The 72,089-nt window shown below is 38.5% G+C and overlaps 5 protein-coding genes and 2 non-coding genes across 9 annotated transcripts in view; 4 read left to right on the top strand and 3 right to left on the bottom strand.

The window, feature by feature from the left end:
* The window catches only part of LOC18020392 (PHD finger protein ING2), a 2,445-nt gene extending 2,216 nt beyond the window's left edge, over nt 1-229 (bottom strand). For all 3 annotated transcript variants that reach the window (XM_024157311.1, XM_024157312.1, XM_006403004.2), the window contains exon 1: nt 72-229. In XM_024157311.1, coding sequence (XP_024013079.1) covers nt 72-117 — 46 coding nt within the window. In that variant the 5' untranslated portion in view covers nt 118-229. The remainder of the gene's footprint in view (nt 1-71) is intronic.
* A 15,161-nt stretch (nt 230-15,390) lies between these two features.
* Nucleotides 15,391-17,339, top strand: LOC112087246. Its single transcript, XM_024157277.1, has 8 exons — nt 15,391-15,411; nt 15,529-15,624; nt 16,114-16,255; nt 16,376-16,472; nt 16,557-16,681; nt 16,923-16,936; nt 17,026-17,058; nt 17,193-17,339. The coding sequence occupies exons 1-8, from the start codon at nt 15,391-15,393 to the stop codon at nt 17,337-17,339; spliced, it is 675 nt and encodes a 224-aa protein (XP_024013045.1).
* A 12,533-nt stretch (nt 17,340-29,872) lies between these two features.
* On the top strand, nt 29,873-29,980 carry LOC112087376. Its single transcript, XR_002900060.1, has one exon. It is a non-coding gene; the product is annotated as a small nucleolar RNA R71 (small nucleolar RNA).
* Nucleotides 29,981-34,153: 4,173 nt separating this feature from the next.
* LOC112087367 lies at nt 34,154-34,260 on the bottom strand. Its single transcript, XR_002900050.1, has one exon. It is a non-coding gene; the product is annotated as a small nucleolar RNA R71 (small nucleolar RNA).
* Nucleotides 34,261-43,620: 9,360 nt separating this feature from the next.
* Nucleotides 43,621-44,310, top strand: LOC18020391 (uncharacterized protein At4g02000). The gene has a single exon (XM_006403002.1). It carries the CDS (start codon nt 43,621-43,623, stop codon nt 44,308-44,310), a length of 690 nt encoding a protein of 229 aa, XP_006403065.1.
* Nucleotides 44,311-49,289: 4,979 nt separating this feature from the next.
* LOC18020383 lies at nt 49,290-49,685 on the top strand. The gene has a single exon (XM_024157276.1). The coding sequence runs from the start codon at nt 49,290-49,292 to the stop codon at nt 49,683-49,685; it is 396 nt and encodes a 131-aa protein (XP_024013044.1).
* Nucleotides 49,686-60,377: 10,692 nt separating this feature from the next.
* On the bottom strand, nt 60,378-61,637 carry LOC112087244 (uncharacterized protein At3g43530-like). Its single transcript, XM_024157275.1, has 4 exons — nt 61,551-61,637; nt 61,230-61,476; nt 60,737-61,182; nt 60,378-60,479 (listed from the first exon to the last, which is right to left on the bottom strand). Exons 1-4 carry the CDS (start codon nt 61,635-61,637, stop codon nt 60,378-60,380), a joined length of 882 nt encoding a protein of 293 aa, XP_024013043.1.
* Nucleotides 61,638-72,089: the final 10,452 nt, after the last annotated feature.

The following is a 72,089-nucleotide window of genomic DNA, read 5'->3' as shown; positions in this document are numbered from 1 at the left end:
TTGAACCTCAAATTCTTCGAATTAGACAAAAGCTTTTATCAAACATGGAGAGACGGTTTTATCGATCTTACACTCAAGGTAATCATCAACGTAAACTCCAGTTCGCGCTATTGCCATCGTTGATGAGAGTGGATTTGAATTTAGGGTTTCGAATCGGGAAATTAAGAACACAGATTCGGAGCGTAGTTCAGGTTCGGTTTCACCCTTCCGTGTTTTTCTTTTGTTTATATTATTTTATCGACCAAGGACCGGGAAGGTTTTCGGGTTGAAACAGTCAGTATCCAAAAGTTTTCAAGAGTGTCGCCAACGCCAATAAATTTTAACATCTAAACAAATCTCCTATACACCTGACCTAATTGTTTCGGCAAAAAAATTGATATCATGTTAAATGTATAAAAGAAATGTATAATTAAACAAACTTAAAGATGTATTTATATATTGTACGATATATAAATACATTTCTATGAATTTCGAACTATATATTAATACATTTTTATTGGTGATAATCATGGACCGAAAACATGATCGAGAGTACGAACCACGGATCGAAGAGGATAAACTACGGGATGAGGAATATGAACGGCGGATCGAAGTCGAAATCCCTGATACAACCCTCATTGTACCAACAAACGGCACAATAATCTGATCACATACCAAGAAGCTAGCGGGGGCTGTTCGGAAGTTGCTTACCGAACTATGGAACCAAGATTCAAACCAGGAAACGGAACCAACAGCCTGCCCCAAGACCGTACTTACGTACCAAGGTACTTACTAACTCGGTCGGGTATTGTTCCTTAATACTCTTTTTTCTTGCACTCGGATTTGTCCCAATGGGTTTACCGGGTGGGGTTTTAACGAGGTTAAGGGCTATACCACCCTTACGACAGTGGTTCAGTCTGTGTTTGGTTCATAGGTCGGGAGTTCAAGAGTCCGATTTGGCCGAGCATGCGTAGAGTCAGTCAAGGGCAGCCGAATCGTTTTTCAAATTCTTTTATTGTTTCTTTGACTTTATTTATTGTTTTTATCATTTCCTAAGCATGACCGATGGTCTGTCTATGCCTCTATATAAACACGTTGCACTTGTCATTTTAGAGACATCTTTTTTTTATCAATAAAATTTTTGGAGTTTTCTCTCTTTTGTTCTTTCAAAACTGTATCGATTTCTTGGTGGTTAGCCATTAGATATTTCGGTTTTTCAAGCTTCTTTCACCGAGTTTGACGCAGCCTTCATTTTCAATTGATCTGGGTTGGTCATAGTAGTAACCGGGGCTTAGGGATTTTTGGGAAACAACCTTTTTCATGCCTCAATATTCGTTACCGCGATCTCTCTTTTCTTATGTTTCCACCCCTTTGTTTTTATTTTTTTTTTTTTGCGATTGGGCCTAAGGATATTCGGGACTTGTCTCACGCCTTAGCATCTTTCTCATCGGATCGAACTAAAGCCAAGGCTTATCAACCTCAACCGGATCAAGTGTGTGACAATCTTTGAGAGTTCATATCAAGTGGTATCAGAGCCACACGCTTGAAATCTCGGTAGTATCTATCCATTTTGTCTTCTAATTTCCGCTTTTTCTTATTCTCTCTTTGTCATTAAAAAAAAAGAAGAGATTTGATCGATTCAAAAAAAGGAAACGAATCAAATTCAAAAAAAAAGAGAAAAAAAATCTGCAATTCTTTTCTGTCTATCTGATCTCTTTCTATCCCTTGAATCGCTTGATAATCTGTTTGATTGAAGGCTTAAATCGAGTTTTTGATTTAGATTTTCTATAACCGATGAAAGGCTCTAGTATGTGTGAGGATATTAAGAGGACTGAGAGAAACACCGAGAGAAATACCGAGAGTTGTTTACTAATGTGTTTGTTATTATTTTTTGTGAGGTACAATTTAATGTCATCCGACGGAACTACCACTAATACTAGTGTCAAGTATTCTCCTCGGATCGAAGCAGAAAGACAACGGGTCAAAAGCACACTTATGGATCAAAAGCTCAATCAGATCACCGAACTAATGGAACACTTGAACGAGAGAATGGAACGCTTGGAGGTAGCTCCGCCTAGAAGGACTGACGACGCTGGATCAAGCAATAGAACAGGGTCCCAGAGAAGAACGCAGGAACGGGGAGAAGTTGTCACTGATAATCCGTTTTACCAGGACGGACACTCATCCGGAGGGAGCCGAACTAGACCCAGGCGTAACCATAATGATAGACGCGGGCCAAACCAAGAGCTGGACCAGGGTCAAAATTGGGATGAGATTCGGCGTGAACGAAACGAGCCATACAGCGGCCGTAACGAGCAGTACCGCAGGAGGGAATATGAACCCGATAACCTGTACCAAGCGCTAAACCGTGGTCGAGATCGGTACAAACCAGAGGCAGCCCAAGGATGACCCGACAACAACCTTGGCGGGCTGAAGCTTCGAATACCATCTTTTTACGGAAAGAATGACCCCGACGCCTACCTGAAGTGGGAGAAGAAAATAGAAATCGTCTTTGGTTGCCAAAACCTTATGGAGAGAAAGAAGATGAACCTGGCAGCAACAGAGCTCCATGGCTATGAAGTGAACTGGTGGGATCAAATCGTCACCAACCGGAGACGTAACGGAGACCGACTGGTTGAAACTTGGGACGAGATGGGCATGCTCATGCGAAGACGATTCGTTCCGAGCCATTACCAACGCGAGTTGCATACCAAGCTCAAGAGACTGGTTCAAAGAACCAAAAACATCAAAGATTACTACCAAGAGATGGAACAGCTAATGCTTAAAGCCGATGTCGATGAACCCGAGGACGCGACGATGGCCTGGTTCTTGAGTGGGTTGAAACGCAATGTGCAAGATTGAAACGGAAGGCCATCTTGGTGGAGCAACAGTTGAAACGGATGAGTTCAGCACGATTTGGTGCCAACTTCCGACCTAACGACCAATCCAACTACCCTGTCCATACCGACCAAAAATCTAAACCCGACTACAAACCGAGCTCGTCAGCAACCGATCCAAAGGGCAAGACCGAGGCTACACCGATCCGAAACAGGGATATCGAGTGCTTCAAGTGTAGAGGCAAGCGGTGTTACGCTAACAAGTGCCGGAATCAAAGGGCTATGCTACTTTTAAACTACGGCGAGTTTGTTACCAATGACGAGGAGGATACGGATCCCGTGTTCGATGGAGAAGCCGAGGAGAGCGAGCTGCTGAAGGAGAACTTCTGGTAGCCTGGAGAATGCTCGTATCTCAGGAAATGGTTCGAGAGGAGGATCAGAGAGAAAATATCTTCCACACGCGATGTAAAGTCCTTGGTAAAGTCTGCAGCCTTGTAATCGATGGAGGAAGCTGTACAAACGTGGTGAGTCAAACCATGGTGGAGAAACTTGGTTTGGAGACTAAGAAGCACCTCCAGCCGTATAGCCTAAGGTGGCTTAACAACTAAAGACAGCTAAAGGTGACCAAACAGGTGTCGGTACCATTCGCGATAGGCCGATACAAGGACGAGGTGCTGTGCGATGTTTTGCCGATGGAAGCCTAACATGTCTTGTTGGACAGGCCATGGCAATACGACCGAAAGGTGATCCATGATGGTTTTACCAACAAACAGACGTTTGAGCACAATGGCCGGAAGGTGACCTTGGCGCCCTTGTCACCACACGAGGTCTACCTAGGCCAACTCCAACTTGAGAAAAGTAACAAAGGTAAAAATATCTTGAGTGACCCCTTAAACATTTCAACTACTAAAAACGAGAGTGAAAGTTTGAGGAAAGCCCCATAAATGACTTTGGTGAGCACATTCGTGAGGAGAGATTCTCTTTTTGTGAGGCCAAATGAGATTAAACATGCAAAGCTTACCCGACAACCTTTTATTTTACTGATGTTCAGAAGTGCCTTGGCTAGCTCTACTAACCCCGAGCCGGAACTTCCGAGCGATATTTCTATAGTTTCGCAGGAATACAAGGATTTTTTCCGGAAGATAATCCAGGAGGTTTACCACCGATCCGAGGGATCAAGCATCAGATTGATTTTATACCTGGAGCGTCTCTTCCAAACCGACCGGTTTACCAAACCAATCCGATGGAAACCAAAGAGCTTCAACGCCAAGTAGATGAGTTATTAGAAAAGAGATACATCAGGGAAAGTATGAGTCTGTGTGCTGTGTCCGTGCTGTTAGTACCCAAGAAGGACGGATCATGGAGAATGTGCGTGGACTGCCGTACGATCAACAACATCATGGTAAAGTATCGACATCCCATTCCCCGCCTAGATGATATGCTAGATGAGCTCCATGGATCTAGTGTCTTTTCCAAAATGGATTTAAAAAGCGGGTACCATCAAATAAGAATGAAAGAAGGTGATGAGTGGAAGACCGCCTTCAAAACCAAATATGGTTTTTTACGAATAGTTGGTCATGCCATTCGGTCTTACTAAAGCACCTAGTACCTTTAATCATTTGATGAATCACGTGCTTAGGGCTTATATAGGAATCTTTGTAGTTGTTTACTTCGATGACATCCTTATTTATAGCAAGAACCTAGATGAGCATGTGGAACACTTGAAAATGGTCCTAGAGATACTTAAGAAGGAACATTTGTTTGGCAATTTTAAAAAAGTGTCAATTTTGTACAGATAACATGGTGTTCATAGGTTTTGTTGTGAGTTCACAGGGTATACAGCTGGACGAGGAGAAGATAAAAGCCATCCAGGATTAGCCAAGCCCGAAGACGGTCGGAGAGATCCGTAGCTTTCACGGTCTCGCAGGATTTTATCGGCGATTTGTTCGCGACTTCAGCACCATTGCTGCACCTTTAACCGAGATCATCAAAAAGGATGTTGGTTTCAAATGGGAACAAGCTCAGGAAGATGCCTTCCAGAATCTCAAACACAGGCTAACTCATGCACCCATTCTTTCTCTACCGAACTTTCTTAAAACGTTTGGGACTGAATGTGATGCATCAGGTGTGGGGATCAGAGCAGTTCTTATGCAGGAAAAATGTCCCATAGCCTACTTCAGTGAAAAACTCAGTGGTGCGACCTTGAATTATCTGACCTATGACAAGGAGCTGTACGCACTGGTACGGGCCTTGCAGACTTGGCAACATTACCTCTGGCCTAATGAGTTCGTGATCCATACAGACCACCAATCGCTGAATCATCTCAAAGGTCAGCAGAAACTAAACAAACGGCATGCCAGATGGGTCGAATACATTGAGACCTTATCGTACGTGATTCAGTACAAAGAGGCAAGGAAAACGTGGTGGCCGACGCTTTGTCCCGACGCTATGCCTTGATCTCGACCTTAGACGCTAAGGTCGTTGGATTTGAGTTGATAAAAGAGGCTTACGCAACTGATCCAGACTTCCAGGAAGTTTACCAAGCCAGCTCGAAATTTTTTTTCAGCAAATATTTTCAAAGTGACGGGTATTTGTTTTACGATAATCGGCTATGCATACCTAACATGTCCTTGCATGATTTGCTTGTCAGGGAGGCTCATAGTGGCGGTTTGATGGGTCATTTTGGAGTGGCTAAAACTTTGAGTGTGGTCCATGACCATTTCTATTGGCCGCACTTGAAAGGAGACGTTGAAAGGATCTGCGGCCGATGTACTGTGTGTAAAATGGCCAAATCCCAAAGCCAAGGCCCAGGTATGTACACTCCCTTACCGATCCCCAGTGAACATTGGACTGATATCTCGATGGACTTTATTTTAGGATTGCCTAGGACTAGACAAGAAAGAGATTCCGTTTTCGTAGTCGTTGATAAATTTCTAAAATGGCTCACTTTATTCCATGTCACAAAACTGATGATGCCTCCAATGTGGCCGACCTGTTCTTTAGGGAGGTAGTTCATTTGCATGGGTCCCTAGGACTATTGTTTCGAATAGAGACACCAAATTCCTTAGCTATTTTTGGAAAACTCTTTGGGATAAGTTGGGGACTAAGTTGTGTTTCTCTACCACATGTCACCCACAAACCGATGGTAAGACCAAAGTTGTGAACAAAACTTTGACATTTCTCTTAAGATCGGTCATTAAAAAGAATATTCGTACTTGGGAAGATTGTTTGCCGCACGTAGAATTTGCTTATAACCATGCTGTGCATTCTACTACTTTGTTTTCACCTTTTCAGCTTGTTTATGGCTTTAATCCTCTTACACCTTTGGATCTAACCTCATTATCTTTGAGTGAACGTGTAAGCATGGATGGGAAAAAGAAGGCAGATTTGGTAAAAAAGATGCATGAAAAGGCTAAGCAAAACATTAAAAAGAAAACGGAGCAATTTCGGAAGCACGCAAACAAAGGCCGTAGGAAAAAGGTGTTTGAACCCGGCGATCTGGTGTGGATCTACCTCAGAAAAGACAGATTTTCGGAAGAAAGGAAGTCCAAACTATTACTGAGGGTGGACAGGCCCTTTACTGTGCTAGAACGGATCAATGATAATGCTTACAAAATTGACCTCCAAGGTAAGTACTCAGTCAGTTCTAGTTTTAATATTGCTGATATTATTTCTTTTTTCGCAGACGGACCAGACTTGAGGACAAGTCCTTTTCAAGAGGGGGGATGATATGATCATGGACCGAGAACATGACCGAGAGTACGAACCACGGGTCAAAGAGCATGAACCGCGGGACGAGGAATATCAACCGCAGGTCGAAGTCGAGGTCCCTGATACAGCCCTCACCGTATCAACAAACGGACCAATGACCCGATCCCGTACCAAGAAGCTAGCAAGGACGGTCCGGAAGTTGCTTACCGAGCTATGGAACTAGGGTTCAAACCAGGGAACGGAACCAACAGCCTGCCCCAAGACCGTACTTGCGTACTAAGGTACTTACTAACTCGGTCGGGTATTGTTCCTTAATACTCATTTTCCTTGCACCAGGGTTTGTCCCAACGGGTTTACCGGGTGGGTTTTGAACGAGGTTAAGGGCCGTACCACCCTTACGACCGCGATTCAGTCTGTGCTTGGTTCGTGGGTCGGGAGTTCAAGAGTCTGATTCGGCCGAGCATGCGAAGAGTCAGTCAAGGGCATCCGAATCGTTTTTCAAACTTTTTTATTGTTTCTTTGACTTTATTTATTGTTTTATCATTTCCTAAGCATGACCGATAGTCTGCATATGCCTCTATATAAATGTGTTGTACTTGTCATTTTAGAGACATCTTTTATCTTTTATCAATAAAATTTTCGAGTTTTCTCTATTTTGTTCTTTCAGAACTTTATCGATTTTTTGGTGGTTAGCTATTAGATTTTTCGGTTTATCAAGCTTTTTTCACCGAGTTTGACGCAGCCTTCATTTTCAATTGATCTGGGTTGGTCGTAGTAGTAACCGGGGCTTAGGGATATTCGGAAAACAACGTTTCTCATGCCTTAACATCTGTTTTCGCGATCTCTCTTTTCTTTTGTTTCCACCCCCTTGTTTTTATTCTTTTCATTGCGATTGGGCATAAGGATATTCGGGACTTGTCTCACGCCTTAGCATCTTTCTCATTGGATCGAACTAAAGCCACGGCTTATCAACCTCAACCGGATCAAGTGTGTCACAATCTTTGGGAGTTCATATCAATTGGTTAAACAATATCCCAAAAAAAACAAAAACTAAAATTTTGACTTAAAAGCTATTTTATTATTTCTTAACTGTTGATTGAATTTAGTGAATTATGAAAATTAATATTTTATGGTTGTGTAATCCCTACGTTCACTATGCCTAAATTATTTATAAAAAAATACTTCAAAAATATTATAAACCAATGGTCTTTTATCTTACATAAAAATTAGAAGATGTTGATAACAAACTATACTAACCAAAAAATATTTTTAATTTTTGAAATTTCAAATTCTGGGTTGTGTAATCTTTTATTTCTCGATATAGTACCCAGTTATCTGAATTTTCCAAGACTGTGGACGACAATCTATTATAATCTTGCCATACATCTCCCATTAAAATTTTCCTGTATATTAATGTATTTTACATTCTTTAAATTCTCAATAATTAATGAAGATTGTTTCCAAAATTCCAAAACTTTCGGTGCAAGCTCAGTATATTCTTATTTGATACATTGAATACTAATATTAATGACGTCCTCTTAATAACAAACTACACTAATGATACGAGTATGGACGAGGTGCGAATTGAGAATCAGGCCGGAGGACTAGTCCAGACCGGAAATCACGACCAAATGGCCGAGCTAAGTGAGATGGAGGTTCAAGAAGGGAAACTGGCCGAGGTGAACGACCCAAGTCCAGAACTGACCGAGCTCACTGGTCCAATTACACGGTCCCGAGCTAAGAAGCTGTCAATGGCCATTTGGAGGTTATACACCGAGCTGATGGCCAAGTTTACGGATGCCACACTAAGCGACCGAGCTGTAACACTCTTAGCCTATTCGAACGGTGTGGCCCCTTGATACTCTTTTTCCTTACATCCGGGTTTGTCCCATTGGGTTTACCGGATGGGGTTTTAATGAGGTTAAGGCCCACATCTTTTCCTTATCCGAATTAGTTAAAAGTCGTTACAAGGAGTTGAAAGATCATTCGCGTAAAAGAAGTCAAATGGACATCCGAGGAAGCCGAGTGTCCTTTATCGTATTCAATGTATCTATTTATTATTTCTGTCCTTTGCACTTCTTATGAGACTCTATATAAAGAGCCATAATCCCTTGTATTTTGTCATTCACTTTTATCAATAAAAATTTCGAGATTTTCTCTTGTTCTCTTTGAGTTTCCTTTCTTAGGTGGTTAGCCTTGAAAGTTTATTTTGGGTTTATCGGATTCAGTCCATAGGATTCGACGCAGCCTTCCTTACATCTTGTTTTCGATTTCGTTCAAAGTAGTTTAGGGGCAACAGGATTTTCGAGATCAAGTCTCACGCCTGTTCATCCTTGACCCGCGAGATCAACACTTGGTGTTTTCATTCCTTGATCAGTTTCCGTTTCTCGCGAGTTGGGCCTAAGGATTTTCGAGGCAACCCCTCACCCCTTAGCATCTCTCCGATCAAAACGATCTGGCCGAGTTTATCAACCCCTACCAAACGAGCAAGTGCAATTTCCTTGGGAGGATCGTATCAAGTGGTATCAGGGCCCACTTGCTTACTCGGTAGTGTCTATCTATCTCTTTAACTTCCGCCTTTTCTCATCCCTTTCTTCTTATATTTCCGTTATAAAAAAAAAAGAAATCGAAAAGTCCAATTAAAAAAAAAAAAAAGAGGAATTTCAAAAGTCAAAAAAAAAAGAGGAAATCGTATTCTTTTCTATCTATCTATTCTTATTCTTCTCCTTCAAACATTTGATAAACCAAGGGAACCTAAAGGCAATCATCGTGAATCGATTAACTCCTTTAGAACCGGAAGAAAATCTTGTGTGGGTTTGTGAGATTAATAAGAGAGTGAGTGAATCAAAGAGAGAAACACTAGAAAGGATTTTTACTAACGTGTTTGTTCTTTTTGCGAGGTACGTGCATGTCATCTGACTACTCGTTGGACGATTGCGAGTTCTACACGTTCAAAGAAGGAAATCACGTTCGATGGTATACTCCCAGAGAAATGGAGGCCAAACTTCACCAGATTACCAAAATGATGGAGCGTATGAACCAAAGGATGGATCGTCTAGAAGTCCAGCCAAGGCAAGAGGAGGCCAACGACCAAAACCGCGAGGAGCCAATACATATCCGCCGAGACCGAAACTTCGAGCAGGAGATCGACAACCCATTCTACGCGGATAACCACTCATCTGGTAGCAGCCGAGTCAGGCCGCGAGGCAACCGTGGTGCACACCGAGGCCGAGCTGGACTAGACCGTGACCGAGGCAACAATTTCCCAGGCCGAAATTTCCGACGTGAAGAAGGGCGACCTCAGCGACCCATCCATGAACGAAGAGAAGCCGAACAGGCTCGAGGACGTAACGATAATGATCTAGGAGGCATGAAGCTGCGGATTCCACCTTTCTACGGAAAGAATGACCCATATGCTTTCCTAGAATGGGAAAAGAAGGTGGACATCGTGTTCAACTGCCAGGATCTGTCGGAGAGGAAGAAGATCAACTTGGCGGCCTCCGAGTTCAATGGCTATGCCATAGACTGGTGGGACCAGATCATGATCAGCCGGCATAGGAACGGTGAACGGCCAGTAGAAACTTGTGACGAGATGGCCACTCTTATGCGGCAACGGTTTGTACCATCCCACTACCACCGAGAGTTACATACCAAGCTTAGGAGGCTTACGCAAGGAACTAAGTCTGTGGAGGACTATCATCAGGAGATGGAACGTTTAATGCTAAAGGCCGACGTATTCGAGCCAGAGGACGCGACCATGGCCAGATTTCTAAGTGGCCTGAATCGTGACTTGCAGGACCGAATGGAGCTACAGGAGTATAACGATATGGCCGAGATGCTACACAAAGCGATTTTAGTGGAGCAACAACTCAAACGGAAGGGAACTAATCGATTTACCCCTGGAGCCAGTTCGCGACCGAACTACCGAGACGACAAGGCAACCTATCCCTCGCGCTCTAACACTCAACCGAGGACAGACGCAAAACCGAACCAGAACAAAGGCAAGACCGAGGCCAGTTCATCCAGGACGCGAGACATCGAGTGCTTCAAGTGTCGGGGAAAGGGACACTATGCCAATAAATGTCCGAATCAGAGGGCTATGCTCATGCTCGACACCGGAGAGATCATATCCGATCACGAGGAGGAAACCGAGCTGGTCTACGATGAAGAAGAGACCGAGGAGCGAGCTGTGTCCGGAGAGTTACTTGTAGCTCGGCGTGTTCTCATAGCACAAGAACGGACCAAGGAGGAAGACCAGAGGGAAAATTTGTTCCACAACAGGTGCCTGGTCCAAGGAAAGGTGTGCAGCCTGATTATTGACGGAGGGAGCTGCACCAACGTGGCTAGCACTAGTATGGTTGACAAGTTGGGATTGGAAACCCGTAAACACCCTCATCCTTACAACCTACGGTGGCTTAACAACCAGAGGCAACTCAAGGTCACCAAGCAGGTCACCGTGCCAATCATCATTGGACGATATGAGGACGAGGTCATTTGTGACGTTCTACCTATGGAGGCCGGTCATCTACTTCTAGGACGGCCGTGGCAGTTCGACAAGAAGGCGATCCATGATGGGTTCTCAAACAAGCATTCCTTTGAGCACCAAGGTCGCAAGATCATCTTAGCACCCTTGTCACCACATGAAGTCTATCTCGATCAAGTTAAGCTGGAGCAGAACTCTAAGGGCAAAGGTATTATGAGCGAATCCCAAAACACGTCACTTCAAAAGAGAGAGTCTGAGAAAAACCTAGAAATGGCCTATGAGGGAAATCCCGTGAGCAAAGAATCTTTTCTTGTGAGGCCTAGCGAGGTGAAATATGCCTTAGCCACAAAGCAACCTTTTATCCTTCTCATTTTTAAAGAAGCTTTGGCTAGCCATACTGACCCTGAGCCGGTTTTACCGAGCAGAATCTCTCATGTTTTGCAGGATTTTGCTGATGTCTTTCCAGAAGACGACCCAGGTGGCTTACCACCCCTTCGAGGAATTGAGCACCAGATTGACTTCGTGCCCGGAGCCACCCTTCCTAACCGACCTGCCTACCGTACTAATCCCGTGGAAACCAAGGAGCTTCAAAGACAGGTGGATGAACTTCTGGCCAAGGGTTACATTCGCGAGAGCATGAGTCCATGTGCCGTACCGGTTTTACTCGTGCCCAAGAAGGATGGAACTTGGAGGATGTGTGTTGACTGCCGAGCCATCAACAACATAACGGTTAAGTATCGCCATCCTATACCTAGGCTAGACGATATGTTAGATGAGCTTCATGGTGCATGCATCTTTTCTAAAGTTGATTTAAAAAGTGGCTATCACCAGATTAGGATGAAAGAAGGTGATGAATGGAAAACGGCTTTTAAAACTAAGCATGGTCTTTACGAGTGGCTTGTTATGCCTTTTGGACTCACTAATGCACCTAGCACATTCATGCGTTTGATGAATCATGTTCTTAGGTCGTTCATAGGTGTTTTCGTGGTAGTTTACTTCGATGATATCTTAATTTACAGCAAGACCTTAGATGAACATGTGCTGCATTTGAAAAAGGTGTTAGATGTGCTTAGACATGAACGACTCTTTGGAAACCTTAAGAAGTGTACTTTTTGTGCGGATCACGTTGTCTTTTTAGGGTTTGTTGTGAGTTCGCAGGGAATCCAGGTCGATGAAGAGAAGATCAAGGCGATCCAGGATTGGCCGAGCCCAAAGACTGTTGGAGAAGTCCGGAGCTTCCATGGCCTAGCTGGCTTCTATCGCCGTTTTGTCCAAAACTTCAGCACGATAGCCGCACCTTTGACCGAGATCATTAAAAAGGAGGTCGGGTTTAAGTGGGAGCAACCGCAGGAGGAAGCCTTTCAGCTCTTGAAACACAAGCTAACCCATGCGCCCTTACTGGTGCTACCTGACTTTCTTAAGACCTTTGAGATAGAGTGCGACGCCTCAGGGGTTGGAATTGGAGCCGTGCTGATGCAAGAGAAGAAACCCGTGGCTTTCTTCAGTGAGAAGCTAGGAGGAGCAACCTTGAACTACCCAACCTACGATAAAGAACTGTACGCGTTGGTCCGAGCATTACAAACCTGGCAACACTACCTGTGGCCCAAGGAGTTCGTCATTCATACAGATCACCAGTCGCTCAAACATTTAAAGGGCCAACAGAAGCTTAACAAGAGGCATGCCAGATGGATGGAATTCATCGAGACCTTTCCATACGTCATTCAGTACAAGCAGGGTAAAGAGAACGTGGTGGCCGATGCTTTGTCTCGACGACATGCCTTGATTTCCACTTTGGATGCGAAGGTGTTAGGGTTTGAACTGATGAAGGATGCCAACCTCACTGATCCAGACTTCCAGGACGTCTACCGAGCCAGTTCCAAATTTGCCCATGGCAAATACTACCAAAGTGATGGCTATCTTTTCTATGAAAATCGGTTATGCATACCTAACACATCTCTCCGTGATTTACTTGTTAGGGAAGCACATGGAGGAGGACTGATGGGGCACTTCGGAGTAGCTAAGACTCTAAGTGTGGTGCAAGACCACTTCTTCTGGCCGCACTTAAAACGCGATGTGGAGCGAATTTGTAGCCGTTGTACGATCTGCAAGATGGCCAAAACCCGAAGCCAAGGCCCAGGTATGTACACTCCCCTTCCGATCCCTAGTGAGCCTTGGACCGACATATCCATGGACTTTGTGTTAGGATTGCCACGCACTAGGAGAGGTAGAGATTCGGTCTTTGTGGTTGTAGATAGGTTTTCTAAGATGGCTCATTTCATTCCATGCCATAAGACCGATGATGCATCAAATGTGGCTGACCTGTTCTTTAGGGAAATAGTCCGATTGCATGGGGTTCCTAGAACCATTGTTTCAGATCGGGACACCAAATTCCTTAGTTATTTTTGGAAAACCCTATGGTCAAAACTTGGAACTAAACTTTGTTTTTCAACTACTTGTCACCCTCAAACTGATGGACAAACCGAAGTAGTTAATCGAACTTTGTCAGCCTTGTTGAGATCCGTGATTAAAAAGAATCTTAGAACTTGGGAAGATTGCTTGCCACACGTTGAATTTGCTTATAATCATTCGGTTCATTCAACTACAATGTTTTCTCCTTTTCAACTTGTGTATGGGTTTAATCCGATTACCCCACTTGATCTAACCCCTTTGCCTATGAGTGAAAGACTTAATCTGGATGGCAAGAAAAAGGCCGAACTGGTCAAACAGATGCACGAGAAAGCCAAGGAGAACATTCAAAGGAAAACCGAGCAATTTCAAAGAAAAGCAAACAAAGGAAGAAGCAAAAGAACGTTCGAGCCCGGCGACCAAGTTTGGATTTATCTACGGAAGGAAAGATTTCCTGAGGAACGGAAATCCAAGCTGTTACCCCGAGTCGATGGACCATTCACGGTCTTGAACCGCATCAATGACAATGCTTACCAGATCGACCTCCGAGGTAAGTATACGGTCAGTTCAAGCTTTAATGTTTCTGACTTAGTTCCCTTTCTTCCAGATGGACCAGACTTGAGGACAAGTCCTTTTCAAGAGGGGGGGAATGATACGAGCATGGACGAGGTGCGAACTGAGGGTCAGGCCGGAGGACTAGTCCAGACCGGAAATCACGACCAAATGGCCGAGCTAAGTGAGATGGAGGTTCAAGAAGGGAAACTGGCCGAGGTGAACGACCCAAGTCCAGAACTGACCGAGCTCACTGGTCCAATTACACGGTCCCGAGCTAAGAAGCTGTCCATGGCCATTTGGAGGTTATACACCGAGCTGATGGCCAAGTTTACGGATGCCACACTAAGCGACCGAGCTGTAACACTCTTAGCCTATTCGGACGGTGTGGCCCCTTGATACTATTTTTCCTTACATCCGGGTTTGTCCCATTGGATTTACCGGATGGGGTTTTAATGAGGTTAAGGCCCACATCTTTTCCTTATCCGAATTAGTTAAAAGTCGTTACAAGGAGTTGAAAGATCATTCTCGTAAAAGAAGTCAAACGGACATCCGAGGAAGCCGAGTGGTCCTTTATCGTATTCAATGTATCTATTTATTATTTCTGTCCTTTGCACTTCTTATGAGACTCTATATAAAGAGCCCTAATCCCTTGTATTTTGTCATTCACTTTTATCAATAAAAATGTCGAGATTTTCTCTTGTTTTCTTTGAGTTTCCTTTCTTAGGTGGTTAGCCTTGAAAGTTTATTTTGGGTTTATCGGATTCAGTCTATAGGATTCGACGCAGCCTTCCTTACATCTTGTTTTCAATTTCGTTCAAAGTAGTTTAGGGGCAACAGGATTTTCGAGATCAAGTCTCACGCCTGTTCATCCTTGACCCGCGAGATCAACACTTGGTGTTTTCATTCCTTGATCAGTTTCCGTTTCTCGCGAGTTGGGCCTAAGGATTTTCGAGGCAACCCCTCACCCCTTAGCATCTCTCCGATCAAACCGATCTGGCCGAGTTTATCAACCCCTACCAAACGAGCAAGTGCAATTTCCTTGGGAGGATCGTATCAACTAATCTACATCTATAGTATATTCATTTTATTTTACTTTCCATTTCAAAAGTTTTGCGGTGTTACACTCTTCAAATTCAAATATTAGTTTTTCCTCCACTAAAAATCACACAAAGATTTAACCTAACTATACGCATTGGTACCTTTACATCCCGTATATATAGAGGATTTCCTTGCCATTCACTTACCACGTCAAACAAAACTTATTTCCTATAGCTTCACTTTCTTCTTATAGGAAATACTAAAATAATGGCCTCCTTTACCAACCTCAGTGCACTAAAACCTTTCAAAACTCAATGGAGAGTTGGTGTTAAGATTCTTAAGCTGTGGAAGTAGTTCTTGAATGGTGTTCAAACTCTTGAAATGGTCGTCGTGGATGGGAAGGTATTCTGAGTTACTACGTTTATATATTATTTTAAACTTTTGATAAATTATAGTATAAGTAAACCAATTAGTTAAAATTATCTACATCTTACGCTGTATTTTTATCTTTACTTGCAGAATCAAACAATGCACATGTCTGTGAAGAAAGAGTTCATAAGGAAATATGAGAATTTGTTGGAAGAAGATATGATCAAAATCTTTACCAACTTTCAAGTCACACATGATGGGGGATACTCTGGACAATATCTCATGTGTACAAGCAGAGTCGTGCCTCCCTTAATGAAAAAAAGGCATTGGCCTTATGCCACATCTATAATTTCAGTTTTTAGATTACATATCAATAATAATATTAGTTAAGTTAGTGAAAGATTTGTTGTTAGAGTCTTGTAATAATAATTTTAACTTTCAAATCATAATTTATCTATCATCTTTTTACTATAATCTAATAAATTTTATTTTATTTATCTACATATTATCTGTTATTCTATCATTTAATATGTTTTAATAAGTACTTGATATTTTAACATATTTTTAAATGATAAACTCATTAAAATGTTTCATATATTTATTTTATATATAATTTTACATTTTAGTAATATAGTTTTACAGTTTGATTTATTTTTAATTCTATAATTTATAAAAATTATACACTTATAAAAGATCACAATTTTCTAAATTGTCTTAGGCCTCTAAATGTGTTAGCACGGCACTGTTTACAAGATCCAGTTCGCCTCTACTACGTCTGTGAAACCAGCTGAAGAATTGGATCCAACTGTCTTAGGTTTGAAATTTGTTAGTTTCACTAACATTCATGATGGCAAACTCAGTCCAGACTTCTTGATAGGTATACGTTTATCTATCTATGTATATATATATATATATATATATTATAAATAGGTATATATGTGTTTTTATTATATCATTATATCTAATCGATCTACTTCATAAAAATGAATATTTACAGCTGTCGTTGGTCAGATCGTTAGTATTGGAAAAGTTGAAATATTGAACGTGAACAAGAAACAAACAAAACGTCTTACCATGACCCTAAGTGACGCAAGGTATAAATTATTTTTATTGTTTATAAGGATTATCTCATATTAAATTTTGACACCACTTATAGCGATGTATATTTTTGCATGTAGTGATATCCGTTTGAATTGTGTTCTATGTGGTAACTACGCTGAGAACCTTGAAAGTGTTGCTACTAATTCAGCTGACGCTGTCATTGTGTTTGTGTTGCGGTTTGGAAAGTTGCATCTATACCAAGGTATCACCGCGCGAAGTTGTAATCGTACATCCAAATCAAAACTCTTTGTCTATTGGTTTAATACATAGATGTCAAATACTCAGGTAACTAGAGTATTGGCAATTGTTATAGCTCTTCTATTGTCATGACTGATCCCGATCTACCAGAGATCAAGTCATTCAAAGAAAGGTATAATCTATATTTTCAATATATTATTAGGTGTTGTATAAATCTACAATAATATCTGTATTCTATTTTGCAGTTGACCAACTGATGGTTTAACACTTTCTTACACTCATCCTAATCAATTGACTATTGTCAATTCTGTCTCTGTACGTGATGATTTTTTTCTCCATCCTCCTCAGAGAACTATAAGTGAGATAACCGCTGCCTTCGAGGTAATTTATTTATATTTATTAACACAGTTTTACAAATGCATTATTACAGTTTCTAATAGTTATTAACACAGTTTTACAAATGTGTTATTAACACAATGATTGTAAAACTGTTTTTTGATGATGTATCTATATAGGTTGCAAAATGTGTAACAACAATCATGTCTATTGACACTGAATTTGGATGGTTCTACATGTCATGTAATGCATGTGCCAAAAACGTTCTTCCACGTGACATGGATGAGATGAGGGAGCTGTATCCGGGCAGACTTTTTCCTAAATAATTGTGGAGTGTGGTAAGTAAAAAGAAGACGTTGAGCAAGTAGTTCCAGCGTAAGTATATCTCTTATTTTGCCTAACAATACAGTGACTACATTATATTGCACTCTATTGTATATTCACATGTTTTAAATATGTTAATATAAATATTCAAGTTCATATTAACTTTTCGAGTAATGGATAATACTGGTGAAACAAAGTTCTTGATATTTGATAAGCTTGCTACGGAGGTTGTCAACCACACAGCCGCCCAACTAACACAGTCTGTTGATGAGGTCTTCTTGAATTATGAAATATTAAATTGAATATTATTGTGTTAATTATTATTTATTTATCAGTTATTCATGAAACAGATTCAGGATCCTGATGTCCTACCTCTACCATTGAGTATCATATGTGGGAAAACCTATTTGTTCAAGATATCCATTGAGAGTTCGAACATTGTTTAAACAGTGATGTTTATAAAGTTTCCAAAATTGTTACTCAAAGTGATATGGTTAAAGAGTTTTCTAAATTTTTGCATCATTGATATGCTACAGTGATACAATTTGGTCATTACCAAATTACTTTCTTACTTATACAATGATAGTTTTATTTATATAGTTATCTATATATATGTGAACAAAATACACCTGAAGTTAAAACAGAGGAAAAAGCGTCTCACCTTATTGACGATAAGGTTAGTTATATATATATTGGGTTGATATCTCAAAATTGTATTTTTATAAAGAAATTCTAAAAATATCAAAGTCATACTTATATGCTAGATTCCGAAGATGTTGCTTGATAGTAGTGATGAGGAAAACACACTCACATCAAAACGTAAGAGTCCTGACAAGATCGAGGTGGAGAAAATTGAGGATGATCATTCAGCTGTCAATAAAACTTGCAAAAACCAACTGAAGCCTTATGATATTAAGAAACCTACTGTTCTTAAGCAAGTGAAGAAAGAGAGGCATGATGGTTGAATTTTGAATCCATTTAGATTATGAATACGGACCTTTGTTTTAGTTTTCTTAATTGTTGGTCATTTAACTTTGGAATAATAATCGGATGTGTGCATCATCCGGTTGGTTTTCTTTTCATTATTTCGTTTGAATTATTTATTTTTTGTTAGCTATCTATGGATTAATAAAAACAACATATTTTCATATTTATCATTTCAATTTAATTATTTATTGCAGTTTGTGCTATGAATTATGATTGTTTATAAAAATTAAATTATTAAGTATTGACTGAACAACAAATAATGTAATAAAATAAAAAATTATCAAAATATATTCCCCATTTCGTGTTGATGTATATCATGTCGTTTTTGTTTACTACCTACATATGTTGTTAAAGAATTGTAGATGTTGAATACATATAATTGATTAAAGAATATAGCATTTGGGATCTGGTAGAGTTATTAGGATAAATATTTTGTAAATAAAGATCTTTATTGATATGTAAACTTAATAGAGATTTTATATTTGTACATAATATAACATATGAATCAATTGTTAACCATTATTGATATTGAATATTTTAGAAATTGATATACTCTAAAAATTTGAAATTACTTCATATTATTTTTATTCTATAAGAAAACATTATAGCAAAATTCCTTTATTGTTTTGACATGTTCAGGCAATTTGCAGAGAACTTCTCCTTTGAAGCAGTTAACATTCTCCGTCTTTTCCCCTTTATGTATTTCTATATTCTTTCAAACCTATGATATTCAGCCAGTATCATTTTCTATTTGAAATTTAAGGAAGAATCTATTTAATAACAGACACTAATATTTTGAAGTAATACAAGTGAAGTTGTTATACAACTATTCAAATCGTTTAGATTGAACATGCTAAAAATTAAATTCTTTGGAATTTAGCTCAATATTAAAAGTTTGATATATTTACAGAATCTCAACCAGAATACATATATGCCGTTCGTAAAAGTTGGTTTCATTTTAGGAAGTAATCCATAAGTATAGAGGATCTCTGTTACTATAATTATTTATAATATTACCTTCTTATATATTACATATCTTTGTCTTTAACGTAAACAAGATTCCAAATTTTGGTTTGATTCATAATCTTTCGGTTACCTAATATCTATCATATTTGTTAGGAAAATATCGATGAAATCCTAACACATTAAATCCTTTCATATGCATATATATATATATATGGTTGTCCCTAGTGAACACTTTTCAGTCCATGCAACTGTAGCAGATATCCGTCTTTTGAAACTATCTTTCTCTGCATTTTTTCGTTTATTTATATCCCCCGGACTCTTAATACTGAGGCAGATGCTATTGCGAAAGAAGCTCTTCGAGCTCTCTTGAACGTTGTTGCTTGATTTATTGAAGTTTAAAGTCTAACAAAAAAATGCATATATATATATATGGTTATACTGTATTAAGACACAATCATTCATAACAATCAAACTATAAAAAAACTATAGACAAAAAAATGACTCTTCTTATTGACAAAATTCATAATCTTAATTAGTCTACAACAGAATGGACTGTTCGACTTAAACTACTTAAGAAGTGGAAGCAATATACTAGACATCAAGAGACTACTCTTGATATGAATATGAATAGATATCAAAGTAAAAATAATGATATCTATAAAATATTTTACTTAAATTTTTTTATTCTGATTGCCTACTAATTGGTTTTCATTTTCACTTTCAAGGTAATAAGATCCAGGTCAGAGTAACAAAGAAATTCATTAGGAAGTATGACTGTTTACTGATTGAGGGATCATAGTTTGAGATCAAAGATTTTGCTGTAATTCGAACACAATGTGGAAAAAAACGTTCGACCATACAAAAAAATGATTCAGTTCATCATCTCTACAATGTTTCAACCACTTAACTACTGTGAGTGTATGTATCTTTAATATGTTATCATGTTTTTTTAATTCGAAATTATATACAACAACTACTAATTATCTCCATTGTTTATTATAAATATATGTAGTTAGAAGAACAAGTTTCAATGGTAAGAGGTGCAGCCTATATTATTAGTTTTTAGAGGTACTTCTCATTCTCTTGCTTTTTAAAAAATTACAGTTGATGAATTAACTAAATTAATGGAATTTGATGTTATTTGCTATTAACAATATATTTGTTATACTGTGCAAGTTTAGCAATAAGACAACTGATGCATCATGAATAAGAAATTTTTGTATTCTCATTTAGCTGAGAGTCATAGCGAATTATATAATTTGTTAGCAGTTAGGTTTATTTGTTTTATTTAAGATCTGTTTGTTTCATCCAGCTTAATAATAATATGTTTAGATATACTTTACATTTATCAAATAATTCAGACCTGAAGTTATTAAATATTCAGGCAAATATTCAGTTACTTTTCCTCATTGAATTTTTCAAATCTGCACATTTGTAAATTCGAATACAGAGCATAGAAAAATAATACTTACATGGAAAGACGTTCGAAACTGCAGAGTATAAGCAGAGCATTGTGTGCTGACTTTAATATCTTACCTATATAAAGAACACAATTTTAATTATATATTTACCTATATTTATGTATAATTCAAGAGAGATGCAATTCATATAATGTGCATTGTCTCCACTTGGATTTAGATTATTTTTATTTCCATTTTTGCTAGAATAAACAACTTCACTTATATTCATTATTTGTCATGATAATTATATGACTAAATTGAGATTACCTTAATAGATGCAATTTCATAAAAAGTGCATATTTCTCAGAAACAATGCATTTGATTGACCTGTGCATTTTGCTTTTTCGAAAATGAAATTTTTTAAAAAACTTTTTAAATTCAATAACCCTATTGATTAAACATTCGGTTTCAAAACCCTGTAACATGTAGGGTTTTGTTTTCTTTCCTATATTTATTATATCGTATATCAAAGGATATCTCATCCCCCATTAAACTTCTGCAACTTCTGTTTTCTATAATAGCTCTAATCTCTTTAAAAACAAAAATTCACCTCTTAGGGTAATGGCTACCTATGACTGCATCAACAATTTGCATCTAGATAAAACAAACTGGAGCATCAGAGTTAAGGTACTGAAGAAATGAATCGGCCAGGGAACTCCTAATCATGATTCCTTACAAATGATGCTCATGGATGAAGAGGTTTGTTAACTCAAATTTGTCCGTTATGTTAATAATATGTAATTTTGGATTTATTATAATTTTAATTTTGAAACATTTAATTTATTATCTTCAGGGTGATATGATTCAAGCATATCTGTATCATGCCGGTCTGATCAAAGTATATGGTAGAGTGATGCGAGTTGTAAACGGGGTTTGTTGTTTTCCTTTTACTAAGCTTCAGGTTTTAAATTTATAACCCCTAAATGTCTGCAAGTGCACAGATGTGCGCTGTAGTACTTAGGGTATCGATCCACAGAAACTTAGTTGTTTCAGTACGAATTCACTGCAACGCTTAAATCAGATTAGAACTAAACGGTTTGGATTTTGGTTTTGGGTTTTGGTTGTCACTAAATCTAAACTAGAAAGCTAAACAAGTAAAAGCAATTGAAAGTGAAAGCAAATAAAAGCAAGTAAGAATCGATTAAACAAAAGCGAATGAAGGAAACTAAATGGCGATTAAACTAGGCGATTGAAAGCAAAGAACAAGCAAATGAAAAGCAAACTAAATTGAAGGTTGTAAGCAATGAAAGACAAACGTTGGGGCTCAAGGGGTTTCGCAGGGGTTCATGGACTAGGCTATATCGATTTTAAGCATATGATAAAGGTAATCAACTACGTATGTTCTAGAACTCGAGGCACGGAAGTATGAATAGTCTACTTTCGCAGCACTAAACAACTATCTCTGGCAACCCTAATCAGTAGGTTTCCACTTTGATTTTGGAAGGGAGAAGATGCAATAGCAGAACAAGACTCATCAATATTCACAACTCAACTACAGGTAGGTTTCCACTCCTACAGAAGAATTGCTCGTTTCACCCTAGTTCAGACAATCAATGAAAGCTTTCGCAACATATCATATCAGATCGGCTTCTAAGTGGCCAGCAAAGAATCACGCAGTAAGATTAAAGGCAAACGAAGAACATCTAGAAGATTATAAATCCTAAATCTATCGATTCATAAGCAAAGACACATGAAATTCCCTTTGAAAAATCCCTTTAAACCCAACTGGGTAACTACTCAAACATATTGTAAACAATCATCACAGAGTATTGAAAGTTGCAGGAAATTAAAGAACAGAAGGGAGAAGAACGAAGAACGGAAGCGACGACGGAGGCGCGATGATGCTCTCCTCGGCGGCTCCTCCTTCAAAGGCGGCGGCTCCTCTAGGGTTTCTCACGAAATCCCTCTCTCTCTCTCTCTAAGTTGTCTAAGTTTCGGTTTTCTATTGGTCTCCCTCCTTTAGAATGACCTAAAGGGGGTATTTATAGCTTCTGAGGTGGTTCTGGACACTTAGGGCTTCAAAAATAACGAAAGGAATTGATCTGGGCTTTAATTAAGTCGTCGGGAAAGTGAACGACCAAAGTCCGCAGTCGCGGTGGCTCTACCCGCGGGAAAATGGGTGTTTGCCGCGGTCCCGGCACCTGCTCTCCTTCGGAACTGCATTTTCTGTCATTCTTGCATCGGGATTATCTGAAGATCTAACCGTTGGATTGTCTCCAAACCAAGTGCATTAGAAAGCTGGTTGGATTCTCTATGTTGTCTCAAATTTTGGGGGTGATCAGACGGTGAGAAGGTCTTCATCGCTTGTCATACTTATGACGGTCTGCATTTATCCAAAATTGCTCATTTGTTCCAAATTGCATATCTTTTGCCCAAATTTCCTGTAAAGTCTTTTGAAACTCTAAAACATTGAAAAAACTTTAAAAACATTGAAAACAGAGTTAAAACACCTGCATAAGATACAATTATGATCTATAAAAGTGGTCAAAATACGGTGTTATCAACTCCACCAGACTTACCTTTTTGTTTGTCCTCAAACAAACTTAAGTCAGGAAAGAAATTTTTGAAAATCGCAGGAACTAAACAATATCTCAGTGACCGTCCTTCTAAACCATAACTTATCGTGAAACATCTATTTGGATCTAGTCTAGAAAATTCTCACTAAAGTACAAGCAAACTAGTCCGTTAATCTGTCATGTGAAAATCTACACACTTAGATCTAACTTCCAGTCAACTAGCTCTCTACATTCATTAAGTGTAGTAGTGAATTCTCATCAAAGACATTATTCAGGGTAGACGACGTTTGGTATTAAAAGCTATTTAAGTGGTGGAGTTTAAGTGTTTAGGGTTACCTGAAGAATATGGAGGATGCAAGATATTATGCAAAACCGCAAGAGAGAGAAGGACCTGTTGATGACCGCAGATTTTCAGTCACTTCTCCTTTGCCAAATGTTGCTGCATAATCTTTCCCCTTTGTTGTAAACAGCTGTTCCCCCAGACTTAGATCTTTTCCGGAAATCATAAAGATAATCTCCAAAACTCTATATAATCGAACTCAAGCTTGCCTCAAGTATAAAATTCAATCCTCCTAGACTCTCTAAGGTTTTAAATTTCCTCTCCCTTCATATTTTTTTTTTCTTTTTCGGATTTTTTTTTTTTTTTAGAGAGGAAATAACATAAAAGAGAGAGTGTAAGGGACGAAATTGTACCAAGATTTTGAATTTTTTCCAAGGCAAACTGAATTATCTCCTTTTGTTGAATCATTCCAATGAAATCGCAGGTCTCCGTCTTCAGTGACTGAAAACCGCGTTGATCCTCTTTCTCTCCGACGTTTTTGCACATATCTGCATATAGGACAATGAAAAACAAGAATGCATGTGGTTTGAAAGAGGTTAGGTTCGGTGGGGAACTAGCTAAAGATAAACTAGCCATTCAGGATCAACAAAGAGTGGTAAAAGGATAAAGGAGTCCTGAATGTATGATTCGTTTCCCTAATCTAACGCTTTAATGAGAAAATTAAGTCAAAATTAAGTCCATATAAAATGAGCTAGTATATCCTGTCAGAAAGAATCTCCATGAATAGAAGTCCTCTGGTGGGATTTCGTAATGCAAGTACTTAGCTACCGCCTAGTCTAGGCCTAAATCACAAATAGAGCAAAAAACGAGAAAATAGCGTAGAAGCACACTGGTCTAATTCATCATAGTAATGTTTATTGTGTTCCTGGTTTGAAAACTTTTGAAAAAACATTTTGAAAACGATTTTTGAAATTTTTTTTTTATTTTTTATTTTTTTTTTTTTATGAAAAACATTTTGAAGAAAATTTTATGTGTCCAAAACAAACTCAAAACAAATCAAATTTCATTAATAACGGATGAACATCCTCCTCCAGACTTATTTCACTGTCCTCAGTGTGATAAATCTTGGAAAGAATGGTAAAGAAAATAGAAAAGTTGAAATGTTTAAGTGAACTTATCGTGCTGGAGAGTGCTGCTCGTCTTTTTTATTTATTCTTCCTTACTGAAAACCTGAAATTAAATGAAACAGAAACAAAGCAATGGAAATAGAAAATAAAGGTCAAAGGGAAATAGATAAAATACCAAGTGGGTTGCCTCCCACTAAGCGCTTGTTTCAAGTCGTTAGCTTGACATTGTTGCTTGATCAGACTTAACCGGGATCGTGACTCTCCTTGGTCTCATCATTGGCCGATGATGGATCAATCAAAAACATCACTTCTCTCTCGTCTTCTGTTTTTTCAGCCAGATATGGCTTTACACGCTGTCCATTCACTGTAAATGAGTTTCCGTTTCTGTCCCACAGGACAATGGCTCCGTATGGCTTAACTTCCTTTATCGTGAAGGGTCCAGACCATCTTGAACGTAATTTTCCTGGAAAAAGCTTAAGACGAGAATTGAAAAGAAGTACCTTATCGTTAGGAGCAAAAGTTCTATGAATAATCTTCTTATCATGATATGCTTTAGTCTTCTCCTTGTAAATCTTCGAGTTTTCGTAGGCATTGTGTCGGATTTCTTCTAACTCGTGAAGTTGAAGTAGTCTTCTTTCTCCAGCTGTTTTCAGATTCATGTTCATCTCCTTGATAGTCCATTGCGCCTTATACTCGAGTTCTACTGGAAGGTGACATGCTTTCCCGTAAACTAGGTTGAATGGTGTTGTTCCTAATGGTGTCTTGAATGCTGTTCGATACGCCCATAATGCATCGTCAAGCTTTGTAGACCAATCCTTGCGATGTACTGCAGTTGTTTTCTGCAAAATCGACTTGATTTCTCTATTTGAGATCTCCAATTGACCGCTGGTTTGGGGATGGTATGGAGAAGCAACTTTATGTGTAACTCCATTCTTTCTAAGAAGATTCTCGAAAACTCTGTTGATGAAATGTGATCCTCCGTCGCTTATCACAATTCTAGGAACTCCAAAACGCGGGAATATAACAGATTTAAACAGCTTCATGACAACTTTTGCATCATTGGTGGGACTAGCGACTGCTTCAACCCACTTAGAGACGTAGTCTACTGCTACTAAGATGTATTGGTTTCCAAAAGAAGTAGGAAAGGGTCCCATAAAATCTATTCCCCAAACATCGAAAATTTCGACTTCGAGAATAAAATTTTGAGGCATCTCATTCCTTTTGCTTATGATGCCCATCCTTTGGCATTTATCGCATCTCGATATATAAGCTTGAGTATCTTTGAACAAAGTAGACCACCAGAAACCTGCTTGTAAGATTTTTGAAGCAGTTTTGAAGGTTGCGAAATGTCCTGCATAAGACGAGCTATGGCATCCGAATAAAATTCCTTCCATCTCTGCTTCAGCCACGCATCTTCGGAATAACCCATCAGCACATCTCTTATAGAGATAGGGTTCATCCCAAAAATAATGTCTTATGTCCTTCAGAAACTTTTTCTTCCTATACCCGAAAAATTGTGGTGGTTCTACATCAGCTGCTAGGTAGTTTGCTATGTGTCTAAACCATGGGGTGTTGAAAGCATCTGCTCGTCGCATTAGAGGACGTGGTGGTGCGGTATTAGCATTGGTGGGGGTTGTATCTATAGCATAGATGTTTTCTTCTGGCAAACTGTCATTTAAGGGCAATCTTTCTTCAACTCGAATTCATGAAAGATGGTCTGCAACTCCATTATCTGCTCCTTTCCGATCTCGAATTTCGATGTCGAATTCTTGCAGTAGGAGGATCCATCTTATCAACCGAGGTTTAGCGTCTTTCTTAGACATTAGATACTTGATTGCAGCATGATCAGTATGAACTATGACCTTAGATCCTACGAGATAAGAACGGAATTTCTCAAATGCAAATACGACAGCCAGAAGTTTTTTCTCTGTTGTAGCATAATTGCATTGAGCTTCGTCTAGAGTTCTGCTTGCGTAGTAGATTACGTGCAGTTTCTTATCTTTTCGTTGGCCAAGCACTGCTCCGACTGCATAGTCACTTGCATCGCACATGATTTCGAATGGGAGTTCCCAATCAGGTGCTTGCACGACAGGGGCGGAGATAAGGGCTTGTTTGATCTTATGAAACGCGGCTAAGCACTCATCATCGAATTCGAAGTTCGTTTCTTTGCAAAGCAAACGCGTAAGAGGTCTAGCTATTTGAGAAAAATCTTTTATGAATCGCCTATAGAATCCTGCGTGTCCTAAGAAACTACAAATTCCTTTTACGTTTGTGGGTGGTTGTAGGCTGGTCATGACCTCGATTTTAGCTTTGTCAACTTCAATACCTTTTCCGGAAATTCTATGCCCAAGCACGATTCCGTCTTGTACCATGAAGTGACATTTTTCCCAATTTAATACTAAGTGCTTATCTTCACATCTTTGCAGAACTTTACCAAGGTTGCCTAAACATTTTTCAAAAGAAGATCCATAGACAGAGAAATCGTCCATGAATACTTCCATGAAATCTTCAATAAAGTCTGTGAAGATCGACATCATGCACCGCTGGAAGGTAGCAGGTGCATTACACAATCCAAAAGGCATACGTCGGTAAGCAAATGTGCCATATGGACAAGTGAATGTCGTTTTGTCTTGATCCTCCGGTCGAATAGGAATTTGGAAAAATCCGGAGTATCCATCAAGGAAGCAATAGTAAGGGTGATTAGCTAATCTTTCTAGCATTTGATCTATGAATGGAAGTGGAAAATGATCTTTCCTAGTTGCTGCGTTCAGTTTCCGGTAATCGATGCACATACGATATCCAGTTACTGTTCTTGTAGCGATCATTTCATCTTTATCATTTTTAATGACAGTGACTCCTCCTTTCTTTGGAACAACATGAACTGGGCTAACCCAAGTGCTATCTGAGATAGGAAAGATTATTCCAGCTTCTAAAAGTTTCATAATCTCCTTCTTGACAACATCCATGAGATTAGGGTTCAGTCTCCTTTGACTTTCGATTGAGTTTTTAGCGTTATCCTCTAGATTTATCTTGTGCATACAAAGATCTGGAGAGATTCCAGGTATGTCATCAAGTGAATATCCTAAGGATTTTCTATGCTTTCTCAGCTCAGTCAACAGCATTGTGGTTTCTTCTTCCGCCAAACCAGAGTTTATTTTGACAGGATAAGTAGAATTTGGTCCAAGGAAAGCGTACTTAAGTCCGACGGGAAGAGGTTTAAGCTCGACTTTAGGGGCTTTAAGCTCGCTCCAAGGATCATTAATTGCTGCAGCAGTGTCTTTAGGAGGTGTAGGAATGTTTGTTTGGTCCTTAAGATCTAGATAGTGTAGAGGTTGCCTATAAGTTTCGGATTTATCAAGCATACGTGTGCATTCACTTGAAATTTCTTCAAGGAAATTGCGTTCATCTTTTGCTGGTGAAAGCGTGACACTTAAAGGGTCGTCTAGAAGCAGATCTTCATAGACTTCCTCAATAATTCCGTCTAACTCATCAACCCAACAAATTTTGCCATCCAAATTTGGTTTATCGAAACTTTTGTTCATGTCAAACTGCATAACTAGGCCGGCCAGATGAAGGTCGATTTTTCCTTCAGGAACATTGATTATGGCTCCGGCTGTAGATAAGAATGGTCTTCCAAGAATAAGGGGATCCTTAGGTTCTTTTTCTAGTTCTAGAACTACAAAATCGGTTGGTATGGAACATTTTTCGATTTCGACGGGAACATCTACTAAGATACCTACAGGTTGTCTAACAGAACGATCAGCTAATACTAAGGAGATTTTAGTGGGCTTGAAAGTGTGATGTCCTAAACGTTTTGCTACTGAAAGAGGCATCATGTTTATGCTAGAACCTAAATCATAGAGGGCACGCTCAAAAGCTACATCATTGATGGTGCATGAAAGTACAAAGCTTCCAGGATCGTTTTTCTTTTCAAGGATTCGGCTTTGCAGGATAGAACTACATTCATGGGTTATCATCATAACGCCTTCTTCAAGAGTTAAAGAAATTGTTAGAATACCCTTCATGTATTTTCTTAAAGCAGGAATCATAGCACAAGCTTCTACAAAAGGTAATCTCACATTTAATTGATCGATTAGCTCTTTAAGCTTAGCTTTTTCTTTTTCTTTCTTAGGGGCTCTTAAGGCTCTAGGATATGGAGGTTTAGGTTTATAGACACGAGTTGGTGGAGGTGGAATCGGGTCTTCTCCGAGGATTTCCCGGGATGAATCTTCTCTTACTTCTTCTCCATCCTTCTCTCCTACCACTTCTTTTTCAACATCTTCATTCGTGATTCTTTCTTTTTCTTTCTCCTTTTCCTTACCCTTTTCCTCAACTTCGGGATCTTTAGGAAATTCTGGCTCTTTGTAAGCTAATCCACTCCTATGTGTGATAGCTTTCACATGATCGGAGGGATCTGCTTCACTTGAGCTTTCGAAAGAATTTTCACTTAGCTCCTCTTCAGAATTTTCTAACTTTTTAGAATTAGTTTTGACCATTATGTTAAGGAGGGTATCGGAATCCTTCTGCATCTCTTTTAGTTCAGATCTAAGATCACTAATCTCTTGAGACATAGATTTTTCAAGCTCTAGAATCTTTTTGTTTAGGTTTTCAGCTTCAGAAGAGGGAAAACTTGGATAGTAAACATGATTAGATTGAATACCCAAGATTGGTTCGGAAGGTGGTGTCCAACCGGGCTTGGAAGACGTTTTCCCGCGGTCAGGTGGCTCACGACCGCGGTGAAACACGTCTTGGCCGCGGTCAGAACAGCCACGACCGCGGTGAAAGGTTGCTTGGCCGCGGTCAGAACAGCCACGACCGCGGTGATCAGAAACGAATGGAACATCATGAATTTGATATACTTCTGCAGTGTTCATCATCCCTTGATCATAAGAATCCATTTGGTTGTTCCAGCCATCAAAGTTACACGTATTGTGTACCCTATTTGGTTGTTGCAATCCAAGATGACTCATTATGTGACGGAGACACTTTATAACTTCCGAGATCTCTTCTTTCTTCTCAGGAAGTGCAGAATTACCAAAGGTTACTAGATTTCGGATGCTGTTTCCTAAATTTTTAATGAAAACGTGAGCATCTTCTACAGATCTAGTTGTGAAGTCTCCATTACTTGCTATATCAAAAGAGTGTCGCAACTCTGGAGTTATATCGCGATAGAAGATATTTAGCAGGTATTCATCGGCATATCCATGGTGTGGACAATCTCTTTGGTATTCCCTAAATCTTTCCCAAGTATCTAAAAGATCTTCATCTTCTTTTTGTTTAAAAGTTCTTATCTTCTTTCTTAAGAGATTTGTACGATTTCTAGTGTAAAAACGATTTAGGAAAGCAGTTCTACACGCTGCCCACGTTTTTAGTGAAGCAGATAGCAAAGATTTTAGCCATTTGCTGGCTTATCTCTAAGAGAGAATGGGAAAAGACTACACTTGTGGTAATCCCCATTTGCTGTAATGAATGCACATAATATTTCGAACGTCTCGATATGGTCTATCGGGTTTTCGAATGAATAACCAGAGAATTGATTTTGTTGAACTAAATGGATATGGGGTACCTTAATTTCGGTTTTGCCATCCTCAGGTAAGGCTGGTTGAATAGCTCTTCGATCTCCCATTAACTTTTCGAGTGAATCAAAACTTCCAATCAGTTCATCATCATCTTTGTGTTTGACCGATCCGATTAGCTCATTGTCATCATAAATCGGTTCTTCAAACTCATCATCAGTCAGGTCATCGTCGCTTGGATCACCATCCACACGATATGGTGGATCACCAAGAGTTCCGGGAACATGTTCCCGGTCTCTCATCTCAGAGAAACCTGAAAAATTCAAAAGAAAAAGTAAAAATAAACAAGTGTTCTAATGGATTTAAGCTGGGATTCGCAACGAAACAAATTTAAGTCCCCGGCAGCGGCGCCAAAAACTTGATGCGAGTTGTAAACGGGGTTTGTTGTTTTCGTTTTACTAAGCTTCAGGTTTTAAATTTATAATCCCTAAATGTCTGCAAGTGCACAGATGTGCGCTGTAGTACTTAGGGCATCGATCCACAGAGACTTAGTTGTTTCAGTACGAATTCACTGCAACGCTTAAATCAGATTAGAACTAAACGGTTTGGATTTTGGTTTTGGGTTTTGGTTGTCACTAAATCTAAACTAGAAAGCTAAACAAGTAAAAGCAATTGAAAGTGAAAGCAAATAAAAGCAAGTAAGAATCGATTAAACAAAAGCGAATGAAGGCAACTAAATGGCGATTAAACTAGGCGATTGAAAGCAAAGAACAAGCAAATGAAAAGCAAACTAAATTGAAGGTTGTAAGCAATGAAAGACAAACGTTGGGGCTCAAGGGGTTTCGCAGGGGTTCATGGACTAGGCTATATCGATTTTAAGCATATGATAAAGTTAATCAACTACGTATGTTCTAGAACTCGAGGCACGGAAGTATGAATAGTCTACTTTCGCAGCACTAAACAACTATCTCTCGCAACCCTAATCAGTAGGTTTCCACTCTGATTCTGGAAGGGAGAAGATGCAATAGCAGAACAAGACTCATCAATATTCACAACTCAACTACAGGTAGGTTTCCACTCCTATAGAAGAATTGCTCGTTTCACCCTAGTTCAGACAATCAATGAAAGCTTTCGCAACATATCATATCAGATCGGCTTCTAAGTGGCCAACAAAGAATCACACAGTAAGATTAAAGGCAAACGAAGAACATCTAGAAGATTATAAATCCTAAATCTATCGATTCATAAGCAAAGACACATGAAATTCCCTTTGAAAAATCCCTTTAAACCCAACTGGGTAACTACTCAAACATATTGTAAACAATCATCACAGAGTATTGAAAGTTGCAGGAAATTAAAGAACAGAAGGGAGAAGAACGAAGAACGGAAGCGACGACGGAGGCGCGATGATGCTCTCCTCGGCGACTCCTCCTTCAAAGGAGGCGGCTCCTCTAGGGTTTCTCATGAAATCCTTCTCTCTCTCTCTAAGTTGTCTAAGTTTCGGTTCTCTATTGGTCTCCCTCCTTTAGAATGACCTAAAGGGGGTATTTATAGCTTCTGAGGTGGTTCTGGACACTTAGGGCTTCAAAAATAACGAAAGGAATTGATCTAAGCTTTAATTAAGTCGTCGGGAAAGTGAACGACCAAAGTCCGCAGTCGCGGTGGCTCTACCCGCGGGAAAATGGGTGTTTGCCGCGGTCCCGGCACCTGCTCTCCTTCGGAACTGCATTTTCTGTCATTCTTGCATCGGGATTATCTGAAGATCTAACCGTTGGATTGTCTCCAAACCAAGTGCATTAGAAATCTGGTTGGATCCGCTATGTTGTCTCAAATTTTGGGGGTGATCAGACGGTGAGAAGGTCTTCATCGCTTGTCATACTTCTGACGGTCTGCATTTATCTAAAATTGCTCATTTGTTCCAAATTGCATATCTTTTGCCCAAATTTCCTGTAAAGTCTTTTGAAACTCTAAAACATTGAAAACACTTTAAAAACAATGAAAACAGAGTTAAAACACCTGCATAAGATACAATTATGATCCATAAAAGTGGTCAAAATACGGTGTTATCATAGAGAAATTCATGAAGGTGATTGGAAGAGTATAAGATTTTTGTGGTCTTTGAGAATCCATTGACAGAACCGAATTCTCTAATTGGTTGGTCTATATCAATTTATGTGAAAATACGATCATAACTGATACCGAACCAAAGCAAGTGGAATGTGGAAAGGGCTTCTACTCTTTCTCATAAATTCTTAAAGGAAAAACCGATACTGAGTTCCCTATTGGTAAACATATTTAACTTTCATTTTAATTTTTTAATTTATTAAAATAGTAGTATAATATTTAGGTTGCCTATAGAATTTATTATGTTTTTTCGTTTTATTTAAACAGATCTATTGGGGTTTGTTTTTGGAACTGAAGAACTAAAGATTGTAAAAGATGATACTTGCCCAAATAGGCCAAACAAAATGACTACTTCTATCACTTTCACTTTGAAAGATCACAAGTAAGCCTTGTTTTAGATGTTGGTTTTATATGTTGAAATATATTTAGTATTATTTTCAAAGACTGCATATTTTTCGTGTAGTGATATGCATATTTAGTGTACTGCCTTAGGACAATTAGCTGTTGATTTCAATAACAAAATATGAGATGTCTGACAAATACCTTCTTTGTGTCTTCTAACTGATTGGAGTATCTAAAATGAACGAGGTTTGTTTTTCAATAAAACTCTCGATATATTATTTTGAATCTGTTGTCATATTAATAAGAACCATTAATCCTTTGTGGGTTCTGTCTATCTCAAAAGCAAAGGCGGGATAACAAGATTTAAATTCCACCCTGAGTTAGAAGGAGCTGAATCCTTTTGTAAAGTGTAATAATTATTTGTTCATCAATTGATCTTATTTTCTACTTTTTTTACAGAAATCATAATTGTTTATTTTTTTATAAATGTAATTTTCCTTAATATGTTCTGGAAGAATGAGAAGAAATCAAAGAATTCCAAAGGCGTACTGAAGAATGATGGTGAGGCAAGTTCATCTTCGAAGAAGCAGAAGACGTGAAGTCGCCAATTTACTTTTCTCTTTGTAATGGCTGCTTATCTAGATACTAAACCTCAAGATTTTCGAGTTCTGCTGGAGATTTTCTAACTCCTCTTTTTATATTTGCTTTCTTTGCTCACAGGTGCATGAAAACTATGAGAAATCCTGACCAAATCGTATTGCCCTTAGACGAGATTGACAAACACAAAAGAGCACATAGGAAACTCAGACGAAGAACGCTCAAGATGGCCAATCCTAATGCCCATCGGGAAGATCTTTTAAACCGTGATCAGGAGGATCACATTGGAGATGATGACCGTGATTCAGTTCATGGTGATGACCTAGATGCTGCCCATGAAGAAGATGGACAGCCACAACTCGATGAAGAGGGAAACCGAGTCCCTCTAAATCCTGCTCAAGTCGCTGATAATCAAAGGAGACAAGACCAGACCGATGTTGAAGGAAGAAGGAACGATGAAAACATTGTTCCACCAGTTGTTAGAGAAGCCAATCGACCAATACAGCTTGCCAATCCTGCGAGAAGTCAGCCTCGGAATAGACTCATTGCCGATTTGATGCACCTCACCAACACTTTCAAAAACAATCAGCTATTCAAATTTCTGTTCCAAGAGAAAATCATGAGATAAAACCTCAGATTGTCTCTTTGGTGAAGCAGAACCAATTTCATGGAATCTCTACTGAGCATCCAATGGACCACATTGATCTATTTGAAGAAATTTGTGGAATGGTGAGAACAACTCCAGAAACTGTGGACTATGTGAAGTGTAAGCTTTTTCCTTTCTCTCTAAGTGATAAAGCTTTTAGATGGTTGAAATCTATGCCATCTGGTTCTATTACTTCATGGGAAGAATGCAAGTCAGCTTTCCTGAACCACTTCTACACCAAGTCAAGATTGAACCAGCTGAGATATAAGATACAAAGTTTCCAACAGGGCCCAATAGAATCATTCTATGAAGCCTGAGAGCGATTCAAGGAGTATGAGAGATACTGCCCCTCATCATGATTTCTCTGGAGCAAACCTGCTAAGCACCTTCTACAGAGGACATCAGCAGAAGTATCAACTTTCTCTTGACACTGCCAGCAATGGAGATTTCAGTTAAAAAACCATACCACAAGGGAGAGCACTCATAAAAAATTTAGCTGTAGCCAACAGCAACAATAACCCTGAGTATGACAGATCAAAGAAGACTATTACTAGTCATGAATCAAGGGAGATTGCTGAGCTAAAAAGCATGGTAAGTCAACTTCTTTAGTCTCAAAACAAGAATATACATGCTTGTGAAACTGCTGTAGGAAATGAAGAAGATGGAAGATATGAAGAAGATGGCATGTACCAAGAGGAAGAAATCAGTTTTATGGGAGCTCAGCCATATCATAATCGATTTAGTCCAGCTTTCAACAACAACTTCAGGAACTCTGGTGTCAACTTCAACAATCTCTCATACAGAAACCAATGAGCCAAGAATCAGCCCTATCCGCAGCAGCAAAGGAGTTTTCAAAACAAGTTTCAAGGTGGAAACTATGGAGGAGGAAACTTCCAACAAAAACCAGCTTTCAATCCTCAACAAGCACAGACCAGCTCATTAGAAGCAACCCTTTCCCAGCTAAGTAACCAGGTAAAATCGCTTGAACAAATGATGATGCAGACTACTCAAGACAATGAGAAGTCATTCAGGGAAATGGGGGTGAAGATCAATTGTATTTACAATGACTTGAATGGGAAGTTCGAATCTCTTGCGACCCATGTCAAGAAGTTGGAACATCAGATAGGTCAAACTGCAGATTCAATAAAGAGACAACCATGAGTTTTACCAGGAAGAGTAGAAGATAACCCAAAGAAGTTCTGCAATGCTATGACAGCAGTTTTGGAGGAAGAACCTGTCACAGCCTCTAAGGAAAGATTGACGCCTGAACCTCTCATAAAGGACTCTGAAATCGAGCATGGGAGAAACCGAGTCATTCCGGTTAAGGTACCCAAACGCTTGCTTGACCAAAGACTCAAAAAGTCTAAGGATCTAGGGCGTTTCTCATTCACCTATTCAATCTTTGGAACTGAATTTTCATATTGTTTATGTGATTCTGGTGCTAATGTGAATGTCATGTCAAAATATGTTTCTGAGAAACTTGGTGTAGGTACGTTTGTCCCATCTCCAGTGAGGATAATCTTTGGTGATTCATCTCAAAAGAGAACAAAAAGAATGATCCAGGACTTACCACTGATCATTGGAAACAAAACAATCCCAGCCGATTTTCAAGTTTTGGAGATGGACAAAGACAAAGATAGGCCTTTGATATTTGGTCGCCCATTCTTAGCCACTGTAGGTGCTGTTATTGACCATGCAAATCGCTGTTTGGTTTTCCTAAATGTGGACAGGAAAAAGTTCTATAAGACCACACCAGACCCAGCTCCAAAACAAAAAAGACAAGAACAAGGAGAAGGTGTTGGTGGACAAGAAGAAACTAAAAGCACTTGCATCTAGGCAATTTGAGAAGATCAAGATAGTGGTGCCACCAAATATCAGCAAGAGAAGGAGAAAAATCTTGAAGGGATTGTTGAGAAGACAAAACATGTCCTCAAAGATGCAAAAATCTTTAAGAAAGGAAAGGAGATTCTGATTCAAGATGAAGGAAATCCCAAGTTCAGGCTAAGAAGGATTCCAAGGACTCTTAATTCAAGGGATCCTGTCTCTTTTTCTAAATCTTAATCCTGCCAAGAGTCTAGCTAAAGACTTTAAACAAAAACTCTTTTTTGAACCTCTATCCAACTTCATTGCCACGCAAAGAAGAATCTTTTCAGGAGAGATTGAGCGAACCTCCACTCAGCTATCTTTCCCTCGAAGAGTCAAGTCTTCCTCTAGGCTGAAATTAAAGTTTTTTTGGTAAAGCCATTGACCCAACCATCAACTACTTGGCGCAGCTTGAGAAGCCGAAGATCAAGCCAACTCCAGCAATTGACTATTCAACTCTTGAGATGCTTGGAATCAGAGAAGATGTGATATGGTATCTTGATAGGCTTGGAATGAGATCATTCATGGAGCAGAACTTTCATACCTATGAGAACCACACCAAGGAGTTCTTTGCATCAGCAACTTTGAGCTACAAGAAGAGAGCTACTCCTAGAGCTCTAGATGACACACTCTCCTTCTCTATTGGAGGTCATCCTTACTCTCTTACCATCTTAGAGATATGTGATGCTTTGAAGTTGCCTTATTGTGATGAAATTGCATTGGAGAAGGATCCAGATGAGGATCTTTGGAAGCTGATGGGTTATGGAGTTTATGACAAAGGAAGGTCCAAGGCATCATTACTCTTTCATCCTGCTGTTCGCTATGTTCATAAGATATTAGAACACACTGTGTTTTCGCAAGCCAATCAAGCGAATGTCCTTAAGCCAGAGTTGGTGACACTACAGCTACCATTCGCAGGTCACCCCAGGTTTCCTTGCTTTGCTTGTATCATTGCAAGGAACCTAGTGCAGGTTAAGCATGAGATGCTTACATCTGATTGTCAGGACTACTCACCAGCTTTTAGGAGCATCATTACTTCGCTTATGATAGCAGCAGGAGTTGATTTTTCAGCTGAGACACCTCTTAGAGAGGATTGGTTTGATCTTTCCCAGTTCTCTAGAGACAGGACTATCACTAGGGCCAAGATGGACCCAATTGAATTTCCTTACAATTTCTCCACCAGTTCCACCGAGTACAGGGTCCTTCTGCCATCGGAGTCAATGCCCCATCTCCGAGATGGTTCAGACCCAGGATGGAAACCAGAGACTAGCGACGTCCTACCATCTTTGCTACTCTTACCTCTGACCATGAAACAATTCCTAGCTGCAAAAGCTAAGAGAGAGGCAGCTGCAAACAGCAGGAGACTTCAGCCTGAACCATCTTTATCCAAAGCCAGTTCTTCTCAGATCAGAGCATCCACTAGGAGTGATGCAGACTTTGCAGCTTTGAAGAAGAAGCTTGACCAGCAAGAGAAGATCAATAGGCGCATGAAGAGACTACTGAAGAACCGCCGGTTTGATGATGACTCCTCATCTACAGAGACAGATGACAGCTATGAGACATAGGCGCCTATCCATCACCACATCATACCCACGGTTCTATCACCATTTTCTTTTTCTTTCATTTTAGACTCTTTTGCTTTTATTTCACCATCTTCTCACCAACTTTTTCACACTGGGAACAGTGTGATTTAAGTCTGGGGGAGGATGTCTATCCGTACTAATCTATTTCTCTTTGTTTCTTATCTTTTTCTGTGATATTTAAATTTTTCTATGCTTATTAAAAGACCTTGAGTATTTTCAGGAATGTTTGACACAAAACTATGATGAGTTAGACCCACGTGCTTTTAGACTTTACATGCTAGTTTCTTTTGTGGTTAGTACTAGACTAGGCGGTAGCTAGAGTACTTGAACTACGAACTCCCACCAGAGGATTTCTATTCATGGAGACTCTTTCTGACATGATAGACTAGCTCATTTCACTTGAACATATTCTTGACATCTAATTTTCTCATCTTTGGTTTTAGCAGACATCATGATATACATTTAGGACATCTTTATATCGTTATTACCACTCTTTGTTATCCTAGATGGCCAGTTCATCTTTAGCTGGTACCGCACCCTTTACCCAACACCTTTATGTTTAAACCTCATGCATTCTCTCTTTAGTTTATATCGACAGATATGTGCAAAAACGCCGGAGAGAGAGGAGCAACATGGTTTTCAGTCTCTCAAAAAGAAGACTGAAAGAATTTGGGAAAGTGGAGCATCAAGAATCTATCAAAGCTCAATGGTGCCTCAAAAAGCTTGAATTTAAAGGTAAATTTCGTGCTTCCTAAGACTCTACATCCAAAGGCGGTTTCCCCTTTCAAAAAAAAACAGAAAAAGAAAAAAGAATGAAAGGAAAAGAAACTAAAGGCCTAAAGAGTCTAGGATAGCCGAAATTATTTAAAGACAAGGCTGCAAGTATTCAATTGTGAGCATTGGTTTTAAAACTTGGACAAGAATCTAAGTCTGGGGGAGTTAGGGGAGAACCTGAAGAAGGGAGATCAAGAATCTTAAAACAAGAAGAATGTGACTCGAAACTGTGGATATCAACAACTCCACCCTCTCTTGCTGTTTTGCATAATGTCTTGTCTCTCCAGAAAAAAGGTAACCCTAAACACTAAAAGCCTCACCTTCTAAACAGCCATTTTGAATACCTAGCCTTGATTGCCTTGCTAAACTCCTTTTGATGAGAACCACTGGAACCTATAAATGAATGTTAAGAGCTAGTTGACTGGAGGATAGGTTTAAGTGTGTAGATTTTTGCATGATGGATCAACGGACTAGTTATGCTTGTGCTTTGGTGAGAATTTTCTAGACTATCCTTGATTTGAGCATAATGACTAACTCTGGTTTAGAAACATGTTCTCTGAGATTTTGTTAGTTCCTGCGATTTTCAAACCTCTTTTCCAGGTTCAGATCTTTGGTTTTGTTTGAGGACAAACAAAGGTTTAAGTTTGGGGGAGTTGATAACACCTGATTTTGACCACTTTTATGGATCACTTTCAGTATCTTACACAGGTGTTTTTACTCAAAAGGTTTTATAAGTGTTTTCCATGTTTTGGAGTTTTAAAAGGCTTTTTAGGAAACTTGGGACTTTGGAGCGCATTTTGGAGCAAAGGTACATTTTTGGATAAATTCAGAACGTCAGAAGTTTAGCAAATAATGAAGACATTCTCACCGTCTGATCATCCCCAAATTTGGAGACATTATAGAGGAGACAACCAGCTTTCCAACACACTTGGAATCAAAGCAACGGTTAGATCTCAAGATATCATCAATGCACTGAAGGCCGATCAACACAAGTCCAGTCAAGCATAAGTGCTTTCACCCGCGGCCAGCCTTCTTCCCACCGCGGCTCTGGAGGTTCCACCCCCGGTGGACCTATGTCCGAACCTCAGGAGCCCAACTAAGGCCAAGACACTTCCTGCACCCATTTTACAAGCCCTGGACGCCCAAGACTTGGAGAAAAACTATAAATACTCATTTTTAGGTCTTTTGTAACAGAGCCTCTTTCTTCTCTTTGAGAGAGAACTCATTTGTAGTTTTAGGTTTTATTTTATGCATTTGTCGAAGCTCTCCATCGCCACTCTGTCTTCAATAAGAGAAGTTTTTCTGCAACTTTGTTTCTTTTACTTTTCTTCTTCTTAGATCTAAACCGATGATAATGTCTACCTCAGCCATGCCTGAGTAATCACCTAGTTGGGTGAAAGGGTAATCCAAAGGGACCAAATGTTCGAATGACATCTAGGTTTTTAGGAAAAATGATATTGATTTTTAACATGATTCTCCCATTCATCCAAATCTCAAAGCGGTAATTCTGGATTGATCACCCAGAATCTGATCCTAGGTTTAATCCGAGCCACGAGAGTGTTGTATCTGGGTTACCTGAACTGGATCTTATGGACGTCACCGTCGTTGGAGACGAAAGCTACCTACAGAGGATACGTAAGCAGAGATGGATTCCGATCTACAAAGCATGATCTCGTTCTGGCATGAGAGCGAGAGTTAATTGCCATGAACAAGTGATTAGATGATTAGGGTGACGAGAGTTGGCTAATCTTACATGTGTCTATCCTAGTTTCAGAGTCATAGAAAATCCTTGCCTAAATTCCTTGTGTTTTAGAACATGAACCCCAAAGATGAACCTTGAACCCAGCACCGTTTTTCATATAGTTTTCAACCGATTTTTATTTCCAGCTTTTTAATTCTCTGCATAATTAGATTTAGTGACAAACCAAAATCCCTTTTTATTAGATTAGGTTTACGATTGTTTTTAGCATCAGTTAGGAGTCCTCAACACACAGATCTCTGTGGATTTGATCCCTAAGTACTACTGCATTTGCTGTTCACTTGCAGCTTGTATAGGGTAAAACTTGTGTTGCCCACTGCACTCACATCAAAACACAATACATCTTATTCTGGAAGAACTTCGTTTATAATCTTTATCTATGTATATAGATTTGATGGGGGTTCATGAAACTATTAGAGATGTCCCACCCAGTGTTATCCATATGGAAAAACGAAGCGAAATCTGATGTTTACCATTAAAGATTCAGAATATGTATATAGTTTTCAATTTATTATAATACTCATTTTTACTATATCTAACTATTATTTATTTTACTTTTAGGGATTACATCTTCAATTGCTTTGCTTATAGTGACTTTGCTGTTGACATCAAATAACAATGTCAAGGATTCACAGGGCCCTTCGCTATTTGCGTTTTAACTGACTGGACTGTTAAGAAGAATATCAGTATGTTTAAGATTTGAACTATATCATTTTAGTAATTGATAATGATTTATAGTTACTAGCAAGTCCTCATTTGGTTAAGTAAAATATTTGTAGATGAACTGATTATCCATGAACATGAAAATACTGGCTTCTCTCGCTTTCTCATTGCTCCACCGATCGATGAAGTTTCAAAGTTCAGAAACAAGTTAGTAAGCCTTAAAATGTTCATGTTCCTATCTAATAAAAATACACAATTTTTATGTATATAAATTATCTAATGATTCATGATTTCTAGTTTGCAGGATTATAAAAAAGATTATGGATTCGTCTGCAACTCCAGGAACTGCCGCAACTCAAGATAACAATTGTTACGTAATTTCTATTTTAATTTATAAGTTTATGGTGTTATGTCTTACTTTTTTAATATTTTAAAACTTATTTATAAATTATCTTATGCTTTCTGTGACCTTAGGATTATGTCTACTTAATGTATTAATTTACAAAACCTCTTATTATTTATAATATATAATTAGATGGCCACTCTATTTCCATGTTGATAACTCATTTCTGAAATTCTGATTATTATCTGTTTTTCACTTCTGATGTAGCTTAGACTAGATAAAACTATATTAATATAGGTATTTGTACTAAATCAAATTTAAATTGTCCAACGAAGTAAATTAGATTACAGAATAGAACCTGATAATTTGCTTCCGAGATGTATAGTATCGTTGCTAACCATAACTGCTTTTGCTTTCAATTAACCGATGTCGGAGTTTATATTTGACATCTGGAATCTTCACAATTTATGAATCACGTGTAAGATTATAAAATCAAATAGAGAGTTAAATTAATCTTATTATCTTCAACTATAAACCCTGATATAAACCATTGAATGCCGAACTAAATTCATCAGACAAAATAATATATTTTATGTTAGAATCCGATTATCGAATATCATTTATTTACCTCTGATAGCTTCTGAAAACTATAATTTGAGATATCTAGAATTGCGAAAATGAAATATTCTGTAAATCGATTCTTTCTTACAACATCGAGTAAATCGTCGATGTCACCGAGGTTTTCTGTTGTTGTTATCTTCTTGCTCTTCACAGTGGGAAGTTTACCCATGTATACATATGAAGACCATTTTGTAATTTTACATTGTCTTTATGTTTTTATATCTGTTTTTATTAGTTGTATTACTTAACTAACATATAATATATTAGTATTGACATTGACTAAAATATGATATAGTAGTATATGTTGCTTACAAAATTACACTGAAATTATTTGGTAATTTTTTATTATACTAAGCATAATATATACATATATGTAAGAAGGTTGTTAATCGAAATATTTATTTTCTTTTTAATTATTTCCTAAAAGAAAAAAAATCATTAAAAAATTCAAATAAAATACAAATTCAAAACAGTTATTTTACATATATAAAGACCATATGTCATATTTAATTTGTTCACTTGATGCCACGCTGACTCTCCTTTCGTCATAAGGCGTGGAATTAGAAATTTGGTAGGGAAAAACATATAACTTAAAAATAAAGATCCCAATCAAATACTACAAAAACTTCAAATACATAAACTTCTAATTACTACATAAGACATTATACAACTTTATGATATCGGTCTAAATGATAACAATAACCCGTGCATCTTTCGAATGAAGTAAGTTTAACAAATTAATTGTTGAGTTAGTCTTCAGAATACATATTCAATAGTAAGACCTAATATATTAATATTTTCTTTAGGATTTGGAAAAAGATGAGTAAGTCGGAAAACTATGCTGGAACCAGTGGAGTTGGGAATGAATAAATGATAGCTTCTACAGAAGTATCATCGTTTGAATATTTATAAATTAAGGTAGGAACTATAAGGAGTGATGTCCTCCTTTTTATATTTTGTAATGCTTTTTTATGACTCTTTTATTCTAAGACAATACTGCTATTCGGATTTATTATAAGTTTCTATATATTATATTCTTGTTGCTAATAATTAACTATAGATGACATATTAAAATACAATCAGAAAAAACAAGAAATTTGAAAAACGAAAATCATGCTATTTTAATAATTTGCATGTTAAATATTAAGTAACCATCTGATAGTGGAATTATTTGAAATCTGTATATATATTTCAATTCACATATTAAAATAGTTATGTTTGATTTAAAGTTTTTAATATTTTTTAAGTTTACATTACTTAACTGAATGGATTACGTAGTTATCCTTAACTTAGAATTGAGTACTAATTTGTTAAGATTGATCTGATTCGATATCAAAGTATATAAAGAAAGAAGATTATTACAGAATATGACAATAAGATCTCGCTAACTATATATATATATATATATATATATATCCTTTTATAACTAATGTATCAATGGAAGATTGCATTTCTATATTTCAGAATACAACGCTTAAATACTATATATATATCTTATGAATAGGGTATCACTTATTCCATTGCAAAACAAAGAAAAGTATATGTCGTGTTGTCATTTAGTAAAACATTTAGCTTTAGATATGGAGTCATTTGACAAAGTCTCTGAGCTTCATGCTTGGATATCAGATTGGAAGATAAGGGTTAAGGTGTTGAAGAAATGGGAGATTGTTGATCAACAGGGAAATTGAAGGATTGGAATTTATTTTTATCGACGAAGAAGTAAGAATTTATCTTTATTCAAATGATCTGTTTTGCAATTACGTGTGTCACTTAATTTATATCGATTATTTTATGAAATCGTTACTTTAGAGTGTTGCAAAATACAGGGATGAATGACAAACCCTAAGTTTATTACTTATTACAATGGTGCCTTTGAAGAAGAAAAATGGAATGCTATTAAGGATTTTGTTGTTAATGATGGGGGAGTTGAGTCTACTTCACTTAAGGACCTCTGATCTCGCCGCTCCGACATTGCACCGCCGCAACACTCCATCTTCGCGCCCCTCACGATCTACACTAGCTTTGAGTTCCATCCTTACTGTATTTTGCAGTTATTTCCGTGATCTATTCATAACGTGGTGTGTCATACCTGAGTTGGCTTGCTACCCACGTTGTGATGGATCGCCGATACTCAAGAGAAGAGAAAGACAAAGGAGTTAGTGGATCTCACCGCTGGATGAGAGATCCACCTATTCGTCTCCCCGACGAAGCTAATCCCGATTTGATTGAAGCAAATAAACTAACCCTAATCGGAAGAATGCTCAACCCGACGATTCAGAAGCCTAAGAATCTGGTCGGATTCATGCCGCAGGTGTGGCGCTTGGAGGATCGGATTACTGGTAAGGATCTCGGACCTGAGAAGTTTCAGTTCAAATTCAAATCAGAAACAGACCTGCAGGCAGTCCTCAACGAAGCACTCTTCCACTTCAAACGGTGGATGTTCGTTCTGCAGCGGTGGGAGCCGGTGATTTCGGACGCCTTCCCTTCGCGTATCCCATTCTGGGTACGTATCCACGGTATTCCGTCACAATGTTGTACTGAAAATAATTTGAAAGCCATCGGAAATGTATTGGGAATCTATGATGCTTATGATATTGATGATGCCGCTGTTCGGGTCTATGTTGATGCTCTCAAACCGCTCATTCAGAAACAGTCAAGTCAGTTCCCATCTGGGGTAGAAGTCTCTGTGGTTTTTGAGTACTTGCGCTTGGAAAAGCATTGTTTTCTGTGTATGTCGTTGTCACACGAGAAGGAGAACTGTCCACAAGCTCTTAACACTCGAGACTTGAAGCTCCAAGACCCGTAGGATAAACACATCAACAATCATCAGACCCTACAGCGCCTGGAATCAGATCGGCAAAGGAAAGAGGAGAAGAAAGCTCGACCATATGTGCCTCCACCTTTGCTTAACTACAGGGCTTATCCTATCAATTCTGGTTCGGCCATCGCTGACTCGCGCATCACCAATCCTCCAGCTGTAAGAGCACCAGACCTGAGAGCTTTAAGGAACGTGTCGAGAAATCGTTCCCCACCTCGTATCCACGACGCGAGAAGAGATATCAGCCCAGCGAGAAGATCTCCAAGAGAGTATCGTCGCTCTCGCTCTCCTTGTTGGTATGACATAGGCCGTTCTCACAGGTATGAACGCAACTCCCGAAGCCCATCCTATACCAAGAAAAGGTCCCCGACTAGAGAAGTCCATCGCACCTCCCGCGATGATGGCAGATATGATCGAAATTGCTCTTATCAAGATAACTCTCGCGAAAGAGCTCGACCAAGCAACAGAGATAACTTCTGATCTCGTCTCTCTAACGATGTTCCTGATCAACGCCGCTCCGACGACTTTAATAGATTTTCACTTAATCGCGATTCTCCGAAAACCTCTAACAGAGGAATCATCTCTCTCCATTGGAATGCGGACACTCGAGACAGAGCCCTCCAAGCTCGAGTTTCTCATTCTCCTCACTCTCGAGGCAAAGAAGTCCCAGGTTCCTCAGAGGGCTCGAGACGCAAATCTGCACTTGAAAGAATAGAGGTAAACCATGACCAGGATCAGCCTCCCTCCTTTAGACGGGGTGGAACTGTTATTCCCGAGTCTTCTCCGAAAAACTGGGATGACGAGGATGATCTGTTGGGATCTCCAATCATGGTGGAGGAAACTCAACTTCAGCTGCTGGGTACTTCCAGCATTGCTCGCGATAGATTCAACAGGTATAACTCTAGTTCGGAAGCCTCTTCGGAAGCCATAATACCGGATCTGCCTCCTCTGCATGGAGAAAAAACTCCGGCTGCTCTCCGACTAGGTGATCGTGTCCTCCCAGCAAAGCAACGTCTAGGAGTTCCAAGGAAGATCAAACCAAAGAAGAAGTAGAGTACAACAACGAGTAGAGCACCTACAAAATCATCAGCAAAAACCATAGCAAAAAACCTTATGAGCTCGGCCTCCAGGAAATTGGTTCCCCTCAGCCCGCTTAAAGGAAGCATGATGAAGCGTAAAGTGGCATCAAAAAGGTTCTCACCGAAGAAAAAGGGTGGCACAGGGGCTCAAGCCAACCAACCACTATCGAAGAAATCGAAGGTGTCGTCTTCTTCTTTTGTTCCTCGTGTTGAGGATTCTCATTTGTCTCTTGTTAACTCTATTTCTAAGGTCATAATACTGGCTTGTAAGGATCCCATGGTTTCCCGAAAATCATCCGTTTCTCAATGATTACAACCGTTTGGAACTGTCAAGGGCTTAGAAACTCCTTTACAGTTCGACGCCTAGACGCACTCTCTTCCCGGATATAACGTTTCTCATGGAGACAAAAAACCACGATGAGTTTGTCTTCAGTGTATGTCAGTGGATGGGTTACAAAAACAAATTTACGGTTCCTCCGATTAGACTTAGTGGCGGGTTAGCGCTATTTTGGAAAGACGACATCGATTTAGAGATTCTTACGTTCTCTCCAAATTTTATAGATACCAAGATTAAGTACAAGGCGAAATCAGTCCATCTTACCTTTGTCTATGGTCATCCGATGAGCCAAAGACGACTAGAGGTATGGAATCAAATCTCGGATTTGGGAGCAGCTAGAAGCTCTGCGTGGCTGCTCTCTGGTGACTTCAATGAGATCCTTGACAACTCAGAGAAAAAAGGAGGCCCTAGGAGGCATGAAGGATCTTTTTATCAACTTCTGCAGCTTCGTATCGCAAAATGGATTATGGGACGTTAAACATTCTGGTAATCCATTGTCTTGGCGGGGCATGAGGTATGACCACTTTGTTAGGGCTAGATTGGATAGATCTATGTGTAATGATGCCTGGCTGGAAGACTTTCCCTCAGGAAGAGCTGAATACCTCAGATACGAAGGTGCATATCACTTACCTCTGGTGACTTTCTTGGACGATTCTAGAGTCAAGCGAAAAGGCATTTTTTGCTTTGATAATAGACTTCGCGAACGAGAGGAAATCATGGATCTGATAGGAAGAGTCTGGAATAATGGTGATCGGTTATGGCAAATATTTCTGATTGTCGACAGGAAATTATTCGTTGGACAAAGAAACAAAATTTGAACAGCGCCAAGACCATTCTGGAAACGCAAACAGAGCTTGAAGCGGCGCTCTCAAAGGATGTTCCTAATCCAGAAACCATTGGAAAGTTCACAGCCATTCTGGAAAAAGCTTATAAAGAGGAAGAACTATTTTGGAAGCAACGCAGCCGAATTCTGTGGCTCCACAGTGGTGATCGTAATAATAGCTACTTTCACGCAGTTACCCGAAATAGGAGATTTTGCAACCGTTTTACGGTGCTGGAAGACGACCATGGTGAAGCTTTCCATGAGGAGAGGGATTTCACCCGGATTATTTCGAGCTACTTCCAAAATATCTTCTTGACTCAGGCGACTGCAAACCAAGCTCTAGTGGATGAAGTCTTATCTCCGCTTGTCACAGAAGAGATGAACCGCTGTCTTACCAGGATCCCAGATGCAGAGGAGATCCATGCGGCTTTAAAGAGTATTCATCCAAGCAAAGCCCCGGGTCCTGACGGGTTTTCTGCTGGTTTCTTCCATATTTTTTGGCCCATTATTGGACAAGATCTTGTGAAAGAAATCCAGGGATTCTTCTCCACAGGCCACTTCCCAGCTCGCCAGAACGAGACTCATGTCAGACTAATCCCTAAGATTTCGGGACCCAAGAAAGTAGCAGATTATTGTCCAGTTGCGCTATGCAACGTCTACTATAAGATTGTAGCAAAAACCCTCACGAAATGACTGCAATCGATTCTTCCTCTTCTGATTACGGAACCCAATCAGCCTTTGTGCCAGGGCGTGCCATCTCAGACAACGTCTTGATCACTCACGAGACTCTGCATTACCTGTACACCTCTGCAGCTAACAAAACGTTGTTTCATGGCCGTGAAAACATATATGAGTAAGGCATATGATAGGATAGAGTGGGACTTCCTGCGAGCTGTCCTCTCCAGACTAGGTTTCCATGATAAATGGATATCATGGATCATGGAATGTGTCACAACAGTCTCATACTCCTTCCTCATTAATGGAGGCCCTCAGGACTCAGTTCTACCATCACGTGGTCTTCGGCAGGGGGATCCCCTCTCCTCGTATCTCTTTATCCTCTGTACTGAGGTGCTGGCAGGATTGAGCCATCAGGGCCAGGAGGATGGGTCCCTTGAAGGAATCAGAGTATCGAGAAACAGACCCCCGATAAACCATCTTCTGTTTGGGATGACACTATGTTCTTCTACAAATCAGATCGAAATAGCTGCAACAACCTGGTATATATTCTGAAGAAATATGAAGCAGCGTCTGGACAAAGCATCAGATTTGGCAAATCTTTGGTCTTTTCTCTGCAAAAACACTGCGATTTCAGCGTATTGAAGCTCGACGCACGCTCAATATCCACAACGAAGGAGGGCAGGAAAGTACCTTGGCTTGCCTGAAAATTTTGGGAGAAAAAAGAAAGATATCTTTGCAGGTATTGTGGATAAAATCCGACAGAGATCACATAGCTGGACGTCGAGATTCCTTTCAGTGGCAGGAAAACATGTCTTGTTAAAGTCAGTACTCTCAGCTATGCCCTCATACACTATGTCGTGTTTTAAACTCCCAAAGTCGCTTTGCAAGAAAATCCAATATGTACTTACGAGATTTTGGTGGGATGATAAAGCAGACATAAGAAAGATGGCTTGGGTCTCCTGGACCAGATTAACAGCCCCAAAGAATGCAGGAGGATTGGGTTTTCGAGATATCGAAAATTTCAATGACTCCTTGCTGACTAAACTGGGCGCACGACTGATTTCCCATCCCCATACCCTCTTTGCTAGGGTCCTCCTTGGAAAATACTGCTCCAACAAACCGTTCATGGATTGCACCATCACGTCGAACCCTTCTCATGGCTGGCGGGGCATTATGGCTGGCAGAGATGTTCTTCGTAAAAGGATGAGCTGGCTGATTGGCGATGGTGAATCCATTAACATTTGGACTGACCCCTGGCTCAGTTTAGAAATGCCACTCTGCCCTTTTGCCCCCGCTGGCTTACAAGGACTTGCGGGTCTCAGACCTCTTAGACAACGAGCACCGAACATGGAACTGGGAACTTATCCGAGAGCTTCTTCCCCAGTATGAGCATCTCATCCGCCTCATCCCCCTTAGCTCTTCCCCCCTGAGTGATAAATTGGTGTGGCTCCCGCAGAAAAATGGCAAATATACCGTTAGATCAGGCTAAGGTATGTCAATGGTGGAAGCGATCCTGGAGCGAATGAGGGACTTCAACTGAAAAAAGAACATTTGGAACCTTCACACGGCGCCCAAAGTAAAGCAGTTTTTGTGGCGATCAGCGGTGGAGGTGCTCCCAGTAGGAGTTCAACTAGTCAGACGAGGGATTGAAGTTGACCATGGATGCAAGATTTGCGGTAATCCCGAGACTATCACTCACGTCTTACGAGATTGTGAGTTCGCGCGTCAGATCTGGAATTTAGCCCCGCTCAGATCCCCTCCCAGTGGGAACTCGGCTCTGGTGCTTGATTTCCTTGCCCAACTGCCTTCCCTGGTGAGTTTCCCCCCAGTAGGTATCGCTGCGACATCTCTTCCTGTCTGGATTTGCTGGAACTTATGGACAGCATGGAATAATCGCATCTTTGCGGAGAGGAATTTCACGGAACAATAAGTCATCTCAAAAGCCATCCTTGAGGCAAAAGCTTGGCAGGAAGCTCAACTCTCCCTCCCGAAACCGTCAACCCCTCACCAGCCGATCACGTCTCTCCCACCGCCTCTAAGAAATTGATGCATGGTAGATGCCGCCTGGCATCTGGAATCGAAGAACTGTGGTATGGGAATTATCTTTATGGCTAATATGGAGGAGCCTGAGCGGCGATCCTCTCATTCCCGCCGTCTTGTCACCTCTGCACCGGCTGTAGAAGCGTGGGCAATTTGGGAGTCTCTGATCATCAGTGTGGACCATGGTTTCGGCGAAATACAAGTGTTGTCTGACTCCCAAGTGCTGGTTAATCTCCTGAACTCTCAGGAGACGCACACGGATATTCATGCAATTGTTACCGATATTCGCCTCTTGGCTTTATCTTTCTCTGTAATATCTTTCAGTTATGTCCCTCGATCGCTTGTTTCCGAGGCCGACATGCTTGTGAAAGAAGCTTTGCAAACTTTGATGTACTTGCACGATTGATTGAATGAAATAGCAGTTCGACCAAAAAAAAAAGAACTATTTTACTACCTTTCTTATACTATTTTATAAATGATGTTGTATGAGAGTCCAGAAGATATTGGTTAGGATGATTTAGACATTTGTTTTCATTCATCATTATGAATATAATGTATACATAAATTAACATACTTAATTGGTGAAGTAGAATATGTTGGAAGACTTATTCGGATCAAAGAATATTCAGATTATGGTGAAACAAAGAGATTTAATAGCCGAATTAAATTCTCTATCAGAGATACCAAGTAAGTAGCATTTACGTAGTAATTGATGTTGATAATAAAATAACTGCTAATTTTTAAATATTTGTAAATCACATGAATGTTGATTTAAGTTGTGTTGCCTATGGAGACATAGCTGATGAGTTTCAAAGTTAGTGGTGGGCTGCAGGTAGTTTTGAGATTATATGTGTTCTAACAGATTGGCGTGCTGTTTGGTAGAGATAACCTGAAACACTCCTCTAAGAGATTATTTATTCTCTCATCTCATCATTTATTCTAGCGTATCCCTCGCGGGTCCCTCACTTTTTAATGAGCTTGGAAATCTCCAATTTGTCCTTGTAATTTTGGCAGAAGTAAATTATAAGAAAAAATTGAAAAATCGGCCAATCATAAATAAGCAGAGATAAACCAATCAAGAGCGGCGAAACAAAAATTCGTCCAATGAGATATAAGCATGAGTAGCCAATTAGAAGCGAGCTTCTCAAATTTTAACCAATCAGGAGCGTGTCAACATTTTTAGGCGCCAAAAATTTAGCCAATCAGAACAGACTTTGTCTTTTTGTCGGGGACCGGGTTGAAAGAGAAACCATTTTTGACCAGCTCGCTCGCTTCACCCCAGCGATCGCTAGAGAACGAATTCTCAGAACTCGAATCCTTCTTGACATTTTGTTGCACTCATCCCTCATTGAATCTTAATCGAGGTAATTGACATTTTGTTGGATATTCTTTTTCATTTCGTTATTGGAAAGTCGTTGCCCTAGAACCACGATTGGGACTAAATTCGAGTATTGAACAGGCAATGGTATAATATTGAAATTTTAATTGGTTGCTAATCGACTGGGTATGTATTGGATTGGGGTTTTAGATGCTGTAATTGGTTGCTAATCGACTGGGTATGTATTAGATTAGATTTTCTCCACGAGTTGACAATTAGATCTAATTAAATGAGAGAGATAGAGTAACAATGGGTATTACCTGTGTATTTCTGGAAACAATTGGAAACATTTCTTATGTGGTTGAGTATGGTCTATGTGTTATTTTTTCAGGTGATAATGATAACGAACATATTTTTTGATTACGGGGGATATTATTCAACTTCGGAGGATAAATGGATTTCAGCCCCAGCGTCCATGTATGGTATAATGTTTAAGTCATCAAGTTTGGAGGAGATTACTTATTCTGATTTAGTAGAAAAGATATGCACGAAGGTTGGGATTGTTGAATCTTCGAGTAAGTTGATACTGAGTTACATTCCGGTACTAGTGCAAACTCAGAAACAGTTTTATATTTCGAAGGATGACGACCTAGCCGTGTTCCTGACCTCACTGGATAAAGAGGGACGCATAAGTATTATTAATGTAGAGGTCATCAAAGGTGTTGAAGTTGGAGAGAGATTTTCCAGAGTTGAGAGGGTAAGTTCAGTTGGTATAAATTATGGGGGGTTGCGTTTAGGTAATGGTGGATCAAATAATGGTGTACTTGCTATTTAGGCAACTGTTCAGCAGGACAACAACATCACGAGAATATCCCATTGATAGAGGAAGCTGACGGTGATGAGGGAAAAGATGGTGATGATGTTACACGTGATGGAGAAGATGGTGGTGATGTTACACATGACAATGGAAAAGATGGTGATGATGTTTCCCGTGAAAATGCTGATGTAGTAGATGATGATGCTAAAGCCAAGTTTGATAACGAAGAGGAGGAATACAGAGGGTTTGATTTTGATTATGGTCCCCTTCCTGAAGTTGTAGAAACACAACATTTTGTATGGGAAGATGGTATGAATCTGAGAGTGGGGCAACAATTTGCATGTAAACAAGATTTGATAGATTTAGTGTATAGAGCTTCACATCAATATTATTTTGGTCTGGCTATAAAGAATTCAGATAAGAGGCGATATGTCATGAAATGCGGTGAAACAGGTTGTAATTGATATTTACGAGCTTGGAAGGATGCGAAAACACCCTGTTTTTCTATAACAGTATACCGGAAGATGCATACTTGTTTTCGGGCCAGTGCGAGTACAAACAGCAAACAAAGGAAAAGAACACCAGGATTAGTTGCATCTGTTGTTAAGGAGTTGTATCCAGGACGATTAGATACACCAACTCCTCACGCTGTCATGATTTTGGTTAAACAAAACGCTTCTGTGAGTGTGTCATACTCCACCGCATGGAGAGGAGTACAGCAAGCTAAATCTCTGGTTCGTGGTTATCTTGCAGACAGCTACAGAGATCTGTACTCGTATTTGTACATGCTACAGAAGGTGAATCCAGGAACAAAACACAAGGTGTTACTGGACGAACAAGGAAGATTCAAGTACTTATTTGTCGCTTGGGGAGCTTGCGTTGAGGGGTTTGTAGCTATGAGAAAAGTGGTAGTTGTTGATGCAATTTTTTTGAAAGCCGGAATGGGTTGTCAGCTAGTCTTAGCTGCTTGTCAGGATGGTAATCGTTACCATTATCCGATTGCTTTTGGAGTTATTGATTCAGAAAAAATGACAGTTAGGAGTGGTATTTCAGGCAGTTAAAAACGGTTATACCCAATAATCCTGAGTTGGTTATTGTGTCGGACAGAAATTTAGGCCTTATTAACGCAGTAGCTGAGGTGTACACGGAAGCTAAACATGTGTATTGCACCTGGCATCTTTCACAGAATGTGAAAATGCAAGTTTCAAGAGATAGAGAAATAGTTGCAGATACATTCATGGAGTGCGCAAGGCAGTATACAGAGGCCGAGTTTCTTGATCATTATTCGAGAATGGCATTAAAGTATCCTGCTGTGACCGATTATCTAGAAAGGCGTGTAGAAGTATCGAAATGGGCCAAGTGCTATTTTCCAGCAGAGAGGTACAATCTAGATACTAGTAATGTTGTGGAGTCCTTGAATAGTGTGTTTAAAGATGCAAGGAAGCTGCCATTATTACCTATGATAGATGCGAATGTTGAAAAGTTGTGTGAATGGTTTAACAAGCATAGGAACGAGGCTGCTTCAACGCCACCAGGACGCAAACTGGTTGCCTTTGTGGAAAATATTTTTCACAGTAGATGAGCTGAATCTAAGAAGCTAGGTGTCTCAAGTTAAACATGATTTAGATTGAATACAGCGTGCTTGGATTAGATGGGATTAACTACACGGTGAGCTTGAAAAATAAAACTTGCTCGTGCAAGCTTTTTGATATAGACAAGTATCCATGTGTCCATGCATTAGCCGCATTAGAAGCTTACATAAAGCGGCCAGACAGAGAAGTGGATATAAACGTGGAGGACTTGTGTTCGATGTATTATTTAACCGAGCAGTGGGCTTATGCTTATAACAGAACCATCTATCCTGTTCCACATAAGTCACAGTGGGTTGTCCCCGATGATGTTAAGCAATTGAGCGCTTTGCCCCCGGTTTACAAGCCAAAAAGGGGGGCAAAACAGCAGAAAAGGCATCTATCCGTTGGAGAGCATCGACCGAAGTCGAAGAGGACGAAGACGAGTAATAAGCATCGGCCGGAATCTTACAAACTTTATAGCTATTTTACTGGAGGTGAAAACGCTGGAAGTGAAAACGCTGGAGGTGAAAATACTGGAAGTGAAAATGCTGGAGGAGGTGTCTCGGGTGATAACGTGGTTTAGTTTGGAAAATGGAGAGATATGTTGGGATTGTATTACTCGGAAATACTTAGTACAACCATCTTTGGATTTAGGTTTTATGTTGTAATTGCATTACTCGAAAATACTTAGTACAACCATATTCATATTTGGATTTAGGGTTTATGTTGTGGTTGTATTACTCGGAAATACTTGATGCGGTCAATATCTTCAAACGATGTCTGGTTTGAGTTAATGCGGTCAATATCTTCAAACGACGTATCGTTTCCCCCAAACGTGATAAAGTGGATTGTTATTTAACGTGGACCCAAAGAGTTTCTGAAACACAATCTCATTCATATACAATGGCTAGGCAAAGCGGGTTCCATAGAGATGAAAAACGAAATACTAAAGAAGGTAGTCAGTTCTAGCACTCGCGATTATTGTAGGGCTTTAGTGGCAAGTAGGGATTTATACCAGATCTCCAAGGATCCAATCTTCCTTTGGACCGTGGATTTGCTAAGCGTGCCCACACCTTGGTTCTTTGATATGGCATGGATGAGAATGTTCAAGGACAGATGTTTGGCAGAAGGTAATCCTACGGCTCTATTTGAAAGAGGTCTTTCAATTTTTTTCTATGACCATGATATAGAGGCAGGGATGGCAATGCTTAAGGCGTCATCGGAAGCGGGATTCTCGTTGGAAAAATATTGCCACCAAATGCTTGTCCTCATCATCTCCGGATGCGACGTGAGCTTAACATCTGCCCCAGATTTTACACGGGCGGAATCAGAAGAAATGCGGTTACGAATTCAAAGAGCAAGCCCTAGAGGACCCCCATATGTCACTCCAGCACAGTTTGGAGAGAGGATTACATTGGTGGTGGACAAAATAAATAACTTGCATTGTGGAAGTGGAGACATTCACCCAGTTATAATAATGATGGGATATGCAGACGTGCCCCCCGATTGGTGCGATTCTTGCCTCTGGATAATGGAGGCGGCAAAATTCCAGTGGGATATTAGAAATCGCTTCGTGAAAGAGTGGCCAACTTGATCCATCAGAGTGAAATTTTGTTTTTGTTTTATTTAAGAATTACTCGTATAACTTTGTAAAAACAAATTAAAAGGGAGATAAAGAAGAAAAAACTACGTGGATGATGAGTAACTAGAATTATTAGTACAACGACGTTAAACAAATAATTGTTGTTCTGTCATTTGTTGATGAGTATAACTACGCTCTAATTATACTCATTTGTTGTTCTGTCGACCACAAATAATTGTGAACTGGGGTGGAGAAGCAAGAGCGAAAAAGTTGTGAAACAGAAAAGTGAAAGTAGTACTTTTAGGTCAGAGAATGTCGTGTAAAAGTTAAAAACACGATGGAATGTTCGTCGGAAGAAGAGAAAGGTGATCATGTGTCAGATAGAATATTATTATAATAATAGAAAATAAGATTAAAAGAGACCCGTTTCCAGGTGACGTCGTTTTGAAGAAGTTAACCAACCCTTAACCACCAATAGACCAATTTAAACCGATTTCATAATTTGGAGATTGCAAAATACGACCACGATAAGAATCAGTATTTTTAAAAATGGTCGTTTTCATGCTAACACTAACATGACAAGTAAAGAGTGTTTTAAGCTATTAAGAATAATGAAAAAATAATACGAATCTCACCACAACCCGACACTTAAGGCAATCTCCTTCTATAGTGACATTGTCAAGCTTAGTCCATCAATGATGGAAAGAATACGTATCATACTTTTCCTCGAATTTTGTTTGATGAACAAGTTGATTATTTGCTGTTATAACCAATTATGAAACGTATTACCGGAATATATTCATGACATTTCAGTATTACTGCGAATACGGTATATCCACCAAAAGTAACACTATGTGGACGATGTGTATAACTGGAAAACAAAGCACAACTACATTTAAAATTCCCAGTTGCAATAAACGAGACATGTGTTTTCATTTGAACATGTGTCTTATTGGGTAACAAATAGACCCCACTACAATTATTTATTATTTCCCGGGTTTATCCACGAAACTCAAATTTGTTTTCCCCGCCCCAAAACCTCAAACATTTCCAATTTTGAGTTTTCCCCCCAAAACAGACATTTCCAAATTTGAGTTTCCCCCCAAACATCAAAATTCATTAAAATATCTTGGTTTACGCACAAATCACAACCAAAACACAAAACACTCACTTGTTTGCAAAACAACATTTTGTTGCAAGAATGCCAAGTCTCGGCTCGTCGTCCGACTCGGACATTTCAAGCGGGAGCCCTCAACCCGAATTGTACGAAGATTCTCGAATTTCGCGATTCTGTTATTGTCATCGTAAACTAATCATCAAAACTTCCCACACCGTTTTGGATCCGGGAAGAAGATTTTTCGCTTGCAATAAGGAATACGTAAGTTCAGCTGTTGATTGCTTTTAATTTCGTACCAAAAATATTTATACGGTTTGTGTCTGGTAGAATCCCGGATGTCATCTCTTCAAGTGGTGTGATGAGGCGATGCTAGAAGAGATTGCAGATGTTCGGCATGATTTGACCGAGATGCAGGGCCGGAGTGGTTGGACTAGAACCATGAACCGGATTTACTCGACGGAAATTTCCCAGCTACAGGAATCGGTAAACAACCTGAAGGAGGAAATAGTTGAGGCAAGGAGGTCTCAGGCTCTCCTTTATGAGATGGTTTGTGACTTGGTTTTGATGGAAATGGATAGGGAACTGGAACAGACGCGACGAACTAAGATATTTAAGGAAGTTAAGGACATGGTTGTTCTATCTGTTCTTGTTGTGGCCTCTGTTTCTTTAACTATCTACCTGTTCAAGTAGTTACGATTCATGGTTGTACTCAAGACTTACTCAATTTTCCAAAAGCATGTGGTTACACCAAGTGATACATATTTTTGATTTTCGGGATTACATGATGATACCGAGTATTACGTATTTTCGATTATCCGATAACATGTGGTTACACCAAGTAATACCGAGTATTACAAATTCTCAATTATCCCAAAAACATGTGGTTACACCAAGTAATACCGAGTATTACGTATTTTCGATTATCTGATAACATGTGGTTACACCAAGTAATATCGAGTATTACAAATTCTCAAATATCCCAAAAACATGTGGTTACACCAAGTAATACCGAGTATTACAAATTCTTAATTATCCCAAAAACATGTGGTTACACCAAGTGATACCGAGTATTACAAATTTTCAATTATCCCAAAAACATGTGGTTACACCAAGTGATACCGAGTATTACAAATTTTCAATTATCCCAAAAACATGTGGTTACACCAAATGATACCGAGTATTACAAATTTTCAATTATACAGAGTATTAGGATTTTCTTATTAGGGATTCCTTATGTATCGACTGAGATAATATAGTGGATAGAATAACACAAGGAATTTTACTAATAATTTTTCTGTTAATAAATATATTACATTCATAATTTTTAAATAATAAATATTTTATAACAAAATATATTTAAACATAAAATTCATTATTTTACTGTGAAAAACACCATGAATTAATTATTAATGGGAATTAATTCATGGCGTGTTGCTCGGTCATCAGGCGGGCCTCCTTCTTGAACCGTTCCGGTTCCAAGACGCACATGCGTGCGATGTCTGCGAGGTAGTTGTCCTCTTCCTCGACCTTAGGGTGAAGCAGCATGTCATGGAGCGCTTGGAGGAATTCCTTGACCGTCGTTCCAACCTTCCACGTAGCGGTGATGAGTATCGGATGGAAGACGCGGGGTTGGTCGATGTTGGGGTGCAGAATCGGCATCTTCCACAACACCATTGGTGGCTTGAAGGGGTAATCCGGTGGGAAACGGATGGAGATGAAGAAGATGCCCCTTCGTATGGACTACTAGGGGGGGCCAACAACGTTGCTTGCCATTCGTAAATGTCTTCCGCCACGGGACCTGCATTGAACCCACTCGCCGGAAACCGCACCAACTCCCTCAGATGAGTCATGATCCACACCTTAGGGGCCATTTTGAAGTGATAAAGAGAGAAACAATATCACTAAATAGAGAGAAGAGGATTTAGAAGATAGATATGAGTAAGAAAGAGAGCGAGTTATATTTATGGAAAGAAAAAGGGAAAACCCTAGGGTGCGACTCATATAATAAATACCCTTCATAACCGTTTAGCATTATCGTGCGGAGCAGTTAAAAGTCACATCTCCTTTCTCTCCCCTAATAAACCGGAAAATATTTATTTACTTAATATAAAAATCAAATAAAGTGTTGGTAGTTGTACCAGTCTTACGGCAGTTAATGAAAGCATTAACAGCCGTAAGACTGGTACAACTAGATCAATAAACGCGTGCCGTTCCCTCTTTCCTTGTTTTCCGTCCATGCAACGCGTCTATACAATAAATAAATCCTCTCACGTGAGTAAATGCTGAGTAGACAAATATCATCCAGAAACATTGTCTATACACTAAACATATTAGTAGTCTTCCCCATAAAACTAGAAATTCGAAAAAACTGAATAGTATTGCCCACTCTATAAAAAGACACTTGAGATATTGTAGTTCTAGAATTCTTCAAGTCGTCAACAAAATGGAGAAATCAGATGGAAAAAAATATGATGAGAATGGTCTGCTGATCATCAACCCACCACCTTTGAACATGAGATTTGGTGTGGTGGAACCTAAGTCGCCACCTCGCCAACTGATTCTGAGATCAAGTAGAGCTGTGGGAACAATTCAAGCAAAATCTGCCAAAGGTAATATATTCTCTCTGTTTAATAGTTTATAAATATGTCCTGATCATGAGTGAAAATTTATATCTATTTTTTTGTTGAGGAGAAGGACAAAGACATCTCAGTCCATAAACCTCCCCACAAACGTTGTACAAAACCAGAACACGAATTGATTCTGGATCTGGAAATAGGATTGAAGTGCATGCATTGCGGATTCGTGGAGAGAGAAATCCGAAACATGGACATCCGAATGGGTAAGTAATTAGTCATTTGTTTTGGTCATGACAAATATAAAATAAGTTCAAATCTATATGACTGGAAAATAATCAGTTGATGTTGTTTGGTTTTTTAAATTTTAATTGTAGACAAAACTCATTATTAAGTAATAATACTGAATACAAATTTAGGCTATATGATTTTTAAACATAAATGAGATTTTCTACGTTTCTGTTCAAAAGGAGAGATGAAGAATATAAAGAGGAAGAGGTCTGGAATGGCATCGAAATTCAAATGAAGCCTATTTTTTTTTTAACAATTCATATATGTAATCTCCTATTGTTTTTCCTCAGAACCTTGATATTTATGGTAATTTGATAATTTATCTTTGGAGAAATTATTTATGTTTTGGTTCAATTAATTTTATTATATATTAATAACTCTCTCTAAAATATAAGAGTCTTAATGTATATTTTCAATAACGCATTTACGAGAGTAGTAGTTATTTCGAGATTCCTTTCTCTCTCATACGGTCGCGTTTATTCGACGTGACTACTGAGAGACTACTCACATCCTTTCACTTCTTCCATTTTCTTTTTCTCTATTTAAGTTCGCAAAGAAGTTCCAAAATCCATTCTACTTCTTCATTACTTTCCCAAATCCATCACTTTTTCCTTCCTCCTCTCTCTTAGGGTTCCTCTCAGATTTTCCTTTTATATTACAATTCATCATTTTCTCTTAGGGTTTCAGAACTTTTCTCCACAAAACTCGGCCTCCACCACTTTCATATATAAATCCATGGCAGAGTACTCCTACCTACTAGCCCTACCAGACGAACTACTGGAAAAGGTTCTAGCGAAGTCGGCTAACACAATTGGTGACCTTATACGGATTCGCTTGATTTGTCATAGGTTCAAGACTGCACCAGAGGCCCTGGCTTCTACGCTGAAGTTGATCCCTTCAATATGGGGCATCCAGAGGATCAAGATGTCCATCTTATCATCGATGTTTTCAGAGAGTTCTATGATGCACGAAATCCAGGCATGATTTTCATGCGAGGTATGCAACTCTTTTTTAATCGAAAAGATTTTGGAGGGATTCTACTGATCAAGGAAGCGGCGGATAGAGGGTACACGCGTGCAGTATATGTCTACGGGATGTTCATGAAACTTGTTATGGAACATCCGGAGGATGATGAGTACCTCAACAAACTAAGCCGGGAAACAATAAGGAAGTGCACCCGCGACCTCGTTGCAGAAGTATATCTTGGTTGGCCAATGAGTTTGCCAGAGATATTCAATGAAGGCCACCATCGCTTTTGCTGCGCCTCAATACTCTTATCCACTGTCCGTGCGGTACAGTTAACCGATGGGAGCGTTGGTGGAATGATGAGTATAAACCAGGGAACATCTGCGACTACTGCTTTTTAACTCGCGAATGCGGAAGGTTCTTCCTATTATGTGTACCAGGTAATTAGGGTTTTTCCTGATATGGGAGACAGGTGAATGTGTCTGATGTTTTCTGTCTTATGTTTTTTGTTTTTTGTACTTTCTTATGTTCTGGATTCCGTATGTGCACATTTCGCTATGTTTAGTACTCCCTTATGTTGTCCTTATGTTGTGTACAAACATTATTCTACTAATTTTAACTCAAACTGTTTAGGCCTAGTATTCCACATATATAAGTGGTTACACCAAATAATACTAAGATGGTTACACCTAATAATACTAGGTTACACCAAATAATACTAAAATGGTTACACCTAATAATACTATGTTCCCAGCTTTATATGTGGTTTCACCAATAATACCAAGTTTTCCCAATATTTGGTTTTCAATAATCCAAAATCAATAATAGAAATAGAAGTACATATTTCAAATGTCATAGGAGACTTAACGTCTCTGCTTTGTGTTTGGCCCTAGCTTTGATTGCTCTTGTTTCCGTTTACCTGCACCCACTTCTGCGTTCACACCGTCAGCACCGTCTGGTTCTACCTACACATACCAAGTAATACAACATAGTGTTACCATGAAATATAAAGTATTACAAAAAAAAATGGATATTACTCTTCAAACTTCAATACCTCCTTACTTCTAAGCAGGTAAGGAGATCGGGCTACAAGCTGCTCCGCCTCTTTCAGCTCCGCCTCATTCATATCCGGCTCTTTCTGCTTTGGCTCTTTCTGCTCCGGCTCTTTCTGCTCCGCCTCCTTCTGCTCCGCCTCCTTCTGCTCCGCCTCCTTCTGCTCCGCCTCCTTCTGCTCCGCTTCCTTCTGCTCCGCTTCCTTCTGCTCCGCTTCCTTCTGCTCCGGCTCCTTATGCTTCGGCTGTTTCTTCTTCGACTGTTTCTTCTTCACCAGACTTTCAAGTTTCTCTCCAGCTTGATCATGTTCATGTTCTACATCATTTCGAAAAACTTCTCCTCCCTCATCTCCTGGTCCTTCCCTTTCTCTTCTTGTCTCTTTTACATATTGTTCTACAGAGCAGAGTCTTGTATCAAAGCCATCCATTCGGGCACTGATTCGGAGAAACTGAGCGTCCATACTCTTCTGCAAGCTCTGAAGCTGTTCCACAATTCCAAGAGGCGCCTCCTTCTCCGTCCCCACATTATGCTTAGCCGCTACAGGACGGTTTACCCACTCCTTATTATCTCGGGCATCAACATCGATCTTGCATATCTCTTTCCAGATATCGGCTTCTTTTCCTCAACTAAACGCCTCATCCAATTTTCAGGAACGATATCACCGATATTTTCCTCTTCATTCCTCTCCATGACTCCCGCAAGCATAATTACCTCATCCTCGGATGGTTGCAATATACTCTTGATGACCCTAGTGTTACCCAGTGTTTCATAGAGTTCCGACAAAGGAAAACCTTTTAGTGTGAATGGTTGGAACTTCTGCCTGCACATCCGGGGACAACCCCTCCCTGCTCCTCTAACATCTTCTCTGTATTTGTTCTTCAGACATGGGATGGCCTCAAAGGCTAGCAACTAACATAAACCCAACAAATTACACTTACTCTCATAGTATTACATAGTTACAAATTCTTTATAATGTGACATACCTCCAATGGAGTAACAAAGCTTGGAAATGTCCATGCATCTGTTCCGACGACCCCATTGAAATGCCTCATTGTGTGCTCAATCTCCATCATATTTACATCGAATGAATATCTACCCCAAGGAAACCTCTTACAAGCCTCGAGATCATCCACAATCCTCAGGAATAAGGGGTCAACAGATGGTGCTCCCTTACCGGTTTTTGTTTACCCACTAATTATAGAGGATAAGAAGTAGACGACACATATCTTCAACCGATCAGGATTAACTAGTCCTCGCATCGACTCTAGCTTTTTCTCAACAGCAGCAAGGGAGGGGACAGTTTCTTGGAAATATATATTCTTAAACGAAGAAATTCCTATGCTCTCATAGTCCTCTGGGTACGAGAGACAGTTTAATCCACACAAAATGGCATGCTCTCTAAGGGAATAGCGAATTGGTACACCATTCACTACAAACCAAGCTTCCCTCTTCTTATTTGTGTTTGCTGTCCGAAGAAGAAGCAACCACATTCCCATCATCTTGTGTGTTGTGTCCTCATGCATGGCCCTATGCATATGCCAAAAGTGCTTGAACTGTGGGTGTTCTGTAAACCATAACAGCTCATGTGGTTCAAGGTCTAGGGACTCCAATTTAGCAACAGCTTTGTGGATATAACATCTTGTTCCCAGCTTTATTGCATTATGATACTGACTGGGCTCGAAGAACATTCTCACGGTGGCAATGGCTGATTCTCCTCCTCCTCAGCCTCAACCTCAGTTCCCCTCCACAACACTATCTGATTATTATCCGTCTCTGATTCGGCAACTCCTTCAACCATTTTCTCCTGCGATGATTCGGAATCTGAGTAAAGTTCTGGTCTAGCATATCTAAACACTCTTTCCTTGCCTACATCCATGACTCCTATTTTGTAATTGCCAACTGAATAGAGAACATATAAATCAAATTTTGGATTCTACACAAAACCGACTTGAAATCTACAAAGTAATCTAGATAAAAATTAGAAATCAGAGGACGAAGACGAACGAACCTGATATAGCGAGGCGTTGATTCAAGTCAGGCAGCAGCAAATCACTCGTAGTTGTCCCAGAGAATACTAGGCGAAGACGACGACGAGAGGACGATTTTGAAATTTGAATTTTTTTTTTCTCAGACTTACCACAATTTTGTCTCCAATTTTTGACCCTAAACCCGATTTCTTCGGATTCAACCCGATATGATAGACTGGATGTGGATTTTCGTGGTTGGGTTAGTAAATATGAAACTTTAGTAAGGATCTGCCAGTATTTCACCGCTTTTCTCCCTTTTTCTTGCTTTAAAATAAATCGGAAACAAATTAAATATTATGAGGAGGAGATTTGAGAATTTTTATAATGCGGGAGGAGTACACGAGATTATCTCTTGCTGTTTGGAAAAACGGTATATGTTTTATTATTTATAAAATCATTCTTAATCTTTATCTATGAACGTCACTATCCTTCAATATATTTTTTTTCCAAAATCTTAGGAATACTTCAAATAGTTTAAGTCAAAGGAATTTCAAGATTTTTGTTTAATTCTGAAATAGAAAAAGTTGACTCTTTCAAAAAGAGGTAATATGAAAGCAAAAGTATAATTTTTTTTATCAAAAAAGATTTTAAATTACTAAATTAGTCAATCTTATATAATAATAATTTTATGCTTATAGGTACTCAGAAATAAAGAAGAGCAGCAACACTACTGGTAGTGAATGAGATATGTTGGCATCACCAATATATATCTTATCGAAAATATATATTGATTGATGTGTTTTAATGCATTTCTACTTGATTTTCTTATCAACTATTTAGTTTTATTATTAAATTGGCAATTAACTCTTAGGAGTCATCATTGATTGTAGAACAATTGCAGTTCTGTGTTATATTTTTTTTTATTATTACCAACCATTTGCCATAACAAATGTAATATAGTTATACATCAAAAAACATATTCATGGAATCATGAAAATTATCACAAAGAAAAAAAATATCAAACAACTATATACATAATTATAATTCAAATAAATAAATAAAATGAAACAATATTAAATCAATTAAACATTGAGGATGATCACGAGAACAATGTGTTAAAGACATAAATATATATATATATATATGTATATATATAAGTAAACACGTGCACATCATGGATCCATAATCTAGTTACATTAAAAATATTATTATAAATAAAAAGAAATAATTAAAATAAAAAATTATAGAAATATATTTTAAAACTATTAAAAAAATATAAATTTAAATCAGAAGTGTACTTAGTTTGTTTACTTATTAATATATTAAATATATTCTATTATTTGAAATAATAAGCAATCTATATATTTTCAAAAAAAAAAATCTATTGAAAATTTTGTAATATTTTTTGTTGGGATAAATTCGATCCTTTTTATGTGGACGAACTTTGTGCTTGCACGTGATGTTCATAATTTTTTTAGGTATGGCCCCTTTTGGCCAAATTATGATTCATATTGGGCTTACGGTTCAATACGACCTAAGCATATAGCACCGGGCCTTGAATCCTTTGGATTCGAGAGATCCGGCACGAGAGGCCACTTGGTCTCGAATTCCTCGTTTCTGACCTTGCGAATGTTTCCCTCCATTCGACAGTTAGAATATGCCTTGGATTGATTCGATTTCCCATACTCTTTACAAACCCATGAGGTCGGCATTTAATGCACTATGCTTTCATGTGTCAGGTGAAAATGACCATTCGCAGAAGGCAGAAGAAAAGCAGGATCAGCAAAGACCATACTGTATCTAATCGCCGATCCAACCCGTATGCTGAGAGTGAAAGGGATGCACCAAGGAACGGTCTCACAGCAAGAAGAACACGCCAAGAAAAGTTGGCGAAACCGTTAGAGGCATGATGCAAGCATAAGATTCGGATCCAACCAAGCCAGATCATAGACCAACCCGCAAAACCCACGACCCGAGGACCGACCTGGTATACTATTCTAAGTTAGGTAAAATGCTATAAATATTTAACCCTTTCCAACGATAAAGGAGTTCAATCTCTTCGCTAAGATAAGGTACATGTTATCTTACTCATGAACCTTAAGCTTCAGCACACTCATACTTCCGGTCATTACTCCGACCACCTCAATACTTCCGGTCATTACTCCGACCACCTCAATACTTCCTCTCCAGACCTAAACTCTTACATTTATTCTCTTTCGACCTCAAAAATCCCACCAAACATAGGTCTGAGCAGATTCCACATTCCTCAGGAACTCTCGGTGTAATTTCTTTTCTTCATTTTCCGATTTCTTTTCTCTCTCCAGTTCTCACTTTGTGTTCCTTCTTTCACTGTTTACTGACTTGAGCGTCGGAGAGCCATCAAAAAACATCATTCCATCGTGTTTTTCGGGTCTTCACGTGTTTGTTGGTTTTAAAGGAGACTTGCCTCCAAAGATGACTACAAATCCCCTAAACATTTTTCATTTGAATTTTTATAACTAATTTGTACTATATTTGAAAATCAGTTCAAATATATTTAAATAAATAAATTAAAATATGTATTCAAGATTCAAAACTGTAGTTCTTTACGGATCAGTTTAAAAACATTTTAATCTATCATGAAACAGATTAAGTACACGGTTGGTTAGTTTTGATAATTTATATATAATCATTAATAAGACATATTATAGAGTTCATTAAATAAAAATGATACAATGATCTCAAATAAAAAGACAATCAAATTTCTATTCTATGAAAATACTTGTTTCTATGAATATACAATCAAATTACAATCAAATTTCATTAATTGATAAACAAGAGTTTTAGTTCTTGTGGGTATCAATCCCCTTAAGCAGTTGCAGCATAAAAGGTAGTCAATCCATAAGTGTGAAGATAGACAGTAGTTCATGAGAATTCAAACTTAATCCAACCTAAAACAAGATAGGTTTGGTAACAAGAGACACTAAACCAATTTCAAACAAGATTAAAGACTTAAACTAAGCAATAAACAAGATAGCAAATGATTAATGATGATATGAATATGATGAAACTTAGAGCTCTAGACATGATAGTTGGCTAGGGTACATCAGGGTTTAATCAAGTAGCCAATGACAATGATGATGAATGATCTAAGCAGCTTAGGATTCAAAGCAAGTTTCAATCTTTCTCAAGCATCAAAACACAATTTCAAACATTGCTCATACCTAATCATCATTAGAGAGACAATGAAATAAATGCATTAAACACCAATCCTATTATACCATCTATGCTCAAAAAAATATTCCCATGTGAATCAAACAATAAACTCTTGATTTAGCTGGTTCAGGCATTTCATCAAACACCTTTTGGGTTGATGCAATGCCTAAGATTTGGGTTAAAGAGATCATCTAAAATCCAGCATTAAGATCAGCTAAACAATACAGAGATGCATTAATCTAGTCCTAAGCATGCTTAGTCAAACCCCTAAACACCCTAACCTATATATCTAGAACCCTAATGAGGTGACTACTCGCTAATCATGATTAAGTCTCTGATTCCTTTGCAAGAAGAGTAGTTAGGCATGATTAGTTGATAAAAATAAATAGAAGATGGATAGATGATGATGAAAAGATGATTCAAACTTTAAAACTCTCTTGGATTAAATAGAAAATGGGAGATGTCTCTCTCAAAATAGGATCTTAAACAAAAGAGGCAAACAGTTTTAGGGAATAAGAGGTAAGTCTTGGAAAAAAAATCCTAAAAACTATTTAAAGAAAGCTGGTTCGGACCGGGTTAGCCCAGGAAAAACTGGGTACTGACCCGGTTCAGTTGGTTCAAGTGTCTAGTGTGCGAGATGGTCCTGGTCCTTGCTCACCCGCACAGCCATGTTGCACTGATCCTAGAGCTTGTTCTTGCGGGTCAACTCTTTACTCCTTCAGCCGCACTCCCATCTGGTTTAAATTGCGAATGTTTGTGCGGTTCAGGTCGTCCTACTTTCCCATTCGCATCTATCATCTCGCAGCCTGGAGAAAGCATGTGTACAAGATGGTCCTTCTCACCTCCCAGTCGCACAGCCATCTCTAATTCATTTGCGAGTGTTGGTGCGACGTGGTTCACTCCATTTTCCACTCGCACTCCCAAGTCGCACAGCCTTGTGGACTTAGCATAATTTGAGCTTGGAAGTTTATACCCTGCTCCGAGTCGCCTTACCCGCACCATTGAAGTCGCAGCTTGCTCTCAGAGTTTAAACCTTCACTGCTGTGAGTTAACCAAGTCGCACACCCATATCGCAGCTTTTCTCATCTTCTCGGACCAACCTTTACTTCAACTGGCATAACTCGTGGGATTTTAATCCAAATGGCTCGGGACAAACTCCAGAGGGAAGGCAGCTCAATTGCCTACAACTTTGATGAATAACTTGGGTGCATCCGGGGTGAGAAAGGCCTTCCAGTAAACGGGTTTCTGCATCGGCTCGGGAAGCTCTAGTTTCTTGCTGCGGGACATGTCTGTCTCCTGATTGCGATATCTCCTGACTCAGTACTCCAAATGGAATGATTCCGAGCGTTCTGTAAAAACACTTGAAACTCTCAAATCTTGATGAAGTCCCCGGAAACTGGATTGGAGTGGAAGGGCATCGTCCTGAGTGATCTTTGAAGTATATTGGATCGGTCCGGAATGAATGCAAAACAGATTCATCTTCAGTTGGCCATAAATTTCAGCTAACTGCTCCGAATCCATTGATTCTAACTGTTCCAGAATTTTCACTCAATCTTCTCAAACTTTTCTAAAGACACCGGAGGCTGAATCGATCCGGGAGGCTTTCCAGTAACTCAATCTTTGGTGCGTATCGGGACCTAGTGATTTTGGTCGAGGTTTCATATACACGTTTTGGCCGATAAGTCACGTACCGCGGTACGTATTTCAGCCGATAAAAACTCTTCCTGCGGCAAAAAAGTTTTGACCGATAGAAACTTGGTCCGCTGCATGATTTGGCCAATCTAAGCTTCCTAGTAAAGGTTTTTGACCGGTATTTTCCATCCCGCGGTAAGCTTTTATTCCAGAACTATTTTATATATTTATAAACTTAAATATCCAAATTTTGTTTAAGTTTTATATATATATATATATATTGCTAAATCAGATAAAACAATATTTCATAATAAATGAAGTAAAATTCTTTAAAAACTATGATTAAAGGCTTTGCTTCCAGAATAATTTTTTGAATATGAATTGATAAACCTATGTAAATTCATTGTAATTGTTACCACTTTTTTGTACTTAAATATTATATTGGGAGTTAAAAATATTATTATTTCAAACTCCAAATTGATTTTTTTTAATAAATTATATCATCAAAATATTTTTTTTCAAAATAAATTGTATTGATTTATACAATTAATATTTACTCCAGAATTTTTAATGTTTTGTTGTCAACTTTCAACATACTTTTTGTAACTAAAATATTACTCTTTATAAGTTTTTATTTTTAAAAAAAAAAAAATATATATATATATATTATATATATTCATATATTTACCAATCACACCTAAAAACTTGTAACACATCAAAATACTTGTGTTTATACTGTTATGTGCGGTTCCACAGATCTCTCAACAAAAATTAGACAACACTTGTATTTTTATATTTTTCTTAAAAAAATATTAAACCGCACGACACTTCATATATTATTGTTGATTGGTAACATTAAGGTGGGGTATACTAATACTGTCCCACATTTTGTCATATTTTTTCAATGAACCGCATTGAGTGAAATAGAATTTTAGGGTCTGAATGGTGATATAACATAATCGGTAGTGTAGGAAAAGCGGATTGACAATGCGATAAAGATTAAATGCAGTACATACGAGAGAAATATATTTATAACAAAGTGGTGGTTAATACATAATATGTCTAATTGGTTAAAACACAACTTGCGGTATAGAATAAATGTTTGAATAATAAAAAAATGATACAAATTATAGATAAATAATTTAGAAATAAATATATTAATTATAAATTAAAATGTTTTGTTCAATGTTAAGAAATATTATCATAATTTCAACTCCACTGAATATCTTATAGATTTGATTTTATAATGGATTTTAGTGGATTTCGGAAGATTTATATATTAAAAATACAAACATTACTAGGAAAAACTTACAGATTTAAAAATACTAATAAAAATTCACATATTTGAAATCAGTAAATTTTAGAAACATTTATAAATCTTACAAAGATTATGTATTAACCACCACTTTGTTATAAATATATTTCTCTCGTATGTAAACATTTTTATCTCTGTAATGTAAACATTTTCATGTAATAACTCAGCTATTATAAATATAGAAGTGTCTAACCTGGTTCTTCAATTTAGCAATTTCATGTTGCAACTCATTAACTTTTGCACTAACTGAACTGGCTTCTCTTGCATTTTGGCATACACTTGTGCTTCACTTGGAAACAAGATGATCTGGTCTTACTCATGCTTCACTTGTAAAGACTGCTAAGATTGTACAGATATTGGGTTCCACATGACCTAAATATTCTGGCTCATCACTGACTTGCTCAGTCGTCATACTCTTTTTATTTCCACCCTTACTCTTTGAACGTATCATCTTAATTCACCTGAAACAAATGACATGACAATGAATTGTAAGACAATATATACATCAAAATTCTACAACAAAAGAAAATGACTTACCAACACACAATAACCAATTAGACATTAGACAAAGCATAGATAACAAGAACTGAAAATGATCAAGAAGCTACATTCAACACATATATGTCTTCACAATCAGTTTGTACATTTTCAGTTTGGTCCATGTCAACATACATTTGATGGCAACAGCCCAATATCTGCATTTCCATCTTGAACATATTCCTTACTTTATCTTCTTGAAGGACCTCTCATAACAACAAACCAACTTGATGAGTCATCTTCCCTTGAATAAAATACTTGCTTTGCTTGAGAGGTTAAAATGTATAGATCCTTCAAAAAGCCATCTTCTACCTTCACTCAATTACCTCTTACAGCCCACTGACACACCGAAATAGAGGGGCATAAAAAGCATTGTAATCCAAGAATATATTGTCAATGACTCTGCCATAGTATGCTACCAAATCAACCACTTGTGAAGTGTCTTTTCTACTAGATCTACAGATTGTCATTGCCTCATAATAAATCCTGTTATTCTGACTTTACCTCTGAACTGAGCTTCTGTGAAACCGTTGCCCACTACATGAACCATATGTCAATCAATCCGTCTGAATCAATAGGTATCTAAGAATATAGAAAATTCATCTAGAGATAAACATACCTCAATACCTAAAATTCAGAGAGTATATAGCTTGCCTATTCTTTTAGCCAAGCTGCAAAGTTCTGAGTATGAAAGTTGGCTAGAGATTTCTTGTAAAAACATTAGCCCCGCTTAGGTCATAATGACATCAAATGATTTCAAATCTTTCTTGAGAAACCACTTTTTCAAGTGGTGATGAATCATTTAACTCTTCTTCTCCGTCTCCACAATCACCATCCTCCTTTTTCCATATATTTATTATTCTCATTATGTACCTAAAAGAGGGTTCGAAGCCCTCTCTTTTTATACTTTCAACTAATTCACCAATCTTATGTGATTAATCGGACGCTAACCTTGAACTGACCCATGCGTAAAGGTAGAGTGACTAAAGACCTTATTGAAAACTAAAACGCTAACATTTTCCTTGGAGATGGAAAATCCGATGGGTTTTATTAATTTGCAAATTCTTCGGATCCATTTTGCAAGTTATTATTACTGGTAGTTCCTACAAAGGATTCTTGATCTTTTTATTGGATAACTCTGTCCTCGGGCACCATGTTTTGATACTCCATCAATCTACATCTTCCATTTGAATCTTGTAGATATTGCAGGTTGCTTTTAAAAGAGAAAGAAAAAGAATCAGCCTGCTATACATAATGGAAATGACAAATGAAATAGAATATTGTTCTAACTTACTCAACATAAGGATCCACGACACATGACAACCATATTTTGAATGACAGCAAGATGGACAATTTTCTTCTCCATTTCAGTAAGAACAAATTGAAATGCCTGAGATATGGACAACCCTCTAGTATATAGTTGTTCTCATACTCAGTATTTCTATCTGAATTTTCAAAAAACCACTGCAGAACTGTTGCAAGATAGGACTCAGCAATATAACCCTCTGGTTTTACAGGATTTCTCACAAAGTCTTTCACAATTTTCATATACCTAAACAGTGAGAAAAAAATGAAGATAGCAACAAAACAGTCAATTATCAACTATACACCTCATAGTTAACTATACATAGATAGTTGACTACACATGTAATATGGTTAACTATACATATATATATATATAGCTAACTATACACCTAATAGTTAATTATATATATAGTATAGTTAACTATATACGTAATACTTAACTATACATATAGTATAGTTGACAATACATGTAATAGTTAAATATATATATATATATAGCATAGCACAGTTAACAATACATATATTGTATAGCTATTAGGTGCATAGTCAACTATATTATATGTATAGTTAAATATTACATGTATAGTATACAGCTGACCATACACCTAATTAATTGGAAAGAGTCAGCTGTTAATTGATCTATGCTACAATGGATCTAGGTGTATAGTCAGCTGTATACTATATAGGTAATATTTCATAGAACTACTTAATTCAAGCAAGCAACTTGTTTTTGATTTCAATTAACAACTTAATGATTCAAATTCTAACAAACAAACAAACTAAGCAAAGCAATTAACCAAACAAGATTTGATGATGATAAAAGGGCAAGCGCTTGGATGAAGTTATGGACTTCGGGGACTTCTATGATCATGTCAACATACACAATCAAGCAATTTGTTTAAGCCTAGAGCACTTAAACAAGACTAATTCACTCTCATAGTACTAATCACTTTGTTAATTACTATTAATTAAGATCAAATTCTCATTTGTGAAAACATAACAAAAAGCATTAAACACAAGTAAAATATCTTATCTAGTTCTCTAGAGAAATGTCATCAAATACCTTGTGGGTGTGATCAATCTCGTTTTATCATTATAAAATCTTGTTTAGTACATAATCTCATTCAAGAACTTTCCCTTTAACCATTATCAGATCTTGTTTAGTTAATTTCTTTTTTGCTTAGTTTGTTTAGGGTAGAATTTTTTTGTCTTATTGAGACAAAAAAATTTGTCCATTAATATTAATATATTTTTAATTAGAATATTCTTATTAATAAAATAAGACTATTTAAATTAGTTACACGGAAAACTCCAGTCTAATAGACTTAGACTATTTAATTATGATTTTCTAATCTATTAATAATAATAAAATGAAAAACTATGAATGAACCATTGAACCATTGTGTCTTTTTATTGTACCTTTTCATGTATAACTGCTGATTTATATAAAAAGTTATCATTTTACGGTTGTGTCTTTTCGTTTTATTTAATTAATTGTACCATTTCATAAAAACCGCTGATTATCAAAGGTTTCTTCTATGAATGAACCATTGAATCATTGTATCTTTCTA

The sequence above is a fragment of the Eutrema salsugineum genome, unplaced genomic scaffold (assembly GCF_000478725.1).
Source record: "Eutrema salsugineum unplaced genomic scaffold, Eutsalg1_0 scaffold_18, whole genome shotgun sequence".
Lineage (NCBI taxonomy): Eukaryota > Viridiplantae > Streptophyta > Magnoliopsida > Brassicales > Brassicaceae > Eutrema > Eutrema salsugineum.
Note: the sequence above shows the minus strand (reverse complement) of the source record. Positions and strands in the feature narration are given on the sequence as shown.

Coding starts and splice junctions, on each gene's coding strand:
- LOC112087246 (XM_024157277.1), top strand. CDS start 15,391: ATGGTCGTCGTGGATGGGAAG. Junction 15,412..15,528: donor TGGTCGTCGTGGATGGGAAG/GTATTCTGAGTT, acceptor CTTTACTTGCAG/AATCAAACAATGCACATGTC. Junction 16,473..16,556: donor ATGACCCTAAGTGACGCAAG/GTATAAATTATT, acceptor TTTTGCATGTAG/TGATATCCGTTTGAATTGTG.
- LOC18020391 (XM_006403002.1), top strand. CDS start 43,621: ATGGATCGCCGATACTCAAGAGAAGAGAAAGACAAAGGAGTTAGTGGA.
- LOC18020383 (XM_024157276.1), top strand. CDS start 49,290: ATGGTAGATGCCGCCTGGCATCTGGAATCGAAGAACTGTGGTATGGGA.
- LOC112087244 (XM_024157275.1), bottom strand. CDS start 61,637: ATGGAGATTGAGCACACAATGAGGCATTTCAATGGGGTCGTCGGAACA. Junction 61,477..61,550: donor GCTTTGTTACTCCATTGGAG/GTATGTCACATT, acceptor GGTTTATGTTAG/TTGCTAGCCTTTGAGGCCAT. Junction 60,480..60,736: donor AGGAAGCGGAGCAGAAGGAG/GCGGAGCAGAAG, acceptor TGGTATGTGTAG/GTAGAACCAGACGGTGCTGA.